Here is a 71,782-nt window from a genome sequence, read left to right as displayed (position 1 = left end):
CCCGCCAATATTTGTGTTTTTCTACACTAAATTGGAAGTCATGTCTTCGAGTCAACACCTACTACATTTTTCTTTTTCTTTTGTCTATTTCTCTGCTTGTGGTGGTGCTTTTGAGCATGATCTGTACATGCATGACCTTATTTACTTAAAAGTTAAGTATAAAACCATTGAAATTACAATTCATTTTTAGATTTTATATATAAGGACTGATAGAAGTGTTGGGAAACCAACAATGCATGAGTGTTGATTTAAAACTTTTTGGATGGTTGTGCATGTACACTTTGTAGGTGTTAAAATCAACCCTTTTAGTGTTAAATTTGCTAATAATATTTTGCTGTGTAGTGCTGATTACACTGGTACAGAGTACATTTGTGACTCTACCTAGTGTTGGGAAAATGCTGTTTCAACACTGAGCACAGTGCTATTAGCACTGATGTGGTGTTTATGTTGAACACTCAGTGTCAAAAATTAACTCACAGTGTTAGAATTTCAACACTTTTGTGGTGGTTCCCATATATACATTTCAAAAGTGTTAAATTGAACACTCATGGTGTTAAATTAGAACATTCAAATTTGCTGTGTACTTTTTATGCGAACTTTCACACATGTTCAATAAGTGGATGGAAACATAGCTAGTGTGTCTCTAGTAGTGTGTGTTTCTGTCTGTGCCTGCCTGTTTGTGTGTGTGTCCCTTTCTGTGTTTGTTGAAGTGTCTGTGATCCTGTCTGTATGTCAATGTGTGTATCCATGGATCACTAAGCCTGTGTCTGTCTGTCTGTCTGTCTGTCTGTGTTCATAAAGGGTACCAGGCTGTTTTTTTCTGTGGTCCTGTTCTTCATGTTTTGCTTAATTTCCCCCAAGAGGAGCAGCAATGACATAATTTGTTTTTCCCATAATTAGTATTGTTGGAACCTGTCCCTAGAACTGTGTCAGTATTCATGTGATTTAGTCCTGTAACCTGTATCACAGAACCAGTAGCTAACATCCTCTCCCCCTCTTCCTCCTTCCTCTCTCTCTGCTGATGATTTTGCATCCTTCTTCTCCTCCAAGATCACAGACATCCGCAAGCTCTTCAACGCCTCCTCTCCTCAGTCCTCATCCCCCTCGATCTCTCTGCAGCAAAGCTCTGGGACTGCTCTCACCTGGTTCACCTCCTACCTCAATGGCTGGACCTACCAAGTGACATGGTGAGGTTCCTCATCCACCCCCTAACCTCTCCTCACAGGCCTACCCCAAGGCTCTGTCCTGGGCTCCCTCCTGTTCTCTCTCAACACTCACTCCCTGGGCCCCCTCATCGCATCCCATGGTTTTTCTTACTATTTTTACACAGATGATGCCCAGATCTTTCTGTCTTTTCCTTCCTCTGACACTCCCATCCCCTCTCCCATCTCTTCCTGCTTGTCTGCTATCTCCACCTGGATGCACTCACACCACCTCAAGCTCAACCTCTCCAGATCTGATCTCCTCTTTTTTCCCCCTGCTTCCTCACCTTCTGCTGATCTCTCCATCTCAATCCCCTTGGAATCCACCCCACTCTCTCCTTCTTCTTCCGCTAAGAACCTAGGAGTCACCCTCAATCCTGCGCTAACTACACTCAGCACATCACCATGCTGACATGCACCTGCAGAATCTTCCTGAGCAACGTACAACGAATCCGACCCTTCCTCACCGACTACTACACTCCAGTCCAGTCCAGTCACTGGTCCTCTCCCACCTGGACTACTGCAACTCCCTCCTGGCCAGCCTGCCTGCAATTACTACCCGTCCACTCCAGCTCATCCAGAACTCTGCGGCTCGTCTGGTATCTCTCTGCCCCGATTCGCACACGCTACTCCACTGCTCCACTCCCTCCACTGGCTCCTGATACCAGTATGCATTCAGTTCAAGACACTGACCATCACCTACTGCTGTCTCGACTAGACTGAAAGAGTTACCTTCAGACCCTCGTCTCTCCATACATCCCCTCCAGACTGCTGTGGTCATCCCTGGCCCCTAAGTGGTGGAACGACCATCCCATTGAAGTCAAAACAGCAGAGTCCCTGCCCTCCTTCGGGCAATTACTCAAGACGCATCTTTTCAGACTCTACTTGTAATTTAGTCATTTATTCTCCTGTAAGATTGCACTTACACAACATTTTGTTTTATTTTGATTTCCCCTATGCTCCCTTTCCCTTAGCTCTTAACTTTGAATTAACATCTTGTCTGCATGTATCAGCTTTTACAATCTAGGATGTAAGACCTTATCTATTGTTTACTGTATATTTCGTGTACACTTGTGAAAATTGTGAATTTGTAAAATGTATTATGCCTTAAACTGCAGTGTATTATTGCACTTTGTATTGCTCTTATATTTTGAAAGTCACCCTGGACAAGGGTGTCTGCTACGAAATTAATAATAATAATGTGTTTAACCTGATTTAGTATCCATGCAAGCTGTCTGCGAATGTTACCATCTTTGTAATAGGTTTAATATTTACGTAATATATTCAGGAATAACTGTACTTATGTAATCTATTTCTGACTGACAACCATATGAGAATGGTGTATTATTATTTTTCTATACATTTATTTTGGTTTGATGCTACAAACCCAGTGTAAAAGTTAATTTATTCAATAGTAGTCAGCCAGGATAGGATAGCTGGGATATCATGTGAAATTGTGATACAGCACAGCAAAATGAGTCACAGTAACCAAAATAGAAATTTAAACTTAAGTTTTATACACCACCTTAGTTAAAAGAATTACATTTTTAGAGGATGTGACCAGGGGTCTAACTGTTAATAATTGCTTTTTTTTATGTTTTTGTTTTTTAGTTGTTTCATCACTTGTATTGGTTTTTGGTGTTAATTTCAATTTATGATTTAATTTTATTATAGTTTGGGTGCTTCTTTATGTTGTTTATATTTGGATGTTGTTTATATTGTTTGTATGTTTGTTTTATGTGGGGGAAGGCATGTGCACGATGGACTGAGGTCTATAAATGGGTGAAAGGGGATGTTTTTTTTTCTTCAGACGCTCCATGGATGGACTGGGAAAGGGAACTGCCAATCTTCCCAAAGAAGCTGTTGCCCTAGACAACAGTGAAGCTCAGGGATGTAGTGCAAGGGCAGAATGATAGGATTGTGTACAAGTAGATAAACAAAACTGAGACAGTTAAGCACTTAAACTTTTGTGTTCATAAATCCTTGCTGCTCACTTAGTACTGGGTAACCCACCACTGCTTTAAGGCTGCAAGGTGAGGTACTCGTCTAGGTCTGGGTCCGAAGGAGAAGGCTCGATCAGCAGAAATAAACTACATCCACCCCAAGGAAGACTAATACAATATATGTTTGCAGGTTGCTTTATGAAAAGAGATAATTTCATCAAATAAATAAATTCTCATTTCATTAGATCATTTCATCAAATAAACAAATTCTTATTTCATTACTTATTTCCTTTTCCCTATTACCAAAACTCACATTTAATTTCAACTGCATATATGCTACGCATATATACAGATAAACCTACTGGCCAGTATGTAAAATAATAACAAACAACCACAATAATAATAAATCTAATTAAAAAAGTAAATAAAGTAGCAACAAAAATCTTTGAACTGTCCCTGAAATGTACCACACATTAGCGGTGATGGTCAACCAGGCAATCGTCCATCCAGCGCTGAGAGAATGACTGTAGGTGGTCAGCCCGTAGTGGACAACACGACTAGAGGCATCGCTGTATAGTTCCAGTAAGAAGGGGTACACACACAAAAAAACAGTCTGCACAAAATGTACAGCACAATTAATTTAAGTAATTTCACAACTGTAACAGCTTTTCTTTTGTTAATTACACTAAATCAGTCACACTAAACAAATAAATATGTAAAAAACACGGTTCTCTATCCTTCTCTCTCTCTCTCATATATATATATATATATATATATGGCCTTAACTGCTGTGTATTATATATACCACATTCAAATATCAGTTTGGCCCTTTTTGAATTAATAACACCAAGCTTATAACTTAATGCAAAGCGCTAGATCAGCCTTTAAACAAGACGCCATTACTGTATATGCACAGACTAGCTCCTTAGATCAGCTAGTAAAGTGCCGTGTGTTTCTTACTTCACTCTCAATTCAATAAAAAAAAATAACACTCAGGTTTCATAAGGTATATAAAAACATCTCAACTGGTTTTAACATAAGAATTAACTTACAGTGCACCAAATAGTCTACATTGAACAATAACAGATAATGGTGGAAAGCAAAACTTACCAAGATTCTTAAGTGTATAATTAATTTCTGGTAGAAAAACAAAGGGAAAAAATATATAATTCTAGCGAAATTAAAATACAACTTTTCCACAGATAATTAACTGTGGAAACTTTAGTAGCTAGTTACAATTAATCTATTAATAATAATCATTTCTTCTCAGTCAATCAGCGACAATCATGTATTCACCACTCAATTTAAGTAGAGAAAAAAGTAAAATCAATGATCAAAGAAAATCGACGCTGCGCGTTCAAAGGGTTCTAACTCCCCTCGAAAAGTGTTAAGGGATTCTTAATAAGGGACTATCTACAAAGTGTAAAAATAACCTGGGTTACACTCTCCCCCTCTAGATCACATGAGTCCCTTCATGCCCTATGACCCTTATGTAGCAATGTTTTTATTAGGATTTAGGGAAGACCTGTTCAAAAAAAGAGGTAAGTGCTAGTAACAAGGGTTTACCAAGTTCCTCCTAACACAATCTGTCTGGCTGTTGCCTTTCTCTGCGTGACCTTCTAATTTCAGGGGACTGACTCTCAAGAACCTCCTTTTCAGGCTCAATCTGAGGTAGGGGTGAGGTAGCAGTATTGACCTCCTGCTCTGGAATGTAAATTATGACATGGTCTTGAGACAACCGATGTGCAGATTCAATCACATTTTCAGGAACAGTGGGATTCAAAACATCTGGGCCGTATTTGTTCACTCCTTGAGATACATTTGGGAGTGACATCCTCTGGCTTACTGCCCTCATTTGGCTGGTATTTTATGAAGGGCCGGCCAGTTGAAATTTGTGGAATGGGTCTCCAAAAGTAGATTTCCTCGTCCTCACTCATATCAGACTTTTCTTCATCATTATGCTTACTTTGCTCTGGTCCTGTGGTCTTATTCCTAGATCTTAGTTTCCTTTCCCTTGGAGGATTATTCCTAGCTCCTAGATCTTGCAGTTCCTCCAGAGGTAGGGATCCACAGGGCAGAAGTAGATCTCTGTGGAGAGTGCGATGTGGGCCTCCACCCTTCTCTTGCTTGACGATGTAGACCGGACCATCAGATATCCTTTCAATCACAACATGCACAGTACGCTCTCATCTGTCTGCAAGCTTGTGCTTCCCTCTTATGTGTACATTCCGGACCAAGACACGATCTCCGGGGAGAAGCTCGGCCTCACAGACTTTTGCATCGAACCTTGCCTTGTTCCTTTCTCCATCTTTTGGGAATTTTCAGAGGCCAACTCATAGCTTTCTTGTAGTCGCTGTCTGAGGTATTTCACATTTTCCGAATGTGTCTTACATCCATTCCTCTTGGGCTGAACACCCATTAGCTCATATGGAGAGTAGCCAGTGTCATTTCTCATGCAGTTATACACGTGGACAAGAGGCTTCACAAAGTCTCTCCAAAGTATTTATCTTTCTCCTCTAAAGTTCCAAGCATACTCAGGAGTGTTCTATTGAACCTTTCGACTGGGTTTCCACAAGGATGGTATGGTGTGGTTCTCACTTTTCCAGCTCCAATTAAACTCCTTGATGGTATGAGATTCGAAATCTCCTCCTTGATCGCTGTGAAGGCGACTAGGAAACCCGTAATGCACAATTAAATTTTCCCATAGTGCTTTGGCAATGGTTCTAGCTTTCTGGTCCTTGGTTGGGATGGCTACTGCAAATTTTGTAAAATGATCTGTGATTACAAGAATATTCCTAGTATCCCTGTTGTCAGCCTCAAGGGATAGGTAGTCCATACAAACCAGTTCTAGAGGATAGCTTGTAAGAATATTCTCCATCGGAGCCGCTTTCTGTGGATGGGCTTTCCCCCTGACGAACCGCTCACAATTGCGGCATCTCTCCTCAACATCCTGAGCCATTCTAGGCCAATAGAATGGAGCATGAGCAAGAGTGAGAGCACGTTCAGAGCCAAGATGGCCAATCTCATCATGAACACCCTGGAGGGCCCTCTCCCTGTACTTCTCTGGTAAAACTAATTGATGAAGTACCTCTCCACGGTCTGTGCTTCTTCTGAACAGTACTCCATCTTTGAGCTCCAATCTGTTCCACTCCTTTAGGAATAATCTGACTTCTGGTGAATCTGCAGCCATCTCTTTAAAACTGGGCTTCTTGTTCTTTACTATGAAATGAAGCACTCGTCGAATTTCAACATCTTCTCTTTGAGATTTTATCCAGTCGTAACTGCATTTGTATGAGAAGGTGTTGAGGTTTGGTATTATAGACAAAGTATTTATTAGTGATCCCCCTTTTGTTTGTCTTCTGTGAGTAAAAACCCTGGTCTTGTATTATGGTGTGTGTGTATATATAGATTTGAGAGGATGAAGAAATGTCATGATCTGTTACCCTGAGAACCTGTATGAGTTGGTTATCCGGCTCCCTATTCTCTGGAATAACTGGGGTAGCATAGTCTGAGAATTTAATGAATCAAGTTTTGGGAGCGAGAGTCACTACTACCTGTGACACTGGCTTAAACTAAAAGTTATGTATAAAACATTGTACTAACTTAATCCATAGAAGGAGATATGGCTATGGCTATTGTCCTTTATTTGTAGCAGTCTCATTCGCTGAATATGATGATTATAATGCATTTTGTAAATGGAAAGGCAATGCCACGGTATACCCATTGATAAGGGTTCCCCAACAGTGAGCAGGTGAAAAATGTTCAAAAGGTTCATGTATGGTCTGCATTGTTATATGTAATTTCACAGCCATGGGGTGGAATACAGTTTACAAACTGCAAAGGTTTAAATATTTTAAACATGTTTTTCTGCTTTCATAAAATACATACTTTCAGTTCTTTCTATTTTGAGGTCAAATTACCTAAAACTTTGAAAACTTTCTATATACATTTTAGTCCTTTGGATAATTTTCAGCATTCATTGCACATTGTACTTGCTTGACTTATGACTCATTTTGCTATTCTGGGTTACAATTGTCATTGTTCCACAGAGCACATATTTGGCTGGTTTTACAAGTAGTGATATGAGCAATGTTTTCACTGAAGTGTATGACAGTAGCAATACCTCACCAAAGATTTTAACCTACAAACCTCCAGTTACAAATCCAGAGCTCTGTATAGTACTGCACTATTGCACACTGTATATGTATAAATATATCCTAGTCTATAATTGAGTGGCTGTGGGGCTGTTTTCCCCAGTGTGAAACAAGCAGTGGTTTTCAGTCCCTGCACAATTCCTGTTTTGGTTATAGCTGACCTGCCCAACTCGGTCCCCCTTGCATTTTCCTGATCTTCCCTCACTTTTACTGCAGTGGTGCAGGAGTGATGTTCCTGTGGAAATCTCCACAAACCAGAGATACGCCAGCGTCTTGCCTGGGAGAGGGGTGGGCGTCTGAGTCAAGAACTGCATCTGAAATTCAAAATCTCCTCTGCGTCTTTGTTTGTCTCCTCAGCAAACACAGCTTTGTACATGGCCTGAAGTGTCTGCCATTTATTTATGCTATGGAGAAGCTAATATGGTTGAATATTTATGAACCTGTCTAACCCGCCGATAAATATGCACAGCAGCACCAGGCAAACTCTGATAGCACTGTCCGAATTTATGACAATCAAAAAAATAAAAACAAAACAAACTAGAAAAAGAGAATAATACATCTTTTAACATGGTAAACACAGCAAAGTCAGAGTGCAGCCAGTGTCCCAGACTCAGGTGTCCCAGACAGTAGACTCACTGCAGACTGAACACCCTTTGCTCAAACACACAGACGCCTGCATACATGCACACATACACACCAATTCACACATTCATACAGACAACACAACAATATACACATACACAAACACTGACCCAGTCCACAGCCTTGTCCACTGACAGATTCTTAATCTGTGGAAGAACATAGAATGGAGCAGACATACACAGCAGCTTCTAGCAGGTGGTGGAGACAAGAAGCGTGTGCAGTATACCTTCTACAGGAGGCTGATAAGACACAGATAGGGATTCAGTGCGTCTTCCTTCAGGATTTTAACCAGGTTAACAAATGTCTGCATGACTGGCTTTGACTGTACTCAGCAATTAGATTCTGTCCAAAATGCAAACATAAGGAACATTCATTTCAACTGGGTTCAGTCTGTCTTGCTCACATCATTCTATGAACAATGATCATCTTTCCATGAAAAGCACAGTTCAACACAATTCAAATGTTCAAGTGGATCACAGCAAGAGGCATCTCTGACAGTAAACCAACAATACCACAGATAATGTGATTAAATTACCTGATTCTCCACTTTATCCTTTGGACAGCCAACCGAAATTCTGTGGTGCTTCACTGGTCAAGTCAGGGAGATCCATACAAGCCATAAACAAACTAATAAATACCTGTCAATGAACTATAAAGGAACAGAGTTAGGGGCAGAACAAGAAGTATCTATATAATGAAATGAAATACACTGCAAAAATAGTGCAGTGTGTCCCAGAACCAGGGCTGCATCTCAGGGTTGGAAGGAAGGAGAGGGTAGTTTGTGATCAAGGGGTAGAGCTTTGAGGTAAATGGAATCAGTTGCAGACACAGAATAATTAGGTGTTGAACTGCAGAATTCATGTGTATATTCAAGCCCTCAGGACAGTCGCAACTTCACAATAATAAGCACTGATTCTTAATTGATTCATATATGAATACCACAGTAATAACATATGAATACCTTATACACATCATTTAAGTTCAGCTGTTATTCACATGTACAACAAAGTTAGCATCAGGGTTAGGAATAGGGTAACAACCAGGACTAGGGCTTATACATGTGATCAACATCAGAACTTAGAGGATGTGCCTGAGGCATTCCTGTGGGATTCATATACTAATACGTTAAGAAATGGTGCCCATTCTTATGAAGTGTGAGCAAACAGCTCTCCATGGACTCCCACTAACTTCTGTGATTGGGTGTTAAAGAGGTCTCAGAACAAAACAAATTAAAATGCAAAGACCTGTTTAAATGAGCATTTACACTGCACTGCTCAATTAACATCTCAGGTTGTTAGCAGGATTTGGATTTCAAGCCATCTGCATAGTAAATTCGACTTAGGAGCTTGTTAAGGCAATTAACAAGAGGGAGACAGATATGCAGAAATAATGATGGCAACACAAGGGGAGCAAGGGGTCAGGCCACTGTGGACTGGGGTCAGTGCAGAGTGGCAGTCAACATTATTAACCCCCTTCTACCTGCTGCTCCACAGAAAACATATGGCAGCTGCCAATGCATTTATTCAGTCAAGCACTTTGCTTGAGGAAGATGTTCTTTTTCTGTATAAATGCCTCTGGATTGTGGTGCACATGTTAACAGTCTGGGCCATATTATACAGTCTGAGTCAGAAAACAGTAAACCTCTGTCTTTGAACCACATAGATTATGATTTTCATACAAAAATGTTGTAGATATTGATAGAAATAGAATGGCAACTTCAAATGTATGTGCCTGTGGATCACACCAAGAGGCATCTCTGACAGGATAGCAACAATACCACAGATTATGGGATTAAATTACCTGCTCCTCCGCTTTAACCCTAGGACACAGCCCACCAAAATTATATGGTGCTTCACTGGTCAAGAGTTAGTGTCTGTGTGGGTATATATACTGTTGCTGTTAAAAGTATTTGCCCCCTTCCTTTGAAACAATTAGTTTATTTAGTAGTACTGTATGTTTTCAGCATTTGTAGAACAATGATTAAGCCAAGAGAAGACTGTAAACCATTTTTGACTGAAACAAGTTAAGTTTAGGTTTGCATTTATGCTATTGATCAATACTCCACAGAAATCAATAGATTGCAACTACTTTAATGGTAGGTGTAAATCATACAACCTGATTTTGGCAAATATATACACAAATCTCCTAATTGAGAAATGTAGGCTTGTGGCAAAATAATTGTCTATGACAGGTGACAGTTTTGAAGTTCTGTGTTTTACAATACTGGCCTGTGCTCACCAAAGCATGACAGATAACACATCCATGCTGGAAGACCACCCCCCAACTGAAAAATGGGCGTCCATGCCCTGTCTCCACAGAGACTAGCACCAAATTCCAATTGCAGATTTATTTTGTGAAACACAGAACTTCAAGGTACTTTAAAGTCCTAGGCCGATCAAAAGTACTAATAAAAAACAGTAACTGCAAAGTTATAAATTAAAAACAATTTGTCCATTGCAATCTTTTCACTGTATCATAACAGCATCCCTTCATTCATCCTTTTCATCACATTATTTACATAGCGCACATCAATTCTGTGATGAAAACACATTGTAGGAGAGAGCAGCATGTGAGCCTAATGAAACTTTAAATATTTTTGAAGGATTATTGCAGCTGACCTATGAACCATAGACAGAACTCATCCCTCTGTATCCTTCAGCATTTCCATAGAACTCAGCTGTCTGTAGAAAAATCCACTTACCTGCTGCAAATACCTAGCTGTCTGCGATGTCCTCTGTATTGCCGCAGAAGGATAGAGGAGTCAGAGCCTTAAAACGACAATGGTAATTGAATAAAAATCAGTCAACCTTGAGTAATGCCATTATTGTTCCTTCTCTTACATTTCCTCCTAGTCAGGCTCAGAGTAGTGCACTGACAGTGAAAGCTCACAGAGAGCTCAGAGACACACAGATGGTCCCTTAATAATAAAGGTCACTAAATCTTAATTAATTTGTTTACAATGGCTCTCATAAGTATTCACCCCCCTTGGACTTTTCCACATATCATTGTGTTACAACATGAAACCATAATGGATTTAATCAGGAGTTTTTGCCACTGATCAACACAGAAAATGTTAATAATGTCAAAGTGAAAAATATAATCTGTAAATTGTTCTTAATGAATTTAAAATACAAAACAGAAAATTATTGAATGCATAAGTAATCACCCCCTTTGCTATAACACACCTGATTGTCTTCAACAGGTTTTCTTCCAGGATTTATCTGTACTTTGCTGCATCCATTTTGCCCTCTATCTTTACAAGGTTTCCAGGCCCTGATGAAGAGAAGCATCCCCATAGCATGATGCTGCAACCACCATGCTTCACAGTAGGGATGGCGTTCTCAGGATGATGTGCGGTGATAGGCTTGCACCAAACATAGCGCTTAGCGTTGAGGCCAAAAAGCTCCATTTTGGTCTCATCAGACCATAGAATCTTCCTCCACTTGGTCTCAGAGTCTCCCACATGCCTTCTAGCAAACTCTAGCCGAAATTTGATGTGAGTTGTTTTCTCTCCTGTAAAGGCCACTTTTGTGAAGCACCAGGGCTATTGTTGCAGTATGCACGGTGTCTCCCATCTCAACCATGGAAGACTAACTCCTTTAGAGCTGCCATAGGCCTCTTGCTGGCCTCCCTGCCTAGTGCCATTCTCGCCCGTATACTCAGGACGGCCTGATCTAGACAGATTCGTGCCATATTCACTACATTTCTTAATAATGGACTTTATTGTGCTCTGGGGGATATTCAAAGCCTTGGAAATGTTCTTATATCCTACCCCTGATTGGTACTTTTGAAAAATCTTATTCTGGATTTGATTTGAATGTTCCTTCATCTTCATGATGTAGTTTTTGTTAAGAATTGTACTAACCAACTATGGGACCTCCCAGAAACAGGTGTATTTTACCTGAAATGTGAAACACCTTCATTGCACAGAGGTGGACTCCATTCAACTAATTACGTGACTCAGGTGTGTTATAGGAAAGGGGGTGATTACTTATGCATTCAATTATTTTCTGTTTTGTATTTGTAATTAATTTAGAACAATTTGCAGATTATATTTTTCACTTTGACATTATGGACATTTTCTGTGTTGATCAGTGGCAAAAACTCCTGATTAAATCCATTCTGATTTCATGTTGTAACACAATGAAATGTTGGGGGGTGAATACTTCTGAGAGCCACTTTATGAATCCCAAAGGAATAACACATGCATACATTCTGCTGTTAATCACATGTATAACAACTTTAACAAGATTAGGGTCAGGGTTAGAGGTAGAGTTACAGATTAGGTTTGGAGTTAGGACTTAAACATGTGATCAACATTAGAACTTAGTGGAAGTGTTTGAGGCATTATATGTTATGCCTGTGGGTTTCATACATTAATTAATTAATTCAAGGATTGCTGCCCATTATTGTAGTGTTACCAAAAAAATAAAACATTACAAGTCATTATATGAAAAAACACACATTTGGAAAAATTGAATCAATCATTGTCAGTGCACATCACTGGTACTCATAAAAAATTGTATTAATTATACCTCTACCATCTTTCATTAAACTGTCCTGAGAGAGATTGGCGAAGAGTGTTTTCTTAGATTTTGTTGTTAACCATCCTTGTATCTATTATCTGGTGCGTGCAAAAAACTTGTCGGTGTGACTATAGTTCCACATACTCACATAAATATTTGGAGAGTGACATCATTGTCATCATTTTGGCTCTGTACGACATCACAATTAAGATGTGATTTAAGTGTAGACCTTCATCTTTAATTTAAGGGTAGTTGCAACCAAATTGGGTGAATGGTGTAGGAATTACACACATTTTTTGTCCAAAGTAATTGGACAAACTAACATAATAATGAATTAAATTGTGAGTTTCAATACTTGGTTGCAAATCCTTTGCAGTCAATGACTGCTTGAAGTCTGGAACCCATAGACATCACCAGATGCTGGGTTTCTTCCCTGGTGGTGCTCTGTCAGGTCTATACTGCAGCTGTCTTTAGTTCCTGCTTGTTCTTGGGGTGCTTTGCCTTCAGCAAGTGAATGCTGCTCAATTAGATTCAGGTCAGGTGATTGACTTGGCCATTGCAGAACATTCTACTTCTTCATATTAAAAAAGTCTTGGGATGCTTTCGCAGTATGCTTCGGGTCATTGTCCATCTGCACTGTGAAGCGCCGTCCAATGAGTTTTGAAGCATTTGGCTGAATCTGAGCAGATAACAGAGCCATAAACACTTCAGAATTCATCCTGCTGCTTTTGTCAGCGGTCACATCATCAATAAATACGAGGGAACCAGTTCCCTTGGCAGCCATACATGCCCATGCCATAACATGCTTCACAGATGAGATGGTATGCTTCGGATCATCAGCAGTTCCTTCCCTTCTCCATACTCTTCTCTTCCCATCATTCTGGTACAAGTTGATCTTTGTCTCATCTGTCCATAGGATGTTGTTCCAGAACTGTACAGGGTTCTTTAGATGTTTTTTTGGCAAACTGTAATCTGGTCTTCCTGTTTCCTGTTAACATCTTGTGGTAAACCCTCCGCATTTACTCTGGTGAAGTCTTCTCTTGATTGTTGACTTTGACACAGATACGCCTACCTCCTGGAGGGTGTTCTTGATCTGGCTAACTGTTGTGAAGGGGTTTTTCTTCACCAGGGAAAGAATTCTTCTGTCATCCACCACAGTTGTTTTCCGTGGTCTTCTGGGCCTTTTGGTGTTCCTGAGCTCACCAAGTACGTTTTTTTTTTTCTTCCTTTAAGAATGTACCAAATAGTTGATTTGGCCACACCTGATGTTTTTGCTATCCCTCGGATTGGTTTGTTTTGATTTCTCAGCCTAATGATGGCTTGCTTCACTCACAGTGGCAGCTTTTGGACATCATATTGATGGTTAACAGCAACAGATTCCAAATGCAAATGCAACACTTTAAATCAATTCTAGACCTTGTATCTGCTATCTGCTCTGCTTTTATCTGTAATTGAACTAATGAGGGAATAACACACACCTGGCCATGGAACAGCTGAGCAGCCAACTGTCCAATTACTTTTGAGCCCATAAAATTGAGGAGACCACATAGGAGACCCTCAAATTCAAGCTGAAAGTCTACACTTAATCTTGATCGTTTCCTTTTAAATCCATTGTGGTGGCGTACAGAGCCAAAATGATGACAATTGTGTCACTGTCCAAATAACTGTATATACACATATATTGCAATGTTGTATACAGTAAAAAAAAAATGAAAGACTATTGAAATATTATGTATTTTTGTTTATTGAACGTGTCCAAAGGCATTGTATAATCACATCTATTCAGATACTGTGGGTGGTTTGTGCAGCAACACCTGGTACTGATGACCATATGAAATCCTGATCCTTCATTACAGTTGTGAGGTGAATGGGTTTCCACACTCTCTAGCCATGATCCAATTACATTTCCATAAATGTAAGAGCAATGTGTTCTTCAGCAGGGCCTTGAAACTGGAAAAAAGGCAAGCAAACCATGCACAGAGACAGCGATGACACTGATATTAACATTTATGCTCTTTAAGCACTAGCCATGCAGCGGGTACATACTAGTCTTTTACCAGATGATTACTTATGAGGAGAGATTCGTGTTACAGAGGAGCAGTGCAGCTCTGTGATTTCCAGGGTATACAGATTTGTAAAGAGAGGTGAGGAGGTTGAATCAGATCCTCAACATGCGTCTTGGCACCTGTTAACACAGCTGTAATGCAGACACATGGGAGGCATTTTTCCTATTATTGGCACTGCCCACATTTGCTGTACTTGGTCCATGCAAAGCGTGTGTATTTGCCTCAAATATATATCATATACATACATATAATAGTGGAATACAGTTGTACAGTTCAAAATTAATTACAATTTCTCTTTTGTGTGGATTACACTCCCATAGGCCTTAGGTCATCTCATACAGAATGCAGTTGTAGGTCAGCTCTGAGCACCCAGAGAGTTAGGGAGTTAAAGGCAGCATTAGGGCTCTAACTGACTGCTGCATCCTTGCCACTAACTGTGCTGAGCCTTTCATGTTTAGCCGACCTTGGACCTGGGGCCTACAGCCCAAAGCTTTTGGTCTCACTTTGTTTTTGTTTCTTTCTCTCTCTCTCTCTCTCTCTCTCTCTCTCTCTCTCCTCATGCTGCAGCCTTCAATAGTGTGGACTTCTCTCACAAGGCTTCTGCAATCTTTATTTCAAGGCTGAACCCTAGCCTTCTCCACTCAAGAGGAGGAGATAGAGGGGGGGGTCTCTCTCTCCAACAAGGTCTTTTGAGGGCCTCACTTCAGTTTGCCTCTCATCTACCACCACACTGTTGTCTGCAGGCACAGTGACCGCAGTGTCCTCCGAATAAAGAATGAACAGGAAAATATCCATTAGAACCTGAAGGTGATTAAGTGGACCCGAGTGAATCCTTTGGTGTTCAGTAGCAGGCACAGAAGTGTTCAGTAGTGGACTCTGGTGATTTGGCCTCTCTTCACGGAGGCTCCACAGTGTGGACAGAGGAGCGTGGGGGTTGGCGGGCAAGAGTGCATGTGTGAGGGTCTCTGTGCCAGGCAGGAGCGGCACAGCAGGTGTGTGCAGGGCAGGAGGAAAGCAGCCGGGGAACCAGGGTACACTGACAGGCTGCAGGAGCACAAGCAACAGCTCCTCACAGAGACACTAGCCTGATCTGCAAGAAGAGACAGTGTCACCACAAAGAACAAAGAACTGTGGAACACATTATTTTACTAATTTATCAACAGGGTGGTTTGCTCCAAATACAAAATAAGAATAAAAAACTTCTGGTTTTACCTGGAAATAATACTAACCCTGTATGTGTAAGTCTAGCAAAAGGCATTATGGATTGCACACAGCAGCAATTATAATAGCATCCATGATATCAATTAAATAATTCAAAACAGATCACATAAAAACACAGATTTGGATACAATCTTTTAGGTTATTAAACCCAAAACTTAAAGTCTCGTCTTAATAAATACATAAATAAATAACATGACTATTCTCTCAAACAAAACTTTTTCCCTGCAACACTTTGATTCATTTAGGTGTCTTAAATGCTCATTTTCCCCTGCTGATGACCACTTCAAAGTGCTGACCTTGAGATGTCCTGGATACTATTTTATTTTTCTCTTCTGAGAAAGTCCTTGTTCCAAGAATGAAAAGGGAATGAGAGAGAAAATAAGTCTGTCAGCATTCATTTCCGGTTGTCATTGTCAGTGTTCATCTGAAAACACCAACAGCCTTGCCCTTATGAACTGTGTTTTGTGGTCTTGTGCTGTACTGTGCTCTGCTGTGCTGGGTTGTGTTCGGTACTTTCCTGTCCTGTACTTGTTTTGTAGCATTTTCCTTGCTTGTGCTGTACTTTGTTGTGGCTGTCACTGCACAGCGAGCAAGACAACACGGAGCAGCTCAGACCCCCACAAGCTCTCTTGTCTGACACAGCTCAGTCCTGAGTGTTCAGGACCTTTCTGAAGAGTCACAAGTTGTCACTGAATCTAGTGTAACCATATCCATGGGTGTAACTATCTCTCACTGTTCCTCACTGTGTCTAACTGTATGTGACAGGAAATGTAAAAGGCCACATATTAAATCCAAGTACTTCTACAACAGGAGCGTTGTCAACCTCCCCAGTCCCCTGCTGCTCGCCCATCAGTCCTACCTGATAGCGACACCCCAGCCTGGGGCTCGCCTTCCCTCACTCCACGCTGTATGGTGAATGATGGGAATGCTCTGAGGGCAGAGCTGAGGGCTGAATCCAGACTCTCAGACAGACGTTGCTCATGGGAGGAGAGGCCTGCACAGGACATGCAGGTCAGAGAATCGCTAACACCAATGAGCATCACTAAATTTTGCTGAGCATTACTGATCAGTTCTGAGTATTTTAGGGTGTTATTAAGATGATTGTGCATTACTAAACATCACTGAATATCAGTTAGAATCACTAAGCATTTCTGAACACTGATGTCTCTCAGTATGGGAAACATACCTAGATCCCTGATTAAGGCAATCTCTCACCTGGGTTGGCAGTGTGTGAGGCAGTCTTACGCTTCTTCGCAGGAGGACCAGTCTGTGCACTGCAGTGGGGGCTCTCTGAGGGCTCTACTACCTCACGGGCAGCCTCTGAGGCAGGGCAAGCCTGATTCTTGAAACACCGCCATTTACATAAATTAGAGACAGTGCTCTTACTGTCTCGAGAGGCAGTCTCCCTAGAGTGTGGCATCTCCCCTGGATGTGCTGAGTTAAGGGATAGGCTGTGGTACGGGTCAGCAGTTCCATTCGCTGGCTCAGAGCTGCCAGACTGGGACAGTGATGCTGGGTCTGAGCTTCTGTTTTGGGTGGTGGCAGTGAGTCTGGAGGGCTGGGGGAGCTCTCGGAGCCCAGCCCGGCCCAGCACAGAGCAACCGCCCACATCCCCACCGCCGTGCAGCAGGAATCGATCAATGCGTGTTTTGAGGGCTGGGTGGGGCAGGGGCTGAGAATGGCGTGTGAAGGGAACTCCAGTGAAGGGGTCATTGGGGGGCCGGCCCCAGGTGGCTTCCCTCCTCTGGTACTCCTCCAGTGTGCTGCTGTCCACCACTGCCCCCCCTGGGAGCAGCACAGGCTGCAGCATCAGCTCTTGAGTCAACGGGTCCAGGAACTCCTCAGGGGCTGGGAGGGACTCTGGCGTAGGAGGGGGAGAGGTAGGAGGGAACGCAGATGAAAGTGAAGGAAGAGGAAGGGGATCAGGAGGACTCAGGCTGTCCTGTTGTGCAGCCTTGACCCTCTCCACTACCTCTAGAGGACAACACCGTGCTGGCTGCCCCCATACTGCTAGCCCCCGCAGCCCCAGCGGAGTGCCACCCCCACCATATGTTAAGGTGAGTCTGAGCTGGGAAATGGCAGTCAGAGAGCAGGGCCCCCGGCTCCACAGCTCCTGTATGAGGGCATGGCCAGGAGGCAGGGGAGGGCACTGCTGGAAAGGTGGGCGAGGTCTAAACCTTGTCTGACTAAAGCAGATGGTTGTCTCTTCCTTCAACATACATCTCCCCACTAGCCTGAAATTCCCCTCTGCATGTGAGGAAGAGGAGGCAGAAGAGACAGAGGAGGAGGTCAGGATCTCCAGGCCACGAGATGCCTGGCCCTTGTCCATCCCTGCGGGGCACAGCTCCACGTCCACACGACAGATGTCTGCAGCAAAGGGGAAGGTCAGTGTGATGTGGACAGGTGGCCGAATGAAGTATTCTGCCCTGAAGCCACGTCGGAGTAGTGTTGAGTTGCCCGACAGCAGGTTGGACACTTCGTAGCCATCAGCACACACCTGACTCATAGAAGAGAAAAAGGGGGATGGGGTGTGACACAGGAAATGGGGAGCAAGTGTTTAATCTCATGAGAGTAAAAATAATGCAAGACTCACAGCTTTGAGTAACTGCACACTTCACGCTAGGATGCATTATTATTTTTGGATTAAAGCAACAAAAGATACAAAATGTGAAAACAAGAGACATGCAATGCAATGGCATTTAACTAGCATATTTCTGCCCTGTACCCCAAGTCCCCATATCTTCCAGTATCTAATTCTGACTAAGTGCCAGATTACTTAATTGAACACTTAATTGTACACTTAGACTGCCTAATTGGATCTTTCCAATTGCTGCCAGGTGTTAAAAAGGCAGAGACTGTTCCATTAAGCATTCAATTAAAGTAACCAAAAGGCTGAGCTGGAATAGTAAACAAGGGACACAGAGAGACCCCTGGACCTGGGCTGAGAGAATGGGCTTTACCAGCCATCTCAAGCTTTGCGTGGGCCAGACTCTCTCAGCGAATCAGGATATGTGGATGCTTCTGTGAGAAGGACACTGTCTACTATCTACCTTTCAAGGGCAGCTCTGACTCACCCCCTCCCCCCACCCACCACCACCACTTCCTCCTCCTCCTCTCCCCTCCCCCACACTGAGAAAAGGACAAACAGACACAAGGAAGAGAGCAGGGTGAGACTGATGTCTCAGACTGCCAAATTAGATGAGCTGGTACTGCAGCTTCCTTCCATAGAGATAGAAAAGAGAGTAATGAGAGTAGTAAGGGAGTAGAGATTAGAGAAGATTGGAAAAGAGAGGAGAGGGATCTACACCTGAACACAGGGAGCAGTGTAGTGCAGTGCTGTAGAATACCTTGCTGCAATGAATGGTGCTCTGGATGTGTGGGAGGCAGAGGTTGATCACCATAGTGTCCTAGTCTCCAGAGCCCTGGGTGAGAGAAGAAATAATGCACTAGTACTGGACTGGGATCCTCTCATTAATTAAAAGGATGAATATATTAATAATGCAGTGATTTAGGATAAACTAACTGGAGTGGGGCTCTGCAGGAGCCGTGCTGAGCACCACTACACCGCAGCAGCTCACTCTCATATGCACTTTTTTTAACGATCCACGTGAGTGAGGCAGTTCAGCCTTGATGTCCTTGTGGGCTTGCGATGGTTACATTACACAGTGATGTATCCTCCAGGCAGAAGAACAAAAAGAGAAAAAGAAATTCCCTTAGGTGTGTCACTGTGCTTTACATCCAAGACAACAGAACTGGGGAGAAAAATTATGATTACATTTGAAATTATGAGTAACTATACAAATACTTCCCTTTTCACTGTCATTAATAATTACACATTATTATTATTATTAATAATAATAATATTATTATTATTATTAATAATAATAATAATAATAATAATAATAATAATAATAATAATAATAATATTGCTCTATATATGTAAGGAAATTGGTTTTCCATATTTTTATTGAAACAACAATGGGAGCCTGACGTGTCCTTGGCAGGCTGAGCTTAAGTCCTTGGCCTTTGGAGGCTTGATTTGTCCTCCTCTATAAATACCACATTTCCTAACTGCTGACCACAGGGTGAAAGGGCCGAGTCCAGGGTTCCCACACAATGCAGCCATGCGACCCTTCAATTGGTCACCTCTGACACTGGTTGCAATATTCAATGTGTGCTGATTTTCATTTAAATAATGCACAGCATGCAAAGATATGTGGAGCTCAATTCAGAACAGTGATTCCCAGCACATTGCTGAAGGCTAATGGTTCTCTCTACATTACATAGGCCTTAATTTAAATATTTTCTTGAATATAATTATTTTAGTCATTTCATATGTTCAAGTCCTTGGTATGAAAAATTCTCTGCTGCACATGTGTCACTGTGCTTACCAGACACCGCTCTGTCCCTCTGGTGCTTAGCCTCAGCTAGAGTAGAGATTTAAAACAAATTGATAAACACAAAACCCATAAAGAAAAATACATCTGTTATACTAGGTTACATACTAGGAAATATTTTTCTAGTGAGAGCCCAGTCATTTTATGTATTTTTGTGTCTAGCTAGCAAAGCCATTGTATAGCTCTGTTAGGAAGGGAAAACAGTTTTGTGATAGTGATTTTAAGTCTTTTTCCCTTTAATCTTTAATCAATTGGTTAAAATGTTTAAATGTTGAGGACGGTATATTAATTGGTAACATCACAGAAATGTAGTTAAATTGTTGGGAAATCACCATTTTAATTACATGTATATTCACCAGAGGGTAAGTTTAATTACTTCCAGTTTATCCACATTATTTTAAAAATCATAGTTAATATTCATTATTTCTTTAAAATGTTGGGATACCAATTTACTCAGATATTTCATATGATTTGGAATACTTTAAAAAATGTGTGAAGCTACTTTACTTGATGGGCATAATTTGGAAATGGGAACAGCCTGCAATGTGATTCTATGTGCAGATCATTTTGAAAAAAGTACAACTGTATCTAAGAGTCATGGTGTAGAAACAACTGAATAATCAATCAGCAGCAGCATATCATTTGCATAAAGGAGCAACTTGTGATCCCAGAATTCCCTTGAATTTACTCTTAACAGCACCAGCCAAAGGTTCTAAAACAATAGTAAAAAGCAATGGTGACAGGGGGCAACCCTGTCCAGTGCCCCTTGTAAGGTGTGCTGAACGTTTATTTTAATAATCGATTTGTCAACGGATACAAAAATAAACAAATACAAAATAAAATTATACAAAATAAACAATGAACAATGTCAATTATCACCCTATAACTACCAAAAGTACTAGAATAAAACATCCACTTCATCCCATCCACTTCATGAAAGTCAGTTTAAAATGTATTACAAATTACAGAGGAATTGACAAAGCCCAAAAAACTGGGCATTTGATGGTAGTAGCAGTACTTAGTAGTAGTAGTAGTAGTAGTAGTAGTAGTAGTAGTAGTAGTATAGTTCTTATACAACAAACAAGCCAGACATTAACAACAACAAAAATATGACAAAAGTGGCATTCAGTTCAATTCTATAGTGACTATTTATTTACAATAACTTAAAATTATCAAATGCATTTATGTTTTCAGTGAATAATGTGTGCGTTTGACAGGTAGTTGGGGCATGTTATGTAATAACATGACTAGGGTTTAAGCAAATCCAAGTTTAGCCAATGTTCTGTTAGAGCTACAGTGAGGGAAAAATGTATTTGATCCCCTGCTGATTTTGTTTGCCCACTGACAAAGAAATGATCAGTCTATAATTTTAATGGTAGGTGTATTTTAACAGGGAGAGACAGAATAACAACAAAAAAATCCAGAAAAACATTTCAAAAAAGTTATAAATTGATTTGCATGTTAACTAGGGAAATAAGTATAAAGACCCTGTCTACAGAAGCAATCAATCAATCAAATTCCAAACTCTCCACCATGGCCAAGACCAAAGAGCTGTCCAAGGATGTCAGGGACAAGATTGTAGACCTACACAAGGCTGGAATGGGCTACAAAACCATCGCCAAGCAGCTTGGTGAGAATGTGACAACAGTTGGTGCGATTATTCGCAAATGGAAGAAACACAAAATAACTGTCAGTCTCCCTCGGTCTGGGGCTCCATGCAAGATCTCACCTCGTGGAGTTTCAATGATCATGAGAAAGGTGAGGAATCAGCCCAGAACTACACGGGAGGATCTTGTTAATGATCTCAAGGCAGCTGGGACCATAGTCACCAACAAACAATTGGTAACACACTACACCGTGAAGGAAACATTATGCTTTGGGGGTGTTTTTCTGCTAAGGGGACAGGACAACTGCACCGCATCAAAGGGACGATGGACGGGGCCATGTACCATCAAATCTTGGGTGAGAACCTCCTTCCCTCAGCCAGGGAATTGAAAATGGGTCGTGGATGGGTATTTCAGCATGACAATGACCCAAAACACACAGCCAAGGCAACAAAGGAGTGGCTCAAGAAGAAGCACATTAAGGTCCTGGAGTGGTCTCCAGACCTTAATCCCATAGAAAATCTGTGGAGGGAGCTGAAGGTTGGAGTTGCCAAACATCAGTCTCGAAACCTTAATGACTTGGAGAGGATCTGCAAAGAGGAGTGGGACAAAATCCCTCCTGAGATGTGTGCAAACCTACAAACTACAAGAACCGTCTGACCTCTGTGATTGCCAACAAGGGTTTTGCCACCAAGTACTAAGTCGAAGGGATCAAATACTTATTTCACTCATTAACATGCAAATCAATTTATGTCTTTTTTGAAATGTGTTTTTCTGGATTTTTTTGTTGTTATTCTGTCTCTCACTGTTAAAATACACCTACCATTAAAATTATAGACTGATCATTTCTTTCTCAGTGGGCAAACGTACAAAATCAGCAGGGGAACAAATACTTTTTTCCCTCACTGTACATTTCAATTCCATTAATATGTTTAACATTAGATCTAAGCATAGACCTAATTATACATCATTAACATCATACACAATAATCAGAAAATAAAATTTATATAACCATAGACATGCACATGAGTGTAAATGATCAATTGTGTGAATGAGACCTACCTTACACTCTATAGTTTAGCCAGTCGGTATATCATTTGCAAATTGCTTGGGGCAACCACCAATTTTAATGTGATTTGCTTTGCCTCCACTGATTTGTAAATTAACTTCAACAGACCCTAACACCTTGTCACTCTTCTCCTCGGTCTTGCTCCTTTTCACATCCCGGTCTGCCATTTTAATTACATTTCACTACATTATCATAGCAACATGTAAACATTAGATCAACTTCTTATTAAGAAGTCGAAGCGTAACAGGCGCATGAAGCTAATTGCATGAATGCAAGGTATGAATACAAGAACTCGATTATCAAAAAAATCTTTGAATATTAAAATAATCAATTTAATATGATTATTATGACAAGCCTTTCCAAGTCCAGGTCTCTGTGTGTTGTTATAGTGTATACATAAGATACATACCACTCTTGCTGATCCATCATATAAGCAACTTTAAAAAAATGAAAATGTAAAAGTTACCAAATAATGGCAGATGTCAAACTTCAGGAAGTAATCTCTCTAGTTAGTCCATGTCATAGCATTAAGGATAGTGGAAAAAATATGAATCACCAGATTTGGCAACTAGTATTATCAAGTATCCAGTCAAGTATTCTGTACCTCCAATAACAGAGGAGATTAACCCAAATTAAGGGGAGATAGCAAGTAAACAACCACAAGTAAATATAAAAAATAAAGTCAATCTCCAGTGATCACTTTGATCGCCTACGCTGATTTGTATGCATTGGCTAACGGACAGTAATGTATGTTACTGTGTTTTCGCAAGGTAAATGGTTAACTCTAATTCCAGTACATTCTGCAGAAAGTAATTTGATTTTTCTTTCGCAATCAAGTTTAGACCAAACTGAAATAAAAACTATAGGTACCCAAACAGAACAAAATGCACCCAACGAAAAACAACCTAGGTATAATTAATGAGGTTTAGGCCTATATGTTACACTCAAATTCCACATTAATAATAACCAATATATCAGTGAAAACATTGATAAACAGGGGTAAACACCCCATTCGCTTTTCAGGTATGAAAAGGTAACTTTTTTTCGTCTTATTAATGGGGTTGTTACAACCATTAATTTCCAAGTTGTTATTTTAATAATTATATTCATCATTTAAATGGAGATTTATATCAATGAGGTAAACTTGCCATTCAATATTCATATGTATAGTACTGTAACATTCCCAATGTCAATGTAAACAACACATAAACTGAACACCTAAATTCACAGTAATCTTCATAGTTTTGCCATCTTTTAGCCATTGCATGCATGCCTACCTTTTACATTATTGTAAATTGAGCACAATCTGAAAAAATAATACAACAAACAAACAAAAAACTCAACAATGACTAGGCCTACACTCTAATCAACAACAATAACCATCTCCCTGTCTATTAAACGTTTTCTCAAGGTCCCCTCCTAAACCTATGCCTATGGCTGGATATATCAGGAAAGGCAAACCTACACCTTTATGCATCATGACCCCTGATTACTTCAGTGTTCAGCTGTTTCTTGTATTGTCAGGACATCACCAACAGCTGCCTATAATGTTGTACTCATTTTACTTATTTCAGACACTAAATCCTTCAAATTCTATGTCTGATTTGTGGCAAAGCAAGCTTAAGCTCGCTAACCCATTTTGCAGACAGAATGGCCAGCAAAAACACTATTCAAAGAGCCCAACTTCAACGAAGCAGAGTGAAGAGGTCTAAACAGGGTCTTGGAAAGTGCATCCAGCTCTAGATCAAGGCACCAAAGCCAGGAGGCTAAAAGATGAGGGCTAATCTATGCTTGCCCCCCTACTAAACCAGCCCCAAAACTCTTCTGAAGAGAACATCTGCCACGGTGTTAGGCAGCCCCAGGAGGTGAATCACCCTAATTAAGGTCAACCAAGGCTTGGCCCACAAGAGCAGCTTGCACATCAGACAACTGAATGAACACAGGCATTCCTGCCTCTTAATATAAGCCACAATGATAGCGCGTTGATGCGAGAGGCCTTATTCAATGCGTTGCCAGTACATCCACAATATGACCACCATTGCTGGGTGCTTGTCACTCCGGCCTACTAAATAAGGTCTGCAGAAGCATCATCCAGAGGCTCAAGGCTCTCACATCAACATGATGCAATTGTGGCCATTGTGGTCCCGCGAACTTCTCTACCATTCCAAATGCCCCCCCAACCTGCGTTAGAGGGGTCCATTGTCCCGAGGACCACCAAGGTCAAGGTCAGTTGGTTTAATGGAAGCTTGTCAAGATTTAATGGAAAACGGATGGTGCAAAATACAAAATACAAAAAATATTTAAAAAGTAAAAATCATAATTCAGCAAGACAATTTCCAAAAGTACAAGACCAAAGTCACATTGAAAAGAAAGTGAATGTCCTTGAGTGGCCCAGTCAAAGTCCAAACTTGAGTCCATCAATGATCCCCAATGACTTTGTCGGAACTGGAGTAACTTTTTCGATAACAAATTGGCAAAAAATACACCATCCAAAACTAGTAGCCAAAAACAAAAGTGCTGCCAAAGGTGCTTCCACCAAGTACTGACATATGAAGCCGAAATTATAAATTTATATAATTTTCTTTGCAAGTTTTTTCATTCAAAGTCCTTAACATATAACATTATTAAGGTTGATCATTAGAGTATTGAATACAAAAACAAAAAACAAAAAAACAAAAAGAAGGGTTAATTTAAAAACTTGTTTTACATTATTTGTAATTAATCAAAATATGAAAATATTGGTGGGGATGCAAATGTTTACAAGGCACTGTATATTAGTGTAGCGTTATGTTGGGTGTATTTTGATAAGAGCATTTGGGCTCTGAGCTGAAGCACTGATCTAAAGAACTTTGGCGGGGGAGAGGTCTTATCAGATTTCCTTAGCTCATCAGCTTGGAACTGGTTTGCATCAAAGTGACAGTTTTGGGGAGGATGGCACCAAGAAGAGGCCAAATAGTTTGGAATTCTGCTATGAGATGTCTGGAGAAAGGGGCCTGTAGGTGATAAAAACTCTTTGAAGTGGACGAGAGCCGAAATCCCGACATAGAGCTACGAACCCGGGCCAACCGGCATTTCCAAAAGATGGCATGGATTGACATCAGTCATAAATCAAGCCCCCCTCCAATAGGACACTGGGGGCTGAAACTGAAATCCAATCTCAAGAACTCAGGAACCAATCACCTATTGATCTGACAGACTATAAGGAACAGCGGACAGTCTTTCTCTCACTCTCTCTCTCTCACCTGAACCAGAAACTCGCTGCCACAGCTCAACCTGTAGCTCTGTTGCCAGAACCGGAACCAGAAACCAACCAAGTCTTTGCCGGCAACAGAAGAGTTAAACTGGGAGAAGGAGATTGAGCCGTACGAAGAATTCTTTTAAAGGACTTTATTTAATAAAGAACTTTACAGACTGCGCATGCCCGCCTGTGCCCACCTGATCAGTGGAGTTTTACAGTCGACTGTATACGCAAGTGTTCAATCATTTAAATAGATATTTGAGTCTTAAGAAACTTGACCCTTGGAACGAACAGGGCCCTGCTTTCCTCAAAGACTTTGTCTTCAAGTAACTACAGTGGAACCCTGCTTACAAAGAAGATTTTGTGCACAACCTTGGAGCCTTCAAACCAGTGGAAAATCTGTTTGGAAAAGACTCTACATTAGCGAAACCCCAACTTCCAGGTGCATCGACTGAGTGGAAGTTCTTGGACAAAGCCGAACCGGACTGCCTTTGTTCCAAACCACACGGACCTCGTGCCGTGTGCTGTTATCTGAGCCCGAAGACAGAGAGGCCTCTCTGCGACGAAGTTCAGATAAGTTTAACAGTTTGGAGTTCATGATTCATGACATTTGAGAAATCAATTAGAAATGTTAATCTGTGATTCATAACTCTAGAATGTCTAGAATATCATTTAGTTTTCTTAAATATAAATATAATATAATATAAATATAAATATAAATGTGTGTTGCATTAAACTGTTTTGTTGATAATTTTAGAAATAAAATCTGTCAACGCCGAGAAATATCTTCTCATTCCTGTTTAACTGTTTAGTCTGAAATTGAAACAAGTTAATAGACATTAGATTATTGGCGGCCCTGCCTATCCTTAATCATTGAATAATAATCAGTTAAGGGAAATTGTGGTAACAAGTAATGATAGGATCTTTCTCGGCACCTAAACGTAAATGAGACTGATATATATATATAACGAGAAGTTACCTGACATTAAATACTAACCTGCGTAGTTATTTAATGTCTGACTAACAATACTAATGAGAGACTCACCTTCGTCTTACTAACCGGTATTGTAGTCAATGTGTTTATAACCTTTTTTGTTGAACGATTTGTGTGATATCATATGCGATCCCATGGTCTTTGATTTGGTAATGAAAGTGATTTGTCTTTGATTTGTTGATCTAGAGTTGAATTTTAATTAGTTTTTCCCTTTTGTATAACTAGTGTAGTGCTACATTTAGTCTTTGTTTTTGAATAAATTTGACAATTTATATCTTTGGAATTGGTGTCTGTGTCCAATTATTACAGAAATTGAGTTCTACAAGATTCCAGGATTCGTGATAAGGTGATACTATAAATTCACTTCTTTAATTGAAATTTATAAGTGTACCTTACGCTACAATAGTCATATAAGAAGTCAAAAGTTATGTCTACTTTGGACAACAAATCAGCACAGATGAAAATATTATGGAAGAGATATTAATCAAAAGACTGAAAATCAGATTTAGTACATTTGGAAGAAACAGCATGCGGTTGAAAGAAATCTACCCTTTGTGTGAAGACAAAAATATTTGATCAATGCATACTACTAGTGCTCACTTATGGTTCTCAAACCTGGTCACTAAACACAAAAATGTTAAAGGTACTGCAGAAGACACAAAGAAGCATGGTATGTTTGGAATAACAAGAAATAGAAAAAGAATGGATCAGAGAACAAACAGAAATACGTGACACCATTAAAAGAGTGAAAATGTAAAAATGGCAATGGACCATACACATTGCAAGAATAGATCAAAGATGGACATAGGAAGCTATCGAACTGTTGGGATGTTGTTTATTTTAAATTGAACCTTGTTTGCAAAAGTCAAACTGCTTCACGCAGATTGTACTGGAATAAGGAAGTTACTATTTACCTGTCGAACAGACACTATAAAATACTGTGCATTAGCTAATTCAGCAAACAAGTGAGTGGCATGACCAAGTGATGTAAATGTACTGCAATCAAAGTGATCACTAGCGATTCCATAGTTTATCCACTATCCAGGAAGTTATGAAACAACAAACCTGAACGAACTGAGAAAACATACGTTTATGGAGTTTGACATCCACCATTATTTTGTAAGTATTTTTTTTATTTTTTTTACATTTTTAAAAGTTGCTTACGATTGACTCAAGCTGGAAAAGTGGTAATTGTATTATTTATACACTCGGCCTATAAAAACACAGACGCATACTATGATTTTAGAAAAATCGCCATAGTTCTGCTTTAATGAATATTAAATAATTAATTAATATTTTGTGCTAGCACCTTATCTATTTTTCACTCATTGGAGTTTAACTATGTTTTATTACAACAAAATAATAAATTGAAAATAGTGTTACAGCAATATGCTTCTGTAAACTATCTAGAGGTAACTTTTTACATTCAGGATACTAAAATATGTTTACTCTATTAAAAATATTATTAATAAGCAAAATAACAGATATCACAAATATCCATATATGTTTGTGACAAAATCCAATAAAGATAAATTAATGTGAAATTATTCTAAAATATCTGCCTGAAGGGAGCCATAAAAATATTCAAACTATACAATTGTGGGGGGTTTTTAAACATTGAAATTTCAATATATTATTTTGGGTAGAATACTTTAACGTTATGCATTAAATTAAAGTGTATTGCAAACTATTACTGCAGTGTGGAGTAGCGGTTAGGGCTCTGGAATGGAGAGACATGGGTTCAGTCCCAGGTGGGAGACATAGCTGTTATACCCTCACGAAAGGTACTTCAACTAGATTGCTGTATATACAAATAATGTGATGTATTGTAAGTCAACCCAGAGAAGGGCATCCGCTAAGAAAAATCATGAAATATTTTATGTTTGACCATTTTATGTTTAATTTTACTTTGGCTGAATGGTTCTTTCAATTCAAGCATTTCATGGATTTAGTGCAGGTAGAAAAAAGTCAGAAATAAGATTAAAATAATTATATATTTTTTGCAAATCAGTTATATCCCTCTCTTTCAAATAATTATTGTACAGTTAATTTAATTTGAGCCAAAGCACAGCTGGAGCACCCACTAATTGGCAGGAGCAGAGCAGTTACAATTTTTCGCAGCTCCAAATCTGTTTACAGCTGCCAATATTTTGAGTGTGATTAACTTTGAAGTGTTGTAAGTTACAAAAATTATAGAATTGAGCAGAAAAATAACACACTTATACACCCTTACTAATATATGCCACACAAATCAATCATTTTAGGGACTGCCGTAGTTTTCCTTCAAGTACAAAGTAATTCATAATAGGCTCATTAACAAGTGAACTACGCTTTATCAATTAATGCACTCTAATTGTATGCCTCTCATCTTCAAATTGCCCTGAAAACAGAAAGCTGACATTGTATATTTGTTTCCATACAATTCAGCATCCAATAAATACTGACGGCTTAATTTTTCAGTTACGTTTGTATTTAAACGGTGATTATTTGAAATTCACCTTAAATTGACATTTGTGCAGTTTGTAACCTCTGTATTGTAGATGACAATCACTTAAGCGAAGAATTTGTTGTATTTTTTTTTTTTTAAAACAACAGCACACTCTTCTGGTCAGTTGCAAGAAAAATAGAATGATACCCTGAAAATTGATAAAAACCTGAGCATTAAAAAAAATGTACAATCCTGAGTTTAACATGTCCCATTACAGCTAGTCCACTTCTACAGGTCAAACACTACTATGCTGGTTGAAATGTGCATATAACTGACAAAGGAAAACCACAGTTATTTCAATATGAACAAAACTACATATCAACATAGTCCTCTCTGCAATTACGTCTCCATCCTGAACCGAAATTGTTCACTCACAGCAAATATGAACGGCACCTGATGCTAATAAGACTGTGGACCCAATGAATACAAAACACAGAGATCAGTTCATGAAGGAGAGATTTTATTATTATTATTATTATTATTATTATTATTATTATTATTATTATTTTACCAAGAGTTCTCCTTTCATACACACAACACAGTTGCTGTGTCTGTGCAAAGCTGTTGCAAAGCTAGGATGGGGTACAAGGAAGCCATCCCACTTCAGGACTGACAGACTGAAACGTGTTTCAGAGTAGATTTATGCATTTCTGTTACATTTTATTTTCCGTTTGAAGATTTTTTTTTATTTTTTTTTCAAATTCATTCAAATTAAATGTGGAAATGCCCAGAAAAACTACAGTTCTCTACTACTGGCCTCACTGTCACATCTGGGCCCAGCCCACCTACACTGAATTTGTAAGTAAGACCTAAGGTGGAATTACAACCAGAAACCCTTAGGCACTGAAATTGCCCAGCCGTGTTCTAATCAGTACAAAAGAGGCATGTTTGTAAAGTACAGTGGGAAAGTCTTACCCCTGTGGAGGGGGGGGGGGGGGGGGGGTGAACACTTTAAGTAATATTTATAGTTATACATTCCATCTAAGCTAATAGTCTGACAACTACAGAAAGGGCTGAGAAGTCCCTGCTGTCAATGTAGCCAGTACAGTATGCTCTGTGCAGAGATGACGGCTGTCTGTGTGACTGTAACTCTCCCCTTGTATACCTGGGGTTGGATATGACAGGCCCATTACCTGCCTTTGAAAATAATGATGATCTAATTAATGATAGGTGTTTGAAACAGAAACCCTAAAAATTAGGTATTTATTTTAAGCATGGAATTAATGTGCAATGAGAACATTAGATGTATCCTTGGCTGTTAATTCAGAGAGAATACAGAGTGTTGAGGCCAGAGTGTCAATCAGCGAGGAGTCAGTCCAGAATGTCAGCATCTGTTAATACAGCACTTGGATATCAGTTACCTGCTGCCCCAACACTTCCTCAGTCCAATGTGCTGTACAGTTTGCTGTGTAGGTAGGCCAGCTTGTCAGCACGTGAGCGACGCAGCAGGGGTAGCCATTCCCAAGGGTGCAGCTCCACAGCACAGTACCCCAGCTGGCCCAGTTGCCTCCTCTTCATGGCGTGAAGGCCCATCAGGAACCGCGTGTCAGAGCAGTACTGGTTTCGGCTGCACACCTGCACTGCCAGTCGACGCGGCCCTGTGGGCCTAGGGGGCAGGGGGAGTGCAGTGGAGGGGCGACCTGTTAGGGCATCCAGGAGCCCCTCGGTAAGGATCACCCCGCTGCAGATTTGACGGCTATTTTCCTCTGAGGCTCTGCAGGGTGTGCTGTGCTGGGGTTGCAGTTCTGCAGGCTGTGAGGGTGGCAGTAAGGTCAGGTTGTTGAGTAGCTTGGCAAGCAGGTCCTCAGTCAGGGGAACAGCCGTGTGCTGCTCCTCCCAGCCCCGTGAGCTGGCTGTCCTGGCCCTGGGGTTTGGGGGGGCGAGGGCAGTGAGGGTGCTGCACTCATTGAGGGGCAGTGCTCTGCCTGAGCTTTCCAGGCACACCTCCAGGTCGATGGACCTTGTGTGTGGCAGGATCATGTGCTTCCTGACGAAGCTGGGCCCCCCCAGCAACTCCTGCAGCAGTGCCTCTGCCTCCAGCACCTCAGGGCGCTGGCACATGTCCTCCTGGGCAATGCCCCACAACACCTTTGTCACTTCATGGCACAGCTGGGAGGGTAACCGTGGCCCCACCCAGTCTGGCAGCTCCAGCCCCACGCTGCCATCTAGCATGAACAGGTCCTTCTTCAGCTCCAACTGGTGGAAATTGGAGGCCAGACTGACAAAACGTGGGCTGAGCGCCAGGCCCACCAGATCAGATGGAAATTCACCAGCGAAGGCCAGCGCCAGCAGTGCGGTGAGCAGGTGCTGAGGGTAGCGCTCCAGTTCCTCAGTCCTCACACGCAGCTGCTGTATCAGACTGCCCAGGAAAGCGGTACGATTCCTGGGATCATACCCCAGAGAACAGAAGGCCCACAACAGCTTGGCAGCATCCTTGTTGCGGCAGCGTGAGGCAAGGGGGAGCACCGCAGCAGCGACAGCCTCCAGTACCCTCTCGTCCCGGTAGCGCAAGGTAGAGCAGGTCAGCGCCACATGCATGAGAGCAGGGGGGCCCAGTGCCCCGGCCCTCCGCGGCACCTCCTGACCTAGTGCCCGCAGCAAACCACGGTGTTCCAGACGACTGAAACGCAGCAGCTTCAACAGGTTCACCAGTGCCAGGTTACTCATGCCAGGCAGCTGTGCCAGCCCTATATCAGCCAGACGCCTCACTGTGCACTGAGACAGCACACTCTGTGACTTGAACAGGCCCAGGCTCACAGCACCCAGCTCCTCTGCAGTCAGCTCCTCCAGGTACTGCAGCAGCAGCAGTTCCAGCCGGGGCAGCAAGGCAGCTGGGGCACGTCTGCCCTCACCCACCAGGTACAGCAGCTGTACCAGCTCCGCCACACTCAGCTCCTGCCAACTCTGTTCCAATTGGGTCAGTGTGACATCCAGGTATAGCGGAGCAGAGCGGCCCAGGCAACGCCACAGGTCTCCGGCCAGCAGCAGCTGTGTGCGGTTCAGCATTCCCCCCCGGCGGCATAGCTCTGCCTCATATAGCGCCAGCATGCTATGCCCAGGTGGCAGCTCCAAACACACAAAGGCACGCAGTAGCGCCAGCAGCTGAGTAGGACACATGCGTGGCAGACTTTCTACAGCATAGCGGCACAGCATGGCAAAGCGGGAGTCCCCTCGCACTGGGGGGCGCAGTGGGGGTGGCAGCCGGCCCAGCGCTGACAGGAAGTCTACAATGGCATCAGGCTGGAGGCCACCTCTCAACACTGTCACCCTGTGCAGCAGCAGTGAGGCTTCTTCAGCAGAGAGTGGGGGGAATTGTGGCTCAGACAGGTCGTGGCACAGCACACTATACTCTGATCGCTCCCTTTGAAAGGCACGGGGGTCCTCCTTACTGTTGAAGTCATGATCCTCCCTGGGCGTATAGCCATCCCCCTCCTTGTGAGGCCTGTGGGCCACCGCTGGGCGGCTGAAGGTCAGATCCAGCAGGGTATTTTTGACACTGGAGAGGCGCCGCGAGCTGCTCACACTGTAGGGGTTGCAAAGCTGTCGGGCACCAGGTGGTGGGGAGGTGGGTATGGCCAAGTCCTCCTCCAATTCTGCTGGGGCAGTGGGGGGTGTTCTGCCTGGCCGGGCGATGGGGTATGCAGAGGGGCTGTAGGGCACTCTGTACTCCAACAGACAGGTGGTCTGGGGAATCTGGTAGCTGGGCTCCTGCCCATGCTCCTGCTGCTGCTGCTGCTGCTGCTGCTGCTGCTCTCTGTCACTATGGCTGCTCCTCAGCTGTCCAGAGGACACCTCCACGTTCCATTTCTTCTGGGAGGCAACAGCAAGGCGAAGCCGACCCAGTGCAGTGAGCCTCCAGTACAGCATGCCCCACAGCATCCAGCCCCAACACTGCAAAACACACAGCCACTGTCACACCGTTAAGCCTGTCAGAGTGAGCTACACTGTCACAATGCAGAGCCAGAACAAATGAGCTAACAGGCTCGTCACACTAGGCTGAATACTGTAATACTGCACTGCGCAGTCATCGCCAGCTTACCTACACAGCAACCTACACACAGCCACTGTCACATTGCCCTGCAGCCACATCACACCTGTCAAATCTCACATTTTTAGATGTTTCAGACCACATGTTAAGATCTCACGATACTGTATGAATGGATCAAGGATTTTAACCTTTTTAGCAAACTTAAATAAAAAATAAAAAAATCAATACAAAAACTTATTTTCAGACACTGACCTACATCTTAACATTCAGAAAAATCACACTGTCTGTCAAGCAGGAGTATAAATTAACTTGACACGACATCTCAGCTTACATAAACACATATTGCTTATTATACGTTTGATGCTGACATTATACATTTTGCAAAAATTGCTTTTTTTTAAGGATGTTAGCATGCTGAAAATGAACCTAATAAATTTGAATGTAGGCATAATAATCTCTAATGAAATGAATCACAAAACAGACTTCACTGAACAAGGTGCCTTCCTCACAATCAAGTGCAGTTTCTAACAAATTTCACACTCTGAAAAACAGCCCATATTCATAAAGGTTTATCACACTCCCCAGCTGCTCCTATTCAATGACTACACCCCTCTTCAAATTGCCACCTTTTTCTTGGTCGTTCTGCTGCTAGTGCTTCATGAGTTCAGGCAACCCCAATAGACATATGTAGTAAAAGGTAAATAGAGTTTATTGTGCATTAGACTTATCTGACCAAGGGAACAACCTGACCTGCCCATGAGGACGATGTTATTGGATCACCCCTACTAGATAGAATGATTCAAGGAACTGCAGTAAAGGCAGTGTTGGGGGTGGAGGAGGGAAGCTATGAATGTTGGGAAACTGCCTGTTATGCTTGGGAAGGCGGAAGTCAGGTGCAAGATGGGGTTGTCTTACTCTGTTTAAAACTCCATTTAAATAACTATTCCCTGTGGCTGGATGGACACTGGGATTCATCTGAAGAATGAAGATATGATCCATTTGAAGGAAAGCAATGCAAAGTTTCATGGTGTAAATGGATAAACTAATTAAGTAGTTAAAATTTTCAGAAAAGTCTTAATGTAGAGCTTTTTCTTCCCTCCATGTTTCTCTTGATTACCCTAAACTTTTTAGTGTAGTGAATGCTTTTGAACTGTCGTTGTGCCCTGTCACAAAGCATACCATTTCACTTTTCTACAAGCCATCAGAATCTTTCCCCCCAGTTTATACATTACTAAATATCCTACATCTGTTCTTTGTTCTTTGGACATAGACCCTTTTAAGACACCAAAAATCCATATTGATAAGTCCGTTTCCAATGGTGTGACGACTAGGTCCTACGGAGTGACACTCAAATATCGGTCACACTTCAGGAAAATTCCACCACGCCATAGGACTTTTTTTCCCTAAATCTAATTGTCATGAAGCCACATGTATTATATCATGACATTCAAACTATTGATATTTATCCCCACCCCCAACGTAAGAAAAGCCGTTTAACAAATAGTTTTGAATAATACACCTTTCTAAGCATCACATCAAAGGTACAAAATGGATATGTATTGCTGAGAGGCATAGGTGATGATTTATAAGATCTTTGAGAGATTAATTTACCTACATTTAAATGCATTTGGTTCACCTAAGGCTTTTAGACATATTGGTGTCAAAACTGGTAGTGTAGTTGTTTGCAAAAATCCTTCAATTTCTTTTCAGATTAATCGTCACATCAAAGGACCTTGATTTCGCTGCGAAACTTCTTTTAAGATAATACTTTTGGAAATACTTATTTTTTGCACTGGGTGTCTTATAGTGATCTTGTGGCAGGGTCCTTGCTAAATGATAAATACATTATATGGGGAGAGTGGGACTCTTCATAAAGCCCTGCTCGTTTGTAAAGGCTGTGTAGCAGCAGTCATTGATAAATCCTCCATTTCATCACAATACACTCGTAGACAATCACACCAGAGGACGTTTTGATTGTTTTACTGATATATAATCATGTTAGTCGATAGGAGAGTCGTTTTAAGGAATATATAATCTCACAATTGATAAGTAGTACCAAATACAAAAACCTTAGTCACCAGGTCAAATGCTCTCTGTCGTTGGATGAAACATATTGATTTCAATCCATTGTTACATTTATTTATTTATTTAATCCATGGGGTTTTGCTCCCGGTGTTCCGTATTGGTAATAATTTGCGGTTGTTGGTGTTATTGCTTGAAAATCAACCAGTCATCATCCAAAATATAGATTTAACATTGTTTAAATGTAGTCTTAAGTATAAAAATGTTACTTTCCTCAATTACTCGTGTTTCTCTCCTTATTAGGAACAACAGATATTACCTTAATGCGACGGCAAGTTTTATAAATATGGCCCTAACGATATAAAATGTTTCCGTTCAAGACAATCCAGTTATTTGACAAGAAGACTCCAGCTGACCAATGGCGGCAACTACATCTACTGTGTATTGCAACCTCAATCCTGACTCCTGGATAGTTACTTTACTTAGGTTAAATCGTTAAATATTCAATACGCACAGGTCACATTTAATTTGTCTTAATTGTAACGCCAATATTATAAATCACCTGATTGTACTTAACAAACATACACAAGCTATAGCAATCAGTTTCTTTTTTCCTGGTGTAGCATATTGCTTAAAGAGAAAGAAGAAACCTGCAGTTCAATTTGAATGACAGAATGGGGAAAGCGTAAACATTACACCAAAGGAAACATTTTATCTTCATTAAAAACAATAACAACCGGGATAACAAGTGACACCGGTACCCACCTGTTTTATGGAGCTGGCTTAGTCCCAGATGCACCAATAATACACTTGAAATGTGCCCCGGAATGAGCAGTACGGTTCACCGTGTCCAAGCAAGAACCGCGCAAGGTCAGAACCACACTTACTTACGGCAAACTAAAGGGACAAACTTCTCCAACACCGACACACGTGGGAAACGCGTTTATTTAAAACGCGTTATTCAATGTAACGGGCCTTCGATGATGATGTCAGGGTTTCCCTACTAGCTGAAAGCTCAGCGCACATCAGGAACAATAGCATGTTATGATTGTGTGTGTATGCAAGCTGTTGTATTTAACCCATGCTGTTCTGTTATGTTACACTGTACACATACATTAAGGTCATGTATCTGTATACAGTTATATAAACATATCCATGTATCTTTATAGTTTAATATTGTACACCTTACCGGGTTCTGCCAACAGAACAGAGCCACCGTCACTAGTCTTTATGGATTGCGGTTATATTGTGAGTATACCATATGTGAGATACATTTATTTTATAACGAAAAGGAGATAAAGTACTGTCTGGATATATTGTAAATACAAATCAGCAACTGTTAGAACATAAGAACATAAGAAAGTTTACAAACGAGAAGAGGCCATTCAACCCATCGTGCTCGTTTGGTGTCCATTAATATCTAAGTGATCCAAGGATCCTATCCTATCCTAACAGCACACAGTATCCAGATGAGGTCTAACTAGCGCATTGTACAGTCTTAACATTACTTCCCTTGTTTTAAATTCAACACTTTTGACAATATACCCTAGCATTCTGTTTGCCTTTTTTATTGCTTCCCCACACTGTTTGGATGGAGAAAGTGAGCAGTCCACATAGACTCCTAGGTCTTTCTCATGCGTGACTTCATTTAGTTCTATTCCTCACAAAGTGTAATTATAGTGGACATTTTTGTTACCTGCATGTATTACCTTGCACTTGTCCACATTGAATTTCATTTGCCAGGTGTCTGCCCACAACTGAATATTATCTAAGTCCCTCTGAATAACCTGTGCTGCCAAGATTGTATCTGCTGAGCCACCTATTTTAGTATCATCTGCAAATTTGACAAGTTTGCTAACTATCCCAGAGTCCAGATCATTAATATAGATTAGAAAAAGCAAAGGCCCTAGTACTGATCCCTGTGGAACTCCACTAACAACCTCACTCCAGTTAGATGCAACTCCTCTAATCGACACCCTCTGTTTCCTAGACATCAACCAGTTCATAATCCATCTACTTACATTACCCTGAATGCCTACAGCTTCCAAATTGAAGATCAGTCTTTGGTGTGGAACCTTATCAAAAGCTTTTTGGAAATCTAAGTATATCATATCATATGCTTTCACCTGATCTACAGCTGCAGTTGCATGTTCAAAAAATTCAAATAAATTAGTAAGACATGATCTGCCTCGTCTAAACCCATGTTGACTATCTCCAAGAATATGGTTTTCATTAAGATGCTCCTCTATTTTCTGTCTAATAATTTTTTCCAACATTTTACAAGTGATGCAGGTGAGACTGATTGGTCTGTAATTTCCTGGCTCAGTTTTGTCCCCTTTCTTGTGGATTGGTATGACATTTGTCGTCTTCCAGTCAGTTGGCACATCCCCTGTTCTAAGTGTCATTTGGAATATTTGAGTTAGTGGCCTATAAATAATTTCCCTCATTTCTTTAAGTACTGTTGGAAATATCCCATCTGGCACAGGTGATTTGTTGGTTTTTAATTCTGCTAGTCCCTTTAGTACCTCCGCCTCATTAATCATGATCTCTCTTAGGGTTTGACTAGACTGATTGTCAACCTGTGACATGTCATCTGTTTTTTCTTTTGTGAAAACCTCTGTGAAATACTCATTTAGAACATGTGCCACATCTTGTTAGTTTTCCAAGATACCTCCATTTCTGCCCTCTATCTGTTTCACTTCCTCCTTTATTGACCGCTTGCTGGTGTAATATTGAAAAAAGCTCTTTGCATTGGTTTTAGCTCCAAGAGCTATGTTTCTTTCTATTTCCCTCTTTGCTTTCCTGATCCCTTTCTTAAGATCTCTTTGCAGCTCAACATATTCTACGTATTTTGTTTCGTCACCATCCGTTTTGTATGCGCTATACAACATTTTCTTTCTCTTGATATTTTCTTGCATACCTCTATTAAACCATTTTGGCAAGTGTTTTTTGGTCCCCAATTTGCTAAGTTTTGGTACAAATTGCTCCTGAGCCTCAAGTAGTATATTCTTAAAATATACCCATCCATTTTCAACTGACTCTGTATCCAATGTGTTCCAGTCTACCTCTTCTAAGTTCCGCCTCATACTTCAAGGTTTGCTTTTCTAAAATTGTAGATCATTGTTTTAGACTTGGACCTTGTTATTTGAAAGAATGCCTCAAAGCTAACCATATTGTGATCACAATATGGCATTGGTTCTCTAACTAGTGTCCCTCTGACTCTATCTTGGTCATTTGAAAGCAATTATGTTATGTTATGTTATGTTAAACAACAGTTTTGTAGCAATGTGTGAAGAGTGGTTTCAGAGTTTTCTGTAACTTCTTGTTACTACTTTTAACATATTCCCATCAGTGGAGAATAATGCATATCTTGTGTATAGCACCTCCTTCTTTTTGCAGTACATTCCCTAGTGTTGGTTTGCTGTTAAACGTTCTCTTAAGGGAACAAGTGCTGTGTTACACACTTCTCAATCCATCCCTAACCTCTACTACTGTACTGCACTAGCAACACACATGCACATTGCACTGCCTAAACTGTGAACACATACACACACGCCTCACACACATAGACAAACTGCACTGACTTGTGCTCACACACTGCACTGACACACACACACACAAATTCTATTTCTGGATACATGCACATAAATCCTAATCACACAATGCTCTGGTACATGCATGCAGGCACACAGCTGCCTGAACACTGCACCAGCCCAGTGACTCTATAACCAAGGAGACAATGATTTCTCCACAACACAGACATGCTCAGAGCTCTGGGAATTTATGTATTTATTTGTTTGTTTTATTAATATATTTGTTTATGTTTTTATATTTATTTTTGCAAGGATATGCTTTTATTCAAGCAATTACAGTTATAAACATAAATCATAAAATAAAATAAAAAATTGTAAAAAACAAAAACATTGGTAGCATTTTATCATTGTCAAACATTACACTAATAATAACCATAATTATAATAATAAAAAGGAAACACACATACAGAGCCTTGATAGGTTTGTTGCGCCTGTACCATGTAGTAGGAAGTCAAAAGTAAAGTTATATATATATATATTTATATATTTTTAAAAATAAAAGCTGAAATGTCTGTTTAAATAATTAATTAATTCACAATAATCCTCTTAAAGTTATTCACACACAATATCTTGGTATACCATCTTAGATATGTACACATAGATAGCAATAATATTTACATCCAAGTACACTTTTCTGTATTTTTCTACTAGAAGCACATAGCAGCATATTTGACCGCAGAGAGGAGAGAGCCTGCAGACTCAGATGATATAGAGGGAGGGTGTCTGTCTGCACTGAGAGACTGAGGCAGAGCTAGTTCAATGTGCACATACCTCTGTGTCCATATCTCTATCTCTATCCCCTCTGCTTCTTCCTCTCACTTTCTCTGTCACCTGCATCTCATCGGTCTCCTCTCCACCTCTCTCAATGTCTCAAATCCCATCCTTCTCCCCCTGCCACTCTGTATATATCCCTTCTGTACATCTCTGTCCCCTCTCTCTCTTGCCCTCTATCTTTACGTCACCTTTCTTGGTCTCCTTCCCTCTTAGTTTCTACCTCCCTCACCATCTCTCATATACATACTCTTTTGTTAGTGCAATAGCAGCTACCGACAGAATGAGAGGAGCAGTGTAGTGCTGGGGGGGGTGGGGCCACTTTATACATCACCAATCAGGTGACTGTGTCTCATAGAATGACTGGGATGTCAGATGGGATATTTGTTTTCTATTTGCAGAGCCATGCCACATTAGTGTGAGCACCTCCAGACACAACGGCGGGATCACTCTCATGGTACAAACAGTATGGCCCTGTAGGACTACAAAGCACATCTGTTTATCTGTCTGTCTGTCTGTCAGTCCAATGTCCATGCATCCAGTGTCTATAGGAGAAAGGCGTCTGCATGACACACCCAACACTCACACTACCCTCTCTATCACGTGTCTGTCAACCCTGACACAGTGTCTCACTTTGCATCACACACTCACATACACTAGCAGTCACTCATTTGAAAACTCGCACAGACTAACACTCACTCACTCACATTCACTTTCACTACAGTCACAGTATTCAAAGTATTCACTCTTGTTCCATCGCTCACTGGGAGCCAGGACTCCCACCGCCTTTCTCCTATTTTTTCCCCACAGGAAACACCATCAGTAGATTCAGCTACGTACTACATGTCACAAAGCCTTTCTTGTTTAGTTTCATTTTGTTTTGTGTGTTTGTTGTTTAGTTTAAAACAAACATTTAAAGTCCAGCAAAGTTTTTCAAGTAATTCTTAATCTCAGTAGGAGTCTGGTTGTAGCTGAAGTACCCCCAGAGTGATGAACTGTCCTTAACAGTCCAGGTGTGTGCTGTGCAGCGCACTTCTGCTCTCCCCAGCATTGGCTCTCTGTCTGTCTCTGGGCCCAGTACCATCACAGCAGTCTCTCCTCCAACAGGACTCCAGCAATTAACAGACACTTCCTCAGCCCCGCAGTTTGTCTCTCTCTTCCCCATAGGACCTGAAACTGACTGACTGACTGGCTGACTGATGTGGGATAATGGGAATTGGGAGGAATCAGAGAAGAGGGCAAAGACAGATAAGAAGGCAGTCAGCGAGTAGGGTGGGGTCTGGGAAGTTAATGACAAACAAACTCCAGGAGGACAGCAGTATAAAAGGTGAAAGGTGGGGACGGGTGCTAAGTGTGTCAACACATCAGCATTAAGTGTCTGTGTGCCAGAGTATGAGCATCAGTGTGTCAGTATGAGTATGAGCCCAGCCTGGTCTGCTTAGACCCGCTGTGTCCAGCTCCAGTCAGCAGTCCCATTCCTGCACAAGACAGTCTCACATCTCAGAGCAGCTCACACCTTCTCAAACATATTCCTGCTTAGTCATACCTGCTCACACCTGTCCTAGCAGCTGCAGCAATCTGTCTCGAGTACTATCAGCAGCAGTCCACAGCATCCCCAGTCTCCAGCCCAACGGCCAGCACACAGCATGGGCCAGGGCAGTAAGGGTGGGTGTGGGTTTTTTGTTTGAGAGGTGGTGGTAGTGGGAGGATGGAGGGAGGTGTGGCTATATCTCTGTGGACTCAATCCTCTCCAGGCGAGAGGGGCCACTCCAGGGAGGGGTGAGTTGGGTGGGCAGAGGCTTCCTGTCATCTGCGGAGGGGGGCGAGAGCGGGAGCTGGAGTGGTGGGGGGAGGGGTGGCGGCAGACAGGGTAGGGAGGTGGGAGATGGGGAGAGCTTGCTGCTAAGCTGGCCCACCTGCTGTTCCAAAGCCTGATTCTTCTGGTACATCTCCACATAGCTGAGCTGCAGCTGTGCCTGGTACTTCAGCACTCGCTCCTTCTCCCCCTGCCAGGTGTGCCTCTCACGGGCAAAGCTCAGGGCCTGCCTCTCCCTCTGCTGTCTCTCCAGTCTCAGCTCACCCTGTAGCCTCTCCAGCTGCCGCCGCATACCCCCTGCCTCTGCCTGTCTCTGGGCCTTGGCCTCGTCACTCTGCAGGCTCAGTAGGGCATCTGCTGGTGGGGTGGGGGGGCTGAAGGAGGACCCTTCACCCACGTCAGAGGGGCTCTGAGGGGAGGGTGGTAACGCCACCCACCTCCCTGCCCCCCCCAGTTCCCCCAGTGCCTGCTTCAGCCCTAGCACCTCTGCTTCGAACACGCCCAGTTTCTCCCGGAGCAGAGACACCTGTGGCATGAGAGAATCGAGAGAATGGGGGAAGGTTAGTTAATACACACAATCCCATATGGGCTGTTTAGTGTAGTGCACCATTAAAGAAGTCCCTGAATAATTGTTGTATAGAGGATCTGTACAAAATGCACACTGTTACAGCCTCTAACATCATAACACAAGTCCCCAGCTCTCACCTCAGCCAGTGTCCTCTGCAGCTCCCCTTCACAGCGCTCCAGGGCCAGACTCTTGCTGCTATAGGAGTCCTTGAGGCCCAGCACTGCCTCCTCCTTCTCCCGCAGTTGGGCCCCCAGCTCCTTCAGCTGGGTGCGCAAAGACACCATCTCCCCCGCCCGCTGTGTCACCTCTGCCTGTGATTCCCGCAGCTGCTGCTTCAGCAGGGAGATCTCCCCAGACTTCTGACACACCTGGGGGTGGAGGGTGATATTGTGAATGTGATTAGAATGTGTGTGAGATCACAGGAAAGTGTCTCCTCCAGACCCCCAGACCCCTCTGTCCTTGACCTTCTGTCGCATTTCCTCCCGGCATGAACTCCCTTTGTCCTCTTCACCGCTTCATAGTTTGTTTGGCATTATTTTGAGTAATTTAATTCAGTGATCCATTTACGTTTACATTTTGGCCTGGTCTAGGGTTAAAGTCCCCAGTAAACTTAAACTTTTCTACTGACTTAATTAATTTGGTGTAGATTTGTATGAATTTTTGCTAGGTTTGGAGTTCAAGTTTACTTAGGGCTTAAAATGTAGCAGATAACATACACATATAATACAATGGTTATAGTGAAAGGTATCTTCCTTCTGCACTAAAAAGTAGTATCAGAGTTCAGCATTAAAATATACATACCTGATTGAAATGAAGATTTGGGTGTTTAAGTAACATATCCCAATAGATCAATTGGGAATATGAAAATGTATTAAGCTATGTCATAATTAGGAATAAACCATAAGATGCATCTCACTGAAAGGGGGTTTCAAATGTATTTCCTCCTGTAATTCTATGTTTAATAGATATGTGCTGCAACCAATCACAAATAACATAGAGTTCTGTCCATGAGGCTGTGACAGTTATGACACTAATTTGATTAAATATCAAACGTATTTCTCCCCAATTCATGTTGAACAGATTTACTAAAAATACAAAAAACAATTGCAGGGCATGATTGTAATGATTTATTCATCAGGGGGATACAACTGGCTGCTTGTAAAACACTCCAAAATACAGTACCTTTTCAGTTAATTGATAACATAATTTAAAATTACATTTAGAAGTTGCTAGAAAAAATATATAATTCTTTTAAAATATTTTTTAAATTCTTTATAAACATATTTCTATCCTCACATTTTCATCCCACTCTGCCCTTCAGTATGATCTCTCCCTTGTCCACCTCTCCCTCCTACTCTTTCCTCTCCCCTATAGTCTCTCCTTCACCCCCTCTCACCCCTCTCTGCTCACCTCCCACTTGGTCTCCTCCAGGCGTGGCAGGATATCAGCCTGCTCCTTCTTGTAGTCAAGGCACTTTCTCTCCAACTCCTCGCGATGGGCCAGCAGGCTGGCCAGCTCCTCCTGCAGTCGCCGCTTGTCCTGCTGCAAACGGCCCACCTGTGCCTGTAATGCTTGCTGGGTCCTCTGAGCACGACGGGACAGCTGCTGCAGTTTGCAGGCATAGCTCTGGCGCAGGTCCTCCATCTCCCTCTCCCACACGCGCTGCTTCTCCTCAAACACCTGCACGATCGCAGCCTCACTCTGGTCCAGGTTGCGCCGCATGTGCAACACCTGGATATATAAAAGAGAGGGGTAAAAGAAGAGTGAGAGAGGAGGGAGTGAGGAGGGATGGAGGAGGAGAGATCAAGGATGGGAGAATAAGGGAGGGAGTGAGGGGGTGGTATGAGGGAAGAGGGCGGTAGAAGTAGGACAGATGAGGGAAGAAGATGGAGGAGAAAAGGATGGAGAGAGGGGAGAATATATAGGTGGGGAGGAAAGAGCAGGAGAAGGAAAAAGGAGGAGAGAAGTTCAGAAAGCAGATTCTAAGCATCCTCCCTTTGTGTTCCTCTCCTCAAACCCTCCAGTAAAACACCCCAAAACTCATTCCCCTGGGCCTTCTTTCCAATGTCACCCCCTCCACCTACCCTGCCCCTCCTTCTCACCTCCTGCTCCTTCTCCCAGAGGCGGTCCTCCAGGTCATGGATAATATCATCAGAGGAGGGGGAGGGGCGCAGCTGTGGGGCATCACTCAGGTGGCTAAGCCGCTGGCAAGAGGAGGAGCTCTTTCCTGAAGAGGAACGGCCACTATCTGAGGCACTCAGACCGTTTTGGTACCCAGGCTTCTCATACCCACCCCCACTGCCACCCCCGCCACTGCCCCCGCACCCCCCACCTGCCATGCCCAGCCGGTTGATGTGGCTAGTTGAGGCACTGAGGGGCCCCAAAGGGTGGGGGGGGCCATATCCACTGCCAGAGCCTGTGTAGGTGGGGAGGCTAGTCAAAGAGTTCCTGCCTGAGTCAGACAGACCACCCCTGCCACCGCCCCCTGTCTGTCTGTCTCTAGGTGCCCCTCCGCCTGCACTGCCCCCCCCTGGGCTGTCCCGGTGCCCCCCCACACCACCTCCTGAGCCTGAGCTGCCACCACTGCCACCACCCCCCACACTCCGGCCCCCGTTGGTCTGGGGGGGGCACACAAGGTTCTGCATGGAATGGAAACTCTTGGGAACCACAGGCTTGAACGCTGAGGGACGAACCAATCCATCATTATTCTGAGAGAAAGAGGGACAAGGAGAGGGAGAGAAAGAGATTTGTTCAGCAAATGTGTACAGCACAGCATAGCGGCACAAAACGCACTCAGCGCCATACTTTACACACACACTGACACAATCTTGCACTAACACACAGACACTGATACAGATTGACCGACACACACTGGCCGACGCAGAGCAGCACACATTTTGACACTGTGACACAATCAGCTGGAGGCTGGGGTACCTGCTCCAGCTTGCCGGACACGGGGAGGATCTTGGGTGGGTTGTGGTTGTCCAGTGAGGTTGGGCCTGAGCTGGAGGGGGCAAGGCTGGCACTTGGGGGGTCTCTGTACTGGGGTGGGGGCAGGCTGCCTGTACTACTCCCCACACCCCCAACATTACTATTCCTCTCATTGTTGGCAGCCACGTTGTTCCCACAGAGATCCAGGCTGAGGCCACGCTGCCCTGCCCGCCGTAGCTCCCCACTCAAGTACAGTGCATTGCCCACAGGTTGGGGGGGGGTGGAGGAGGAGGAGCTGGCAGTGGTGGTGGGTGTTGTGTGGATGGCGGGGTTGCTGTGGCTGCGGTCCTCTGCAGGGCAACGGCGAGAGGGCAGGCCATTAGGCCGAGTAGTGCCTGGCTGGGTGCGGGTACCCACACTTTTCATGGCGAACTCCTGCTCCCCTGCCACCCCACTGCCCACACTGCCCATGCTGCCTTGCCGGCCAGGGAGGGGGGGGCAGTCACTCAGCAACGGCACTGCCTCCAGCTTCGCCATGGCAACAACAACCAGGGGTCAAAGGCCAGCCAGCAGGTGGAGACACTACATAGGGGAGAGAGAGAGAGTGAGAGAGGGAAGAGGAGAGAGAGGGAAGGGGGATAGAGGGAGAGAAAAGATAAGGAAGAGAAGAAGAGAGAAAGGGGAGAGGGAAAGTCATAGAGAGGTAAAATCATGCTGCATAGTCTGCACAACACTAGTAAAGCAGACTCTTATGATAAGCACACCCTTGCATAGATCTTCTCTCTTGTACAACTTTGCTCCAGTGTACAGCTGTCTCTCTCTCTACCTCTACCTTTACAACGACAACCACATTTAATACATGTAACATCAGGCTAGCCCCTGCTGTCTAAGGATTTGCATGTAGTAAAATATTCCTCAATAGAAAGAGAGATGAGAGGAGCAGCAGTACCAATGTTTTTGTTTTCCCAGCCAATTTCTAATCTCTGCAGCCTACAGTCTCCCAGAGAAAAACACTGTAGTTCTTTTGTCTGTCTGTCTGTTGGTTACTCAATTTGACACAAACAGGGCTCAGTTAATCAGTCAGCCATCTGACTGACTGTAATTTGCTGCAGCATTTTGTGGACAGCACTCCACCCCTCTCTTTCTGTCTCTGCTCCCCCACCTGCCTCTTGCTCAGTCATAAAGGCTGCTGCTCAGGTGTGTGTTTTGGCCCCAGTGCTCAGTCACACTGCCCCTGTCAAGTTTCAGAAGACAAAGAGATGACAACTCACTCCTGAACCTTCTCCTTGAGAATACCCACCCCCCTCGCCCAAATACAAATACAAATAAACAAAAAAACTTTATCAGCATGAAAAGGTTACATCCATTTTACCATTGCATTTATACAGTGGTTCAGAGCTGACGAACAGTGCAGTAAATATAAAAAATATATACATTTAAGGACTTTACAAATATTATGCTATCACTGTCTCAATCTCTCTGTCCCTTTCTGTATTTTTCAAGTAAAGCTTACCACTGTCTGAGCCAGTTCCAAGCTTTCTTTTCTTTCCCCCTTTCCTGTTTTTCTCTTTCTCTCCCACAATCACAATAGCCAGCCCCTTGTGTGTGCTCTGATTGGACAGCTGCATCAGCTATTGGGTGCACCTGGCTCTTGGTTTTCATTAACCCGATGCTGGCTGCTCCGCTGCACTGTTCTTTAATGCAACATTGTTAATGAAATCAAAGCAACAAAACAGACCTATTCTGCTGAGCTTCTGACTCTGAGTTTCAGAGTGTGCACACAGCTGGAAGGAGTGCAAGTTAGAGGAGTAGAGACATGGAAACACTGACTGAGACACCTGCCTTCTTATATTTATTGATTTCCTCCTTTTACAGTCTCTCCTGGACTTTCTGGGAAGTGACAGTGAAACAGTGCAGCAGAAGAACAATAATCTGGGTCCTGACTGACTAACTGAACATTGACCTGGAGATAAGACAGGCAGCACACAGGTCTAAACTCCATTGTGGCTGGCAATGGCTGGCAACACACACACACTCACACTGACACAAAAATATACACACACAACAATATATACACACTGCCTGACATCAGTTAATAAAACATGCATAGACAGCACACAAATCTTCCCTTTTTAAATAATAATCATGAACATGTTTACATTCTCACTGATTTAAACGACAGGCAGAGTATTAGCTGTTAACTTCAATTTAATTTCAACACAGCTCTGAATATATACAGAAACCAATACAGCTCTCGCTGAATCCAAAACAGCTCAGAATTGGACTGAACTGGATGTTGGCTGCTGTGTGCCCAGTACTCTGTAACAACTGTAAGTCAAGGTGAGTTAAGGTATCTCCTAAGAAGTCAATCCATTAATAACAAGTACTTTACATTTTGTTGTGAACAGGTACTAAATTAGCAATTTCTTCATTCATTAGTTACCCCCTGTGTATCCAGCAGGTGCAGCAGGTGCACATGGTTTCCTTAACCTACCTTGTAAGGTGCTTTAGTTATGAAATATCTGGGGCCATTTCAGCCAGTATTTTACTGTACTGTACTGTGATATGCTTGAACCTGAGGTAATAGCCTCTAGTACTGTAATAATGTAACCATCCATCCTCTATTGATCGTCTACTAGACAAAATTATATTTATTATTATTATAGTGTATTATTTTATGTACAATACAGAATAACAGCACAGTGCAAAATAGTACAGTATAGTGTTACTCTATACAGCACAGTGCAGTATATTATAAATTTGTGCTGCTCTATACAACACAGCAGAGTATATTATAGTATAGTTCTTCTGTATTCAGTACAGTGCATTATATTACACTACACTGTTGCTATATAAAGCAGTGTACTTTGTTGCAGTATAGTGATGCTTTATGCAGTACAGTGCAGTATACTATAGTACAGTCCTGTATATACAGTAAAGTGTAGTATATTACAGTGCAGTGCTGCTCTATACACCACCGTGCAGTATATTACAGTATAGTGCTTCTAAATACAGATCAATGAGGTATATTACATTCGAGTGCAATATTGCAGTACAGTCCTGCTGAACACAGCTCAGTACTATGAGAGTACATCATGCCACCCTGTGATTGCTGCTTTGTTAACACGGTGTCTCGGCACGTGCTCACACACCCCCCGCGCCGGCACACTTACACACAAACAGGGATTACATCATCGCCCCCCGCAGATCCCCTGCCGCCCGCACAGCCACACACACGCACGCACCCACGGACACACAGGCTACTCGATCACACATATCCATACATACACACACATACAGGTGCATAATGCACGCATACAATCGTCTCTACTGTCACACGGCACAGAGTACAGAAATAACATCAGAACCCGTGTCTGTAACACAATGGCAGAAACCGCGGGAGGGGCTGTGGGCTCGCCCTGTCCGCCTGAGAAAGGTTCACTGTGCGGACTGGAGACACACTGACAGCCCCTAACTGCACACTCTCACACTGTCATTATACCACAGAAACATTCAAGGTTAAAGCCGCATCTGAAGCTTATTAAGCAACATAACCAACACAACCAGAATATAAATACTTTTCATAAAAAAACATATACACTGTATTTTCTTACTGAATCACATGTTCAGTCGCAGATCCAATGTGCACACACAGGCTGTCACGCAGTGGTGAGTGAAGTGAGAATGAGAGGAATAAAACCGTCTCTCTCTCTCTCGCTCTCTCTCTCTCTCTCTCTCTCGCTCTACTCCCAGCATTACATAATGTGTGTCGACACGCCAGCCCAGTCGTTTCCAGAACGGGATCTACACACTGAGACGCGCAAACCCTCAGCCCAGCTCCATGAACAGGGAACCCTCGATTCCACTCCACTGTATAAAAGAGATACGATTTCTCTCTCGCTCTCTCTCTGCCCCTTTCCCTCTATCCTTCCCCCCCTCCCTTTGCAAGCTCTCCCCATCCTCAGCATCACTGAACAGCCGAGCCCAGCACCAATGCAATGAAGAGAAAATAAATAAATAAAATGATCAAGATGTATATATATATATATATATATATATATATATGTGCATATGCATATATATGTGTATATATCTGTATCGCCCTGCCTACGGTACTATTATGTTATTCTTTCACAGCTGCAGCAGAACTTACTGTTCGCGGCACCGCAGTCGGTGTCGTGTGGTTCTGAATCCTCCGGCCGCCCGGACTCCCCCCCCCCCCACCCCACCCCTACCCCCCGCACCCCACCCCTACCCCCCGCACCCAGGCTGCCGAGCTGCTTTCCCCGCTGGTATCCAGTCCAGTTTCACTCTCCCCTTGCCTGGGTACCGCGGTTCTGGGGATAGGGAATGTTCTGAATAGGCGCTAATATACAAGTGTTGCTGTCGCGTTGCCTGTCACTGTGGCAGCGTAAATAAAGCATCAGTACCAGCAGCAGCTCCCTCAGCCCGGCAACCCCGCTACTCTGCGCACGATCAGCTGGGCACACACCCACATCCGCCCCGCCCACCGCACGCCGCAGCTCTGCCCAGCACAACACCCTCCGCCGCGCACTGGACCCTACGACTTTACAATGAGCGACGCATTACTTACATCCCAACTCTAAGATAACGTTTGCCCAGCTTCCCTCCATACGCCACATTGTGAGTCTCTTGCATTATCAGTATGATGAGCAGTTGCACAGATTATAATACACAGAGTGTAATAAACTGCAAGCTTACTACTACATAGCTATTACAAAAGTCAAAAAGCACAAGAGAGCGAGGTTATAAAGTACAGCCATATGGATTTATAGATTATATTATATCTGTAAACCTTGTAAATTGCAATTCAATAAGGGTGTCAGCCTAAATTAATCATCATCATCCAAAGTGAGACGGAAAGTAGCATTGCTGCTTATTTCAGGCATTGATCATTAAAATAGTTTCAAACTCCACCATAGCCACAGAAGAGAAAACTCTGGAGAACACAAGTGAAAGGTGTTCCAAAATCCCAGCCAGGAGGGGTCACCTGGCACCTGAGTCCTGCGGGGGGTGGTCAGTGGCGCCGCTGATACAATGGCTTGCCCCCCCACTGGCCCCCCTCGCAACAACACGGACAAAACACCATCAGCACCCACACCCCCCCACTAGCACCACGGACAAAACACCGTGAGCACCCCCCCCCCCCCAGTAGCACCACGGACACAAAGCACAGTAAGCCCCACCCCCACCCCCCACTCGCGTCACAGACAATACACCCCCCTACTCCAGAACAATGGAGAAATGTATGGCCCCCCTAATATTACAACTGGCCCCAGTCAGGCCCCCCAAGCTGAAATGCTCTAGAACCGCCACTGGGTCACGCTCGCTTCAGTCTGGCAGGGTTCTATATAGTTACTATACATGTATATATGTGTGTATATATGTGTATATATACTGACGGGTGACAAATTAAAGGAAAAACCAACATGAAGTGTCTCAGTGAGGTGTTGGGCACCACAAACCCCAGAACAGCTTCAATGCTCTTGGCACAGATTCTATGAGTCTCTGGACTCTACTGGAGGGATGAACACCATTCTTCCAAAAGATATTCCCTCATTTGGTGTTTTGATTATGGTGGAGGAGAGCGCTGTGTAACACATCAGTACAAAATCTCCCATAGGTGTTCAATTGGGTTGAGATCTGGTGACTGCGAAGGCCATAGCATATGATTCACATAATTTTCATACTCATCAAACCATTCAGTGAGCCCTCGTGCCCTGTGGATGGGGGCATTGTCATCCTGGAAGAGACCACTGCCATCAGGATAGAAATGTTTCACCACAGGATAAAGGTGATCACTCAGAATAACTTTGTCATGATTTGCAGTGACCATTCCCTCTAAGGGGACAAGTGGAGCCAAACCATGCCAGGAAAATGCCCCCCACAGCATAACAGAGCCTCCAGACCCCCTCACTGTAGGGGTCATGCAGTCAGGCCTGTACCGTACTCTTGGTGCCGCCACACATGCACTCGCCCATTTGTAGAGAATATGGTGAAGGATGTCTCTTCTGACCATATCACTTTTTTCCACATCTCTGTAAACCAGTGCCTATGATTTTTTCACGCCCCAATAATGACCCCTCTTTCAAAATCACTTAGATTCTTTCCTCTTGCCTCTTCCTCTTGGTCCAAAACCAAGGTCAACTGGGCCCGCTCAGCATTTTTATACATGCCACAGAGCAGGATGGGATGTTAATTGCTTAATTGTATCATGCATGTTTGGAGGCATCTGCATTCATTATGTTCCTCCACTAATTTATTCAGGTTTTTCCTTTAATTTGTCACTCGTCTGTATATATAGATATATATATATATATATATGTGTGTGTGTGTGTGTGTGTGTATATATGTATATATACACCAATCAGCCATAACATTATGACAACCTGCCTAATATTGTGCAGGTCCCCCTTTTGCCACAAAAACAGCCCTGACCCGTCAAGACATGGACTCCACTAGACCTGTATGCTGTGGTATCTGGCACCAAGACGTTAGCAGCAGATCCTTTAAGTCCTGTAAGTTGCGAGGTGGGGCCTCCATGGATCGGACTTGTTTGTCCAGCACATCCCACAGATGCTCGATTGGATTGATATCTGGGGAATTTGGAGGCCAAGTCAACACCTTGAACTCATGATTCATACAGACCAGGTCACCTTCTTCCATTGCTCCGTGGTCCAGTTCTGATGTTCACATGCCCATTGTAGGTGCATTTGGCAGTGGACAGGGGTCAGCATGGGCACCCTGACTGGTCTGCAGCTACGCAGCCCCATACACAACAAACTGCGATGCACTGTGTGTTCTGACACCTTTCTATCAGAACCAGCATTAACTTTTTCAGCAATTTGAGCTACAGTAGCTCGTCTGTTGGATCGGACCACACGGGCCAGCCTTTGCTCCCCACGTGCATCAGTGAGCCTTGGCCACCCATGACCCTGTCGCTAGTTCACCGCTTTTCCTTCCTTGGACCACTTTTGATAGGTACTGACCACTGCAGACCGGGAACACCCCACAAGAGCTGCAGTTTTGGAGATGCTCTGACCCAGTCGTCTAGCCATCACAATTTGGCCCTTGTCAAAGTCACTCAGATCCTTACGCTTGCCCATTTTTCCTGCTTCTAACACATCAACTTTGCTGTCTAATATATCCCACCCATTGACAGGTGCCATGATAACAAGATTATCAGTGTTATTCACTTCACCTGTCAGTGGTCATAATGTCTGATCGGTGTAGGTGTATAAACAATATATATGGTGCATAAACACACTACAGTTGCAATATCATACATTTAAGGAATGAGAGCGATAGGTTGCGAATGCAACCCCGGTTATCTGAAAAAGGAAGCACTGCCGAAGGGGGAGGGGTTTCTGCGCACTTCCGTAGGAACCCAATTGAAAAACGTCACTCTATCAAAGCTGCCATTGGCCCCTGCGCATGTCACTCAGAACAGGTCCCATCCCACTTCCTATTCTTTAAAACGTAACGTCTGCGCAGGTTCGTCCTCTTTTGCCGGGAGCTAGGACTCCTGTGCGACCAGGGGTTGCATTCGCAACCTATTATTATCTTTCAAGTCGGAAGCACTGCCCAATGGGGAGGGGTTACTGTATAATAAAACTATCGCAAGGGAGAAGGCAGCGAGATGATAAGGGAGCCTGCCCTGAGGTGACCGCTAGGGGGCAACTTGTGTGGCCTCCGCACATTATTAAGGCAGTGGACCCTTGATCCAACAGGATCGGGGCCAAAAACCCACTGAAACACAACATCATACAGAGCCAGCTAGTCAACAGAGCAGCCGAGCTGATAACCCCACGACATGTATCATGTGGCAGCAGGAACATTCATGCTGCCACGTGTAGCACAGGAGCATCCTACTCAACTGAACAGTACAGAGTGTAGAGCTCCACTGTGCTGACAACTTAAAATGTCGTACAAACAAACTATATACACCATGTGCCACCCGTGGAACACAGAAGTAGTTGACACCACAGCGGGCCACAGACCTGCTGACCAAGGAACTATGTACACAGCGAGGCAGCAAACAACTCAAGCACCATCAGCTGGGAACAGCGGCAGTGAGCTCCAGTCTACACAAGCTGGAGCGGAGCCACAGTCCTGCTGTTTACACATGTTATATATACATAGCTGGGTACAAGCCAGACTTGTGCACCACCGCAACACAATGCAATAATGAACAAACTATATACACGGCGGTCTCGTAAGGCAACATACCTGGCGGCCGCATGACAGACCCTGGGACACATCAACAGGTCTGTCAGCAAGTCCAGGAGCTTGCGTGGGTGCTCAACTGGAAGGCATAGTCCGGTGGAAGGGAAGACACAGTTCAAATAGCTCCATCAGGATGCGCTTAACAGGGGCAGACTGGGAGAGGAAATCAGGAGCCAAAGCCTGTGTAAGCAGCAATGCCCAAGCTGCAGCAAATGTCTGTCAAGGGGCGCCTTGAAAAAGGGCCCACGATGTGGCAACGCCTCGAGTCGAGTGGGCCACCAGGTGTTCAGGCACTGGGGTCCCGGTGGACTCATAGGCCATGGCAATAGAGTCAACAATCCAATGCAAGAGGCACTGCTTTGAAAGCACCTGGCCCTGTGTCCGCGCTCCATAAGACACAAACAATTGGTCTGAGTGCCGAATGTCCTTAGTGCGTTCCACATAGCACCTGAGGGCCCACACAGGGCAGAGCAGTTGAAGCCAACTCTCTCGCTCTAAAGCGAAGGGAGGAGGATGAAAAGCCATCAACTCAATAGGCCTGTTGACATGAAATGGAGACGGCACTTTGGGGAGGAATGCAGGGTTAGGCCGTAGCGTGACCCTGGAACCATCTCCCGCAAAACGGACACACGATGGGTGTACGGACAGGGCGTGTAGCTCGCTCTTGCGTTTTGCAGAGGTGATTGCCAGCAAAAATGCAGTCTCACGTGACACTAGCTTCAGCTCAGCTGAGTTCAGTGGCTCAAATGGGGCTTGAGAAAATGCATCTAGCACTACATCAAGGCGCCATGTGGGCAGTAAAGGGGTACGAGGAGACTGTAGCTGTCATGCTCCCTTCAGAATCTGCGCAGCCAAGAAATGAGACCCAGGGGGCTCACCATCAATCCGGACATGACATGTGGAGATGGCCGCCAGATACACTTTAAGCATGGACGGGGACTTACCCTGGTCCAACAGCGCTTGTAAAAATTGTAATATGACCGCCAGCGGTAGGAATACTGCGACCTCATAGAGGGAGCTCTCACTGACTGAATAGTGGCTACTACTACGTCTGACAGACCCCAGGCAATCAATCGTTCCCGCTCAGGGGCCAATCTCAGAGCTGGAGAAGGCCCGGATTGGGGTGCCAAAGCATGCCCCGCACCAGGGACAACAAGTCCGTTCTCACTAGGAGTTGCCAAGGCTCTCCGTGGAGGAGGGTGATCAGGTCTGCAAACCAGAATCTGCGAGGCCACCGTGGGGCTATCAGCAGAACTGTTACTTGTTCTCTCCTCACCTCCGTCTCCATGAAATGACACTGCCTGTTTGGTCAGGCCAGGTCATGTGGCTCCGCAGACAGTGGTGGTAGGGAGATGAGCGCGGCGATGGTGGAGTCGCAGGAAGTCCACCAGGCCCGCTTCTACCAGAGTAGGTCTTGGCATAAGCCTCCCCTCTCCTGCCTAGGGCGGGGGCTGTTGCCAGATGGTCCCAGGTGGCCCTCAGTTCATCGAGGAGATCAGGAAGCAGCGGGAGGGCCCATGTGGGCCGCTGCGAACTCTGACCTCTCTCGAACCTGGAGTGCAGTGGGGCAGGATCAGAGGGCCAAGGGAGCTGGAGACACTCCACGGCCCTCTGAATCACCGCCCAGAACTCCTCGCTCAATGGAGCAGGAGGCGTGGGTGAGACCCAGAGAAAGGTGGTCCTCCTCGCAGGTGGCCGAGGGGGCCGAGAGTAGTAGGCCACCAACCAAAGCAGGGCCTAAAACCGAGGCCTGTACATACCAATGAGGGGGCATAGTAGAGCTCGATCCCAGCAAGCTGAGAGAGCGAGATCTCCTACAGCCGCAGCCATGAGCTGTAGTGCGGGCACAAGCCGGCAGAGGAGCACCTAACGCGGGCGAGATCTCTTACTGCCACTGCTAGTGCTCCTGCTGTGGAGGAAAAAGCCCTGTGGACAAAGAAACCAACACAGTAAGCAGTCAGAATATATAAGGCACTATATAAATACAACTATTATTTTTAAAAGTGCTCTATTGAAAACGAAACTGAAACCAAAAGCACAGCCGGAGCCCCGGTGCACAGACAGAACAGAATCGGATTAGCTATCAATACTTACTAATACAACAGTAGAGACACACACACACTAGTAAAACGGTGGCACAGCCGTGAAGCCAATCAACTGAAAAACAGTGATAATAATAATAATAATAAAGTCTAGTGCACAGACAAGACGCAGAAACCTCACGTTCTTGGGTCCAGCGAAATGGCAAAAGAGGACGAACATGCGCAGACATCACATTTTATAGAACAGGAAGTGGGAAGGGACCTGTTCTGAGTGACATGCGCAGGGGCCAATGGCAGCTTTGATAGAGTGGTAGAGCTTTTCAATCGAATTCCTACGGAAGTGCGCAGAAACCCCTCCCCCTTGGGCAGTGCTTCCAACTTGAAAGATAATTGGCTCCTGTAGAGTAATGATGAAGTCCTGCCAAACTCAGATAAACACAGTCTGACACAATCCTGTCCACTGAACACTACAACATTACATTATAGTACAGTATAGTCAGTCCAGTTACAAAGCCAGCAGCTAATTGCATAAAACCTCTCAAGCATGAAATATTACAATGCCCCTGTATTAAATGCTACAGCATTCCCTTTAAATAGCATAATGACCTCCATGTTAAAAAAAGAAAACTGTGTAGAAAACTAAGGTCTGGACCCCTAGCACCATTTTTCAATGCAATCCAACATACTAAAAGAAAGATACAGTTTGTGACTCTGAACTGGACAACTTAACTGCTTTTCAAGAGTATTGTTCATTCAAACGTTTAGATTTTTATCATATCAATATTTTTTTTCTTCAAAATACTGTCAGTATTGTCAGGACAAAAAACTGTAAAATTCCCTGAAACAGCTTGGTTTGTATCCCCCTGGCAGGCCTGCGCATGTACATTTTGGGGGGCAGGGGCACCCTACACCTCTAGGGGGTCACTGATGGGAGCACTTGTAGAGTCGCAAGGAAAATGGGCAGGGGCTCAAGACCCCCCTGGTGTCAATCTGTGCACATGCCTGCCCCCTGGGGCAGCTGATGAAGACTACAATGGTGTAGTGAAGCCAATCCATTGCAAAGGACCATACGCAGTTCAGACATGTTTACAACAATGTAAATAAAAATATCACAATAACTTATCAGCTCAGCACTGAGGGATCCTGGGGGCTGAAAGGTACTATATAACTGCAAAGTACCAGTATTATTCATATTGGTGCTGAAAACTAACTTATTATATTATTTCCATAAAGAGAGACAGAGAGAGAGAAACTCACAAAACAAGAACACAAGAACAGATAAACTACACAAAATATAAGCACTTACATAGTGCAGACAACAAAGACCATAAAATGCAACACAATACACAGAGTTCTTTATGGAAACAGACACACAAATGTAGAAGCATAATATTTGAATACATATAAAGACACACTCAGTAGAAACTCAAGATACACTGACACACACAGGGATAGTCATTCTCACATTCATGCAGAGTGATAAAGACCTCTCTCCCCCCCCTCTCTGAATCAGCAATGGCTGAATGTCAGCTGTAGGGGAGAAAAAAAAGGGAAAGAGAAAAGTAACATCCTTCTTCTCCCCTCTCCCATGCTACCTTGCCCTTTTTCACTTACCCTGGCTCAATGTGCTGTACTCACCTTTCTAAAGAGCCAAGCTACTCTGTAAGATTTGTGTGCACTTTGACAACTTCTCCCTCCCCTCTCCCCTGAGGTTGTGCCAGCGTATGAAGCTGTTCCCACACTCCCCCAGCACCGCCCCACTGACTGCACCACCCTCATAGAGACAGAGAGGCAGTGAATACTAGAGAATAGAGCCAAGAGACAGGGAGAAAAGAGGGAGGGAGGCAGTGTGGACCAGTGAATAGAGCAAAGGGAGAGACCAGACTGGAGAAAGAGGTCTGGTCAGAGAGACAGTAAGAAAAAGATCTAATGAGAGTTAGTGGTGATAATTTAGAAAGAGTGAAGAATAGAGGCAGTGTGATCTGCTGGGAGATGTGTAGAAATTATGTTCATTTCAGATGGGGTGTGTGAAAGTGTATATGCACGTGAGTGAGTGTTCAAGTCTCAGCATACATAGAATGTGTCTTTATAGAGTAGACAGACCAACACTCACATACACCCCCCTTCCTTTCACTCTCCATTCATAAATTCGCTGGTGACATAAACCACATGTTAACGTAACTATAGCGACTGGCTGAAATCAATGGTAGATGGGGACCCAGTCATGTGACAAAGGAGTGCAAGGCAGTGTTCAGAGAGAAAGCTCACTCTCGTGCAGTTGTACTGTACAGAGCAGGGGTATGTAAGAGGGCTGAGGGGGTGATCTCTTTCTTTCCTAATATTTCTAAATGTTTATTTTCAATAGAAAACCTCAATGTGTTTCTCCAGACCACTGTAACATTTTACAGACATACATCATGGGAAAGAGTTGGGGGAGGGAGAGAGAAATTGAATAAATAAAAGAGTGTCCTGTGACTGGGACCTTCGGCTTGATGAAATTATTACAATGTAGGTGCATCCCCCATTTGCCACTTCATTTTTAACATTTAATTATGTTAAGAAACATGATTCATATTAACTACAACTAATTATCAATTGTATGTCTACAAAGTATAGAGAACACCAATGAATCCTAGCAAGCAGCTGAAGAGTTTATCAGTGTGCATGCATCAGAGGCAGCATGTAAGCCAATGTGTGTGTACAAATCAGATGGTGTGTTTGTGTATCAATGTGTGTGTTCTTCCCTCCCTCCACTACATTGTTCTATCTCAATTTGGAAAAGAAACACAGCCGACTTCATTAATACTGAAATATAATAACACCATTCAGTAGGAAGGCACAGGTGTTATTTAACACAGTGGAATAAAACGTCAACAGTCATACACAGGCCGAGAAAAGTGTCGCAGTATGCACAGCTTCAAGATGATGCATTTAAAAACAGCACAAAACACAAAATACAAATAAATTTAAAACAAGTCACATATATCCTTCAGGATGAGAGTTTCACTGTTTCTGATTGAGATTTCATTATTATTCTTATTCTCTTGATTAAAATTAAGTGCAGTAAATTCCTTACAGCAGAAAATGCTTAAGACAGGGCTGTACAGCTCCACTCCAGGAAGAGCTTGAATCCAGTTCCGCTGTGCCTTCAGAACTGGGGAATGTTGGTAAATGACTGGTTAAAAAAAATCTTTAATCAGATGAATGAGGTCATCAGAAGCTCAAGTGGTAACAAACACCAGAAAACCTGAAATATCATAGTTTTGCACCTCTGACACACCTGAACGCATGAATAAAGAAGGTGGAGAGGTGGTTGTTAGGGAAGCCTGCAGTGGAAGGGAGTGGGTTTGGAAGTGCCAGTCTGAGTCTTACTGACTGTCTGGGAACTGTGCTGAACTGCAGAGCAGAGGGAGCCCCTTGCTGAACAATACATGCCAGTGGTGGACTGCTGGCACTACACTCAGTGTACACAAGATAAACAAAGGGGAAAAGTACACAAACATTTATAAAACATAGAAAGTGAATATGTACATTTAAAAAACTAAAACTGTATAAACATAGCTCTGATCTTTAAACAGGACCAAGAAGCTCCAAGTGATGGAACTGCCACAGGGGTGGGGGCAGCATGTCTGAGACTGGACTGGACAAAGCCCCAACAGTCTAAAATCCACTAAAAGTAAGGCCATTCCCTGCCCAGCCTAGGTCCCTGCTCCCAACACTGCCTAGACTCTAGGCCCTAGAGCAGTGGTTCCCAAACCGGTCCTGGGGGACTCCCTACCCTGCTGGTTTTTGTTCCAACCAAGCTCTCAATTACTTAATTGAACCTTAATTGAACTAAAAATCTGCTTAGATTTTACTTTTTAAATTGTGTAAGAAAATAGTTGCTTCTTCTATACGTTTTTTAATATTATTAGTTTAATTAAGGGTTCAATTAAGTAATTGAGAGCTCAGTTGGAACAAAAACCAGCAGGGTAGGGGGTCCCCCAGGACCGGTTTGGGAACCACTGCCCTAGAGTCTCTACCTCTGTACAAGTCTGACAGTGCTTGTATGTCTGTGTGTCTTGGTCTCTTTTTGACAATGTCTGACATCAAATGCACTACTTGACCCCACTCCCCCTATACACAACCCCTCTATGTATTCCCCACACAGCAGGCTCAGAAGCAAGCTATAGAGACACAACACAAGACCTGATAAACTAAACGCACACACACAGACACTTAAATCTGAGAAAAGGACAATTAGGCAACATACTATGCAACACAAAGAGCCGGCTGTTATACCAAAGTATACTGTGCAAGAGAAAGCCCTAATGCTGCAGCACCAGGAAGAGCAGCCTTCCAGTCAAACAGTGTATCAGTCAGTCAGTATAACAGTCAGTCAGTGGAGGTCCAGAAGGCACAAACGAGTTGGACACTCTGCAAGGTTCTTTTCATTCTTCCCCAGTCCTCTCCAGACTCGGGTGTCTTACATCTCTATCTATTCCTAGGCATTCCACTCAGTGAAGACCCCCCTGAAACCATCCTTGTCCTCCTTCAGCAGGTACTGAGTCTCCAGGTCTTCCTCTCCCCCTTCTGCACCCTCAATGGGCATGTAGTCACTCAGTGTCACCCTGTGGCAGTGCATCCACAAGCTGCAACCTGATGCCAGGCAGGAGAACAGCAGTGCCAGGGCTGCAATGTAGAAGCTCTCGCCTAGGCGGCTTGAAGCTCCGTCCCCCAACTGCCGCAGTGCCTGGCACACCATCCACAAACATACTCCACACACGCACAGGGACCCCAGTAACAGCACAGCTAAGATAGGGGGAGAGAAAGGGAAAGAGAGAGTGGGAAATAGTTCAGTTAATATGCCAGTGAAACAGCATGCATTAGCAAGTCAGTTTGTGTCAGAGCTATAACATGGCCAGTAGAGCCATCCAAATTATTTCCATTGTTCATAGTGTAGTTAAAAGCATTAAATACCAACCATTTGTAGCATTCATCATTTATTTTCCGACTATGTCCCCCCAAAACATTTAGCTGCATGGCACCCCTAAACATGGCATATTTGCTCCTGCAAATAGTTAAGCATTAACAAATGTATCTATATACACCAATGATGTACAGTTGTATGGTATACCTAGGGAAAGCATTATCTATGAACTTTATCACATGAATAGTTGGATACTTGTCAAGCAAGCATGGTTTTAATCGTCTCCTACATTTGACTAGGGTCAGTGGAAAAATATTTTTTTGACATAAGCCTGTCAGTTGGATGGTTCCTTATTCGGTAGATGACATACTCGACGGGGTATACCGTATGTCATCGCAGCTGATTTATTTACAAATGGACATACGACCTACAAAGTATTAATTTCCGATGACCATATTAAGCACTCTGCAAAGTCCGACTCCTCGGCAATCACTTGCTTCCGTCATAAGGACATCATATCTTCAGGAACAGAGAGTTCTGAATTATGCTTTCACCAAGACCTCAGACTTTAGGCAGTTCAATGTACTGTATTATATCAATATTATTGTGTCAGAGGCATTAAACAACATGCAAGATTTGGACCAGCAGGGGGCAAACCCTATTCCTGGAGAGCCACAATCCTGCAGGTTTTACAGGTCTCTCTAAATCACTGGATACCTTGAACACAGATGTTTTGACTAATTAAGACCCACAATTGGCTCAATAAGCAGTAAAACTATATGGAAAAAAACAAATCTGTAGGCACAGTTGGCCACCACTGATTTGGACTATTAACTTTTAAAGATCATGGTAATGTAAAGTGTTTTTACATTCACTATTTAACTTAATTTTCCTTTAAGTCCCATTAGCCATTGCATAGCTATAAATTATTACCAAACTATGTATGAATACATTAGTACTTACTAAAAGAGGAAGCAGTATTTTACCGTGAGTGCTTTGAACTGTACTATTTAGAAAGGTTTTGAATACGGTTTTCAAAATCAGTTTTTTAGATTGGACACAGGACAGGACAGGACAGGGCCTATGTTTCAGTGTGACACTGAGTCAGGAGATGAACATGAGTCAGTGTGTTTCAGTTTTACAGAGTATCAATGAGCTGCTGTACCTGAATATCAGTGTTTCAGTGAGTCAGTGTGCGGATGTTTACCTGTAAAGACATGCAGTAGAGTGGACAGCCCTGTTCGGGTCCTGCTGGCCCCCAAGAAATCGAACAGGAAGGCGGTGCTGGAGAGCAGGACAGTGCAGTAACACAGTGCAGCCAGAGCATACAGCAGCCTGAGCCCCACACCCTGTGGCCCACCCAGTGGCCCTGAGCAAAGAGAAGGACACAGAGGAGTGATACACTGATATGGAGGCTTGATACAAAGCAATGACATCTCTGACATACTGACACACTGAAGGCACCGCACCGACATGCTGAGACCCTGTTAAAAGAATGTGACCATAGAGAGAGATATCACTGATACCCTAACACAATACACACACACAGACGGAGAGCAGTGACACAATATGCACATAGAGACACACTGTGCTGAAAGCTTACCCGTGTTGGTGAGGTTGTGGATAGGGTGCAGAGTGAAGGCCACACCATAGATCAGCGGGTCAGAGCTGGAGCCAGATCCCCAGTGGGTGCTGCTGTTCTCCACCTCAATCCAGTTAGGGTCGGCGATGGAGGTGCAGAGAGACACCAGAGCAAAGCACTGAGACACTGCAGCCGGGGTCAGACTGAGGGCCATCACTGCCTGGGAGAAAGAGAGAGAGCAATATGTAAAAAGAGAAATAGGGAGGGAGGGAGTATAAGAAGGGGAGAGAGTAAAAGGACAGGAGAGATAGACGGGCGAGGAAGGTGTTTAGCATGGGACCAGATGTTCACAGTATGCTGCTCTAGTGTTACTGTGTCAGTGTGTTAGTGCAAGTTAAAGAGGCTCTGTAGGAGAGGAACATGCTGCCAGGCTCCAGTCCCAACTGGCTTTTGTGACGCTGATTGAATTAGAGCAGTGCAGTCACACATCTCCTGTTACCCATGTGACACAGCCCTGCCTCCACTGGGATAGAGGGCTGGCCTGCACAGTCAAACATGCCTCACAAGACAGGTACTTCCACTCCCTGTATCTGTGCAGGATTACTCCTCTGTGCTGAGGGGAGACCTGAGGGATAAAAAACACTGAAGTGACTTTGGCACTGACCTTTTGTTGCACTCTCAGAACAGACATACTGATAACTAAGAGTATTCCTTCTACAGCTGAACTAAATCAATCATACAGTGGATATAATCCCCAAAACTAATTAAGCAGCTTTGAACTTTTATATTTAAATACTAGCCAAATAAGCAATGGACAGCCAAAGTGTTTTATGGAACAAAAATCTGGTATGGGACGCAAGCTGTTTGGGAAAACCAAAGTATCGTGGGGACACATTTTTCTATGAATTACATTTGGCTTTGGCACATTTGCATGAATAAACAGTGTTTTGAAAACAGATACAATACAAAAATATATGAACCCTCTCGGGATGGCATTTAATGCCCGATTTAATGGAGATTTTAAGCTTAAGTTTATTGACTTCGAAATGACTCAATCGCGCATTTCAGGTCTCCGATTTTTTAAATGTTATAATAATAATAATAATAATAATAATAATAATAATAATAATACATTTTATTTGGCGGACGCCTTTCTAGATACTCAGGAACACCTTTAACAAAGTTGAACTATATAAAAATCAATTAATACAATAAACATAGATTAAAATTGAGAAATACATAGAGACTGAGAGTTACAAAGGAAATATCTGCTAAAATGTAGCTAAAGGGCTATAGAAGGTTGGCTTTCTTTAAGAGGTGAGTTTTTAAAAGTGTCTGCTTGTTTTATGTGTGAGGGGAGTGCGTTCCAGAGCCTGGGGGCCGAGCAGCCGAAGGCCCGAATACCCATGGTAGAGAGACGGAATTGGTGGTGACAAAGAGACCAGCAGAAGAGGAACGGAGGGAGCGGGAAGGGGCATAGGCTGATAGGTAGGTGCCAGGTTATGAAGGGCTTTGTAAGTAAGGAGGATCGACGAGAGCATACTGTCCATGAGGGGGAGGCCCCTCTCGCTAAGCAACTGTTGATATAATTATTTAACATGCTTATTATTATTATTTTCTTAATCTTTTGATCAATTTCACGGAACTCCTCTCTTCAACTGCCCGTTCTCTCTCTATAAACATCTCGACAGGCGCACACACACACACACACACACACACTTGACTTTACCCCCAGCCCCCTCGACCTGCTTTTATCTAAAGCGTGGGTGCCCTCACAATACACAGAACGGACGCATACACAAAAGCAATACTGCAGTCTCTCTAATCTAATTAGCATAATACTAGTCATGAAGGGACCCGGATCGCTGCAATATATATAATCATCATCATCAGCCTTTATCAATCCACTGCTGTATTAGCAGCATCCGCAAGACACATATGTTTCAATGTTGTTGTTGTTTTAATTAGCTTGTAAAGCATGCAGAATATGTGCTTACTTTAATTAAAATGTCAACAATAGGCTTGTTAGATTTTTCAACTTTTAGGATTAATTGTGAAATTGCCTTTCGTTTCGTTTGCTTCATCGGCCCCTAAATGACTGCACATCCCCGCTCACTAATCGTTAGCTTTATAATATTATTCATCCAATGTGCACATACATAGAGATAGCTGTGAAAACTGGTGCTTCTGCCTGGGACAGCAGAGACTAGGATCTACCCCAGTGTATACCCACACTCACTGACTAACTCAATCGGTACAAATACGATTTTAGTGTTTTTTAAGAGAACAGCATAACTAGTACAATAGCAGCACGATAATATATGATTAATAAAAGGCTGTGTACTAATTATTTGTATGTTTATTTCACCACAACGAGCTGTATTACCTGTTCAAGCGTCGCCTCCCAAATGATTTACACAGCACAGCAGTCCAGTCTGGCAGCGTAACGACCGGACCAGACAGACGACACTGGGTTTATCGGGCTCGTCCCATACCTGCGGGACTCCTGTCCGCGGTGTCCGAGTCACTGAGCCGACAGGTTACAGCGCACAGTAAGTACAGCTGAGCAGCCTGTACTCAACATGGCTTCCGGGAAGACAGGATATTGAAAGCACGAGAGAGACAGGCTGCAGGCATTTAAAGGGGCCGCGCCCTAATCTGATTAGGGACAAAATTCTCTCCCAAACCCCAGCTCACGACATGTCAGAGTGACTTGGACCATGCATAGTGCCCTCATTGGTATTTTCCTTTGCTGTAAATGAGGAGGGGGGAAAGGCATTGCTGGCTCTGGAGTTCACTCTGCCTTTATAATACATAATCATCTCCTTATCCCCCTTTTTCTTTCCCTAACCTCCTGTCCTATTTTCCCACCACTATCTCCTCCTCCTTTCCCTTTTCTTTCTGTATCCTCAATTTCCTTCCCTTCTCCAACTCACCCTCATCCTTCTCTCAGGCTTCTGTGGGGATGCTGAGTTTAATCAACAGGCCTTAGCAGATAATGATATGCACAGTGATGTCAGGTGCTCCATGTCAGCACTACACATCACTCAAAGCAAAAGAGGATGAGACCCTAGACTTGGGAGGTCTTTGTCTTGGGCTAGGGTTAATAAATAACCCCAGGGACTTTAATCAGAGCAAGGGTTACACTTGTAGTTTAATATGTCAGCCTGGTCTAGGGTTTGGGTTCCATGTACAGTTAGGTTAGATTTGTATTTCTACCTTTCTACTTTGAAGTTCCTTTTAAACATTTTATCCCAGTACCCTAAAAACACTGATTTGTCCTTTTTCCTTATAGTACATATCTTCACAGACCCTGAAGTCAGACATGGGCATGAGAGAGAGTCCACTCTGTGAAAATGTACATCTGCTGTTTATTGAAATACACAGCTGAGCCTAGTTCACTGTAGGGAAGTTTTCCAGTGGGGCATTAGGAGGTGTGTGTATTGAGGGGGGTGTCAGGTTGTAGTAGGGTCAGGTCATGGAGGGGGTCAGCGTGATGAGAGAGTTGCTGGCTTTGGCGAGCTCGGCAATGGACACACGGCCACGCTGCCTGATGAACTGTGCCACAGCGGATAGCTCCTCTGGGGAGATGAAGATAAATTTCCCCCGGTCATCTATCACCCCTAAGAGAGTAAGAGAGGAAGGGGGACAAGAAATTGAGAAGCAGAATGATGGGGAGAAAGTAGCAGAGAGAGAAAGGAGGAAGAGGAGAGGCTCTCAGGGAGATAAAGACAAAGGGAAGTGGACTTTCAGTTTTTAAAAACTCAGTAAAATCATTTCTGCTGTAATATAACAATTTAAATAAAAACAACAATACAAAGTTTAATATGCTGCCTGTATGTATACCTTGCAGAGCTACTAACATTTCTTACTGCAGAAACAAAATGTAGCACAGTTGTGTTGCTGGCAGTCGATTGTACAGTGTAATGTAATATAGTGTGCGTGTGAGTACATAAGTGAGTGAATGTCTCACCTGTGAGAGAGCCATCTGCTATGAGGTCTTGCAGTCGGGAGATGGCATCCTGGGTACAGCAAAGGTCAAAGGTCAACATATGACACTAAAGATGGAACACACCCAACCTATATGGCCTCTCTCTTCTGACAGGCTCTCACTACTACTACCACCACCACTGAGTCTTTAATGACTGTTGCATTATGAATCATTTACAAAAATATATACATTTTCACTTTACAAAACTCAAATCACTTCAGGCTTCAGACTACCAATCCGCCCACTTAAACAGCACTGTGATGTAAAGTGTGCAAGTTGGAACAGGGAACTGATCCAGGCACACACTGGGACTATAGGGCACAAACTCCCAGGCAAGACGCACCAGAGAACAGCACAATATGCTACCAGATGCAGCAGTGCAGAGTTGTGGTCAGGGCTTTGGACTCTGGAGTGAAGGGTCATGGGTTCAGTCCCAGATGGGGGACACTGCTGATGTACCCTTGAGCAAGGTACTTTACCTAGATTGCACCAGTAAAAACCTATTTATTTGTATGTAAAAATGATGCAAGGCATACTAGATAAGTTCACCTGCTAAGAATTTTAATTACAATAGATGGTGTGTTCCCAACACAGCTTCCCCTTTAAAACTGACCTGTGTACGCATTTTGAAGTGGGAGGCCAGGTCCTCAAGAAGAACCACCTTAGAAGCCTGAGAGCAGAGAGAGACAGTCAGGGTAGTGAACAGATTCTGGTCTGGATGGGTCTCTTAGAGGTAAGCTGTCTGAGCCAAGTGTCAGAACTGAGAGACTGGGAGGGAGAGAGGGAGTCAGTGGGAGTGTTGAGAGCCAGTGGTGTGTGTGGAGGGAGGCAGTGAGACAAGTGTTGAAGGGGCAACAGCAGGACTAGAAACTGAGGTAGTGACACAAGTGTGTTCAGAGCTGAGAAAGTGTGAGGGCAGGATGAGAAAGTGTGCTCAGACTCACCTTGATGTACTGAATGAATTCCTGCAGAAGATTCTGAGTCTGAAAATATAGATATACAGACACAGGAAGAAAGACAGACAGACATACAAACAGACAGTGGTCAGTCAGGAAATCAGTGCGATTAGGCAGTCTATGCATCGGTCAGTTGTCAGGCAGTCAGTACCTCATGCTCAGTCAGTGACTCAGTCAGGCCCTGCTCCTCAATGGTGAAAGTGTCCCTCAGTCGCAGGTACTCCTCGTGCTCCCGCCTCTCCTGCTCCTCCCTCTGCTGCTGCTCCTCCTCTACCTACAAAAACACACATTATCACTGTCTGTGAGTATTTATTTATTGATTTCTTTGCAATCACTTACACTAACTCTTACATTTGCACTGATCCGATACTGGCATCAGGAATTTAGCCAATGCTGGACAAAAATACGGGATCGGGTATCGGCATTTGGAGTCTATATAATAAATCAGATGTCATGATTCTCATCCTTTATGTTTCTAACGCAGTTATGCCAAAACTACGCCCCGTTTCTGCTAGGGACATGTTCTAGCCTAGTACTTCCGCATCATTGGTCAACAGCTTAAGAGTGCCGATTGGATAGATTCGGAAAGCCTCACTCGAAAACGCGGGTTAGCAAGAGCGAGCCTGAGACTCAGTTACTGGTTCTGGCATTTTACATGAGACCAACAATAGTGTTGCAGTTTCTATCTATATTAACTGCGCTGTGTGCTTGTAAGAAAACGACGAATGGACTTCAGCCACCCTGCCTTGTTTAAAAATGCCGTTAATCAAATAACCTTTCCTTTCCATAGAAGCTCCATACACAGACATATGTAAACATTAGACATTGTCCGATTAAAACGCAGGTTTATCTTGTGTTTTAGCTCGGCGTCTGCTGCAGGGATCTGATCTGGGAGTGTTTATGTTTACAAAATGTAAATCATGTTCAGTTTACATAGGTCAACAAGTGCAACGAACTGAAAACAGCACAGTAACTGATGATCCTGTTAGTATGCTGCTTTTCAGACTCTTAGGCACAATTTACACAGTTGCAGCTACACTTTGTACTTGTTTTGTACTTGAATAATGGTAATTTCTATAATATTTTGAATACTAAATTTTCTTGGACTGGAATCTGTATTTCTATTTTATATTTATTTTCTTTTACGTAATTGCTTTTTCAATTTGATTGTTTTCTATTATTATTTATTCCCATTTGAATGGTCAGTTTATGACAAAATTGCATTTTTATATATTTTTTTATACATACTTCAAGTTACTCATTATCATTTTAAATGTCTGGTTAAGATTGAGGCAGTTGTTAATAAAAAACAAAGTTGTACAGCATACAATTCAGTCATGTTGTTTTTACTGTTTTGTTCTAGTTAATATTGTAGTTACTGTTTTAACTTGGTTTCAGTTTACGGTTTTTAGATGTACAAGAATGATGCCAAGCAAAGCACATCCACACACAGGTCATGAATACAGCTGTACAATGTCAACAAAATTAAAATGCCAGTATCAGATCGGTACTCGGTATTGGCAGATATTTAATGTTCAGTACTCAGAATGGGTATTGGTTCATCCTGTGTTTTTGTGGTTAAGCACTACCTTCTTTTGCTCCTCCAGCCTCTCTCGCTCTTCCTCTCTCCTCCTTTCTTCCTCTCTCAGCTCCTGAGTTCGTTTCCTTTCCTCTCTCTCCTCCAGTTCTGCCTACAACACATACACACACCAAACATTAACATTGCCCTAATGCAAAACAACCAATCACTGATCCATCAAACTGGACAGTTTAACACAGACCAGTCACCTGACTTGATGGTAATATTTGAGAGAAAAAATAACCAGAAAAGATGTAGGAGGGATAATAAAATAACTTCTCACTTCTGTCCATATGCACTCTCTCACCTCCTTCTTTTACTGAATCCTTTACCGTCTCCCCCTCCCTCTCTCTCTGCCTTCCTCCCACTCTCACCTCTCTCTGTGCTCTCTTTGCCTGCTTCTCCTCCAGTTTCCTCTGTTTCTTTGCTCCCAGCTTTCCATTCTGGAACTGCAGCTCTTCCTCCTCTTCCTCCTCCACTTCCACACCCCCATCACTCTCCTCTGGGTACAAGAGAGAATGTGTATAATAGAGAGAGGGAGCACTGAATACTGTGTAACAGTTTAATTAAACAGTTTTAATTGCTTTTCAGTTCTTAAATAGTTTGAGAACAAACTTCAAATCCATTTTTTAATCTGTGAGTAAGTGTTCCATTGCAGTCAGTCACTTAATCAGTGTATCAATCAATCTGTGTACACACGCGTCAGTCAGTGTTGGTTGGTACCTTGGTCAGCAGCGTCTCTCTGGGCCCGTCGCTGTGCTATGAGGCGGGTGTTGAGGTTCCTGCGGCGGCGAGGCATCCCAGCCCCACGCTCATCTGCCACTTGGGGGCGAACTCGAGCCTCCACATCACGCCTCTGCTCTCTGTCTGCTGAAAGAGGGGGAGAGATAGGGAAGGAAAGATGGGTGGAGGTAGAGTTGAATGACTATGGCAGTGGTTCTCAATCTCTGTACTGGGGACCCCATCCCCTGCTGTGTTTTGTTCTAGTTGAGCTCTCAATTACTTCATTACTAGTAGGGTACTTAATTGAACCCTAATATAACTAATAATTTGCCTAATATGAGATATTTTTAAACAGTTGTATAATTAATGTCAGGTATGGAACTTGAAATCTCCAACTTTTTATAAGCTACACAATTTAAAAAGTAAATGAAGCAAATTAGTTTAATTGAGGGTTCAATTTATTAATTGAGAGCACAGTTGGGACAAACACCACCAAGGTGGTCTATGGAACTGTAAAGTAAATACTACACTTTATATAAAACTACCCATTTTATAATTACTACTAATATTCTTGTTGCTACTACTACACAATTACAATTACTACTATGGCTGCTATATTAATGTTGCTACATTACAATTATTGCTACAGCTACTGTGAATACTGCTGCTGCTGCTGTTGCTCCTATAATAGTACTATTATAAGTGATAAAACTAATAATACTGTCAGCAGTTATACTGTGACAGACTGAGTGTGTTGAGGCTGGACTGGCCAGCTGCTGTATTTGTCAGACACTGCCCCGCACCCGTCTCTCCCGCAGGCCCTGACCCTGCCGCTCACTCACCCTGCTCCGCCTGTCCCCTCGTCTTCACGGCAAACAGAACCAGAAGGGCGAGAATGGCCGCCGCTACCGCATACAGAACCACGTCCATACTCTAGAGATACAAACAGGATGGAAAGTACAGCCGAGTCTTGCGCGGGGAGTTGTGGGATATAGAGAGATCCGGAGGCAAGGTTTTCCCCCTAGACACATGCCTATGTTCACCAAACTTTCCTGGGTCTGTGCAGAATCTGGTGATGTTGTGCACGGATCTGTGCTGCTCCACCAATGGAATCGGCGAATTCTGCAGACCTGCGCAGAACTGCGGAGATCTACGCTGCACGAAAGCGACCGAGGATGTTTGGTACTGCGCTGACGCAGATCCGATAACACAACCATAAAAGAGCGCAAGCTGACAAAGAGGGATGCTGGCAAGCGAATACGAGCCTCACTGTACTCTACTGCCACCTAGTGTGAGAGTGTAAATAACTTTCGACTTTTTGTCATTTTACCCGTGAATGACATACCAGATACGATAAAGGACGGTGAAAATATTAATTTATGTTATAATACTTTGTTAAGGGAGGAATTTATTACACATTGCAGTAAATTACTATGAATATTGATTTGATATTCTATCCATCTTTCCAATGGCAATATGAGCTTCCTCTGTGCGGGGGCTTTTTGACAAAGCATTTGATTCAATATATACAAACTCAATTATCAGGGCTGTAAGAAATCAAAACATTGAGGAAACCTATATAACTCATAATAAATATATCTACAACAATTCTACATCAACTATCGAACCAGCCCAGCTGGCACAGTTAGTTGGAATAACTCATAACGTCAGATTTTGGTCATATGATGGCTGTATATGAAAGTTGGATTGACGTTAGAATAATGTTGTTGTTACAACGTCAGAATCTGATGTCATTCCAACTTTCACATACACCCAGTATATGCCCAAAATCTGACATCGGATTCTGAATTCTGTATAACATTATTATATCAATCATATCAATGTTACAAGTCTGACTTTAAGTTCCTAAATTAAACAATGCTATTAGTACACCACTTGCAGTATATGTAAGGCTTTTGTAGAAAGAAACTTTGTAGAAAGAAGTCATATTTTATTTAATACAATTTTGCATTAGCAGTAAAATTACCATTAAAAGCAAAATAAAAACATGTCATTTAGCTAGGCCAGTGGTTCTCAACCCTGATCCTGGAGGACCCCCTACCCATTCTGTTTCTTATTCCAATTGAGCTCTCGATTACTTAATTTAATTAATATTATGCCTAACCTGAGCCTTCCAATAATTTTAAACAGTGGGTTTCAAGTTAAGCATACTATGTTACACGAAACTTGAATTGTAAGATTGTATAAGATATAGGCATATACAACTTTAAAAGTCACATTTATGTAAATTATTATTCCAATTAAAGCGTTCATTTAAATAACCTGAAATCTCAGAAATCATTATTACTGTCATGTCCTGATACTTTCTCCACATCACTGTCTGCTTGTTCATGAACATCACTTCTGTTTCTGAGGGTGTCTTCTTATTCCTCATTGCTGTTACTCACTTCAGGAAGCGCTCTGACTTCAGCATGACATTTTCTTCCTCGTTTCATATGTGCCATTTTTCAGTTTCAGATAGGGGGACACTGCAAATATAAGGCTGTTTTTTTTTGTTTG

General features: G+C 43.1%; 4 protein-coding genes across 6 annotated transcripts; all 4 read right to left on the bottom strand.

The window, feature by feature from the left end:
- Positions 1 to 30,730: 30,730 nt before the first annotated feature.
- On the bottom strand, positions 30,731 to 36,456 carry fastkd5 (FAST kinase domains 5). The gene is made up of 2 exons (XM_066711798.1): positions 36,320 to 36,456; positions 30,731 to 33,435 (listed from the first exon to the last, which is right to left on the bottom strand). The coding sequence occupies exon 2, from the start codon at positions 33,421 to 33,423 to the stop codon at positions 30,925 to 30,927; it is 2,499 nt and encodes an 832-aa protein (XP_066567895.1). The 5' UTR covers positions 33,424 to 33,435; positions 36,320 to 36,456; the 3' UTR covers positions 30,731 to 30,924.
- Positions 36,457 to 39,326: 2,870 nt separating this feature from the next.
- lzts3a (leucine zipper, putative tumor suppressor family member 3a) lies at positions 39,327 to 45,810 on the bottom strand. Its single transcript, XM_066711797.1, has 5 exons — positions 45,237 to 45,810; positions 44,405 to 45,010; positions 43,713 to 44,033; positions 42,440 to 42,670; positions 39,327 to 42,260 (listed from the first exon to the last, which is right to left on the bottom strand). The coding sequence occupies exons 1-5, from the start codon at positions 45,768 to 45,770 to the stop codon at positions 41,643 to 41,645; spliced, it is 2,310 nt and encodes a 769-aa protein (XP_066567894.1). The 5' UTR covers positions 45,771 to 45,810; the 3' UTR covers positions 39,327 to 41,642.
- A 12,536-nt stretch (positions 45,811 to 58,346) lies between these two features.
- LOC136755319 (transmembrane protein 127) lies at positions 58,347 to 64,701 on the bottom strand. Of its 2 annotated transcripts, none has more exons than XM_066711796.1 (4): positions 64,400 to 64,701; positions 62,035 to 62,233; positions 61,639 to 61,800; positions 58,347 to 60,313 (listed from the first exon to the last, which is right to left on the bottom strand). In XM_066711796.1, the coding sequence occupies exons 2-4, from the start codon at positions 62,225 to 62,227 to the stop codon at positions 60,006 to 60,008; spliced, it is 663 nt and encodes a 220-aa protein (XP_066567893.1). In that variant the 5' UTR covers positions 62,228 to 62,233; positions 64,400 to 64,701; the 3' UTR covers positions 58,347 to 60,005. The 2 variants fall into 2 exon arrangements, with proteins under 2 accessions (XP_066567893.1, XP_066567892.1); XM_066711795.1 differs by lacking the exon at positions 64,400 to 64,701 and adding an exon at positions 62,513 to 62,780.
- A 663-nt stretch (positions 64,702 to 65,364) lies between these two features.
- ddrgk1 (DDRGK domain containing 1) lies at positions 65,365 to 70,422 on the bottom strand. Of its 2 annotated transcripts, none has more exons than XM_066711793.1 (9): positions 70,105 to 70,422; positions 69,263 to 69,406; positions 68,914 to 69,041; positions 68,550 to 68,651; positions 67,112 to 67,234; positions 66,949 to 66,987; positions 66,618 to 66,674; positions 65,987 to 66,035; positions 65,365 to 65,636 (listed from the first exon to the last, which is right to left on the bottom strand). In XM_066711793.1, exons 1-9 carry the CDS (start codon positions 70,190 to 70,192, stop codon positions 65,485 to 65,487), a joined length of 882 nt encoding a protein of 293 aa, XP_066567890.1. In that variant the 5' UTR covers positions 70,193 to 70,422; the 3' UTR covers positions 65,365 to 65,484. The 2 variants fall into 2 exon arrangements, with proteins under 2 accessions (XP_066567890.1, XP_066567889.1); XM_066711792.1 differs by having other exon boundaries at positions 69,263 to 69,409; positions 70,105 to 70,421.
- Between the last annotated feature and the right edge of the window lie 1,360 nt (positions 70,423 to 71,782).

The sequence above is a fragment of the Amia ocellicauda genome, chromosome 8 (assembly GCF_036373705.1).
Source record: "Amia ocellicauda isolate fAmiCal2 chromosome 8, fAmiCal2.hap1, whole genome shotgun sequence".
Lineage (NCBI taxonomy): Eukaryota > Metazoa > Chordata > Actinopteri > Amiiformes > Amiidae > Amia > Amia ocellicauda.
This window is presented reverse-complemented; position numbering and strand designations above follow the sequence as displayed.

Excerpts from the sequence above, each read along its gene's own strand:
- fastkd5 (XM_066711798.1), bottom strand. The coding sequence starts at position 33,423 with ATGCTGTGGGGCATGCTGTACTGGAGGCTCACTGCACTGGGTCGGCTT.
- lzts3a (XM_066711797.1), bottom strand. The coding sequence starts at position 45,770 with ATGGCGAAGCTGGAGGCAGTGCCGTTGCTGAGTGACTGCCCCCCCCTC. Across the intron at positions 45,011-45,236 it reads TGTCCGGCAAGCTGGAGCAG|AATAATGATGGATTGGTTCG; the intron begins GTACCCCAGCCT and ends TCTTTCTCTCAG. Across the intron at positions 42,261-42,439 it reads TGCAGAGGACACTGGCTGAG|GTGTCTCTGCTCCGGGAGAA; the intron begins GTGAGAGCTGGG and ends CTCATGCCACAG.
- LOC136755319 (XM_066711795.1), bottom strand. The coding sequence starts at position 62,704 with ATGTCTGTTCTGAGAGTGCAACAAAAGGTCAGTGCCAAAGTCACTTCA. Across the intron at positions 61,801-62,034 it reads CCACAACCTCACCAACACGG|GGCCACTGGGTGGGCCACAG; the intron begins GTAAGCTTTCAG and ends CTCTTTGCTCAG. Across the intron at positions 60,314-61,638 it reads TCTACTGCATGTCTTTACAG|CTGTGCTGTTACTGGGGTCC; the intron begins GTAAACATCCGC and ends CCCCTATCTTAG.
- ddrgk1 (XM_066711792.1), bottom strand. The coding sequence starts at position 70,192 with ATGGACGTGGTTCTGTATGCGGTAGCGGCGGCCATTCTCGCCCTTCTG. Across the intron at positions 69,042-69,262 it reads GAGAGACGCTGCTGACCAAG|AGGAGAGTGATGGGGGTGTG; the intron begins GTACCAACCAAC and ends TCTTGTACCCAG. Across the intron at positions 67,235-68,549 it reads GGCTGGAGGAGCAAAAGAAG|GTAGAGGAGGAGCAGCAGCA; the intron begins GTAGTGCTTAAC and ends GTGTTTTTGTAG.